Here is a 61936-nt window from a genome sequence, read left to right on the forward strand (position 1 = left end):
GAGAGAGGGGATGAAGAAGGTAGAAACCTCATAGCGTCTGTGTAGCCCAGGACCCTGCTCAACAAGCAGTAGCATTACTCCAGAGATCATGTTTGGCTGACCTGGCAGGAGCATCCTCATTCCATGTGCCTGGCTATAGCTTCATGGTTTGTCCTGTTACCTTTACTACAAGGTTGGAGACTCAGTGGATGTGCTCAGGGTTATGCAGTGAATCTGAGCTTTGGACAGAGCTTAGATATTCGGAATCCCCAGGAGTCATCACTGTGATGATGAGCCCATTCTGTCTATGATTGCATTTTCTAGACAGAGTGGTCTGGCCTCTGTATTACAGTAACTTAAGAACTGATAGAAATATCCAGCAGAGAAAATCTAGCACTGACAGGACTGAAATGCAGGGGATTACAGGAATGTATCAAATAATGGTTTGCTTTAAGATAGCTGAAAGAAAGAGGTGCTGTTTTCCAGTTTAAAAAACAAAGGGGAATGAAATATTATGTAGGCTTAATCAGAGACACTCAAAACCCTGGGAGCAAGATAAGTCTCCTGTAAGTATGCAGTCCTGGGCAAGGGCATTATTTGAACAGTTTATTATAGAAGGCATAAAATCCTAATATTGTAAAAACAGGAAGATAAACCAAGAAACTGTTTCTTGTGAAAATTACATTTTCTTGCCAGTGTGGCTTTTCTTCTTTCTTCTTTTCTTCCTGACTTGGAAGGTAAGAACCTTTCTCAGAGCTGTACCCACTAACAGCACATGTGAGTGAATAACAGTATAGCTTGGTCCTGATTTGCACAGCCCCTCTATGATCAATATTTATTTGTCATTGTCATTACAGTCTAACACTATCTATTCATGTGGAAGTCAGAGCTGAGGCTTTAAAGGTTTCTCCTGGCCAAGGAACAGTGCTGGGTGGGCTTGGTGGGTGATTACAGATTTCCTAAAGAAATAACTGAAAACAAACCTCAAGTGATGTATTACAATTGCTGGATGCAATCTGAAAGGGTACTGGACCAGCCTCATGGTCCTTCAAGTATCATTTTGGGCAAGTTTCTGAACCAAGTTCTCAGGGATATTTGAGTGTCCCTGAAGTTAAGTGTTCCTTAGTACCCTTCTGTTCTCAAAGCAAAGAAAGTCTGTGGCTCTGCTTCAAACATATAGATAGTAAGGTTTCCCTGCCTCATGGAAAAAAAACCAGCAAACCAAACCTGTTAAAAGATTGTGATGTAGTCATCTCATCTGAGAATGAAGGTGGTCATTTAAATATGACCTGAATAGATGGGTGAGTTGTTTCCACTTGTTTTTCTGCATTGTGGAGATTCCTGTAGACCACATGACACTCTCTCCTCCACAGGAGTTAATCCAGATCTTCTCCAGGCTGTCATTTCTGTTGCTGGTCTGGATTGTCCAGAACAGGCTATTAGTTATCTGCCCAGGAGTGATGGCAGATTCTGGAACAGTCACGACAGTATTTGATGGTGCAAAAAGATCTCTGATCTGCTGAGATGCCAAAGACCTGTCAAAATGACAGGAGTAAATGCACACAGACCACTAAATCACTTTTGCTCACTCCAGAGAAAAAAAAAAGTGGTTTTTCATCTGCAAGAACTGGCTTCAAATATGTGGCCTTTGATCAGCTTTGATCCTGGCTTGCAAGAAAATGATTGCTGCATACTACTGGGGATAGGTATCGGAGCTGAGCTCTCTAGGAGCTGCAGAAAGCAGCAACACTACGGGTATTATCGACATGGCTTCTATCACTAGGCTTTCAATTGGAAGTTCTTATGCCTTTCAACTTCAGGAGCCTTCCAGAAATCACAGCAGAAAGCCATTTCAAAAAGAACAAACAAATACACTAATGGTATCGGGCTGTTCGTCAAACCCAAAATATCAAGGCTCCTTTTAAATGAAGTGTTTCTCTCTTATTGATCAATCCTGGTGACATTTAATGAGTTGCTTTCACTGTGGGAAGAAACAGGATCTCTAGCTGTTGCAATTGGCATAACTGTATTGGATTCAGCAGACCTCCACTGATAGATGACCTAAAGATAATTTGGCTCTAAATTTTATGCTGAAAATATTGAATTGTATTATCTGTATGAGTCTTATGGCCTACAAGAAAACTGCAAGAGTTTTTAGGTAGGCAAGGGACAAACATCTGGAACCTAATGGTTCAATGTGCTGTAAAAGGACTAATAGTTGTAAAGCTAACACCAGATGCAGTTCTGCTACAGAAGTCCTAACAGAAGGTCAGCTGTTGGCACAGTGAGATGAGAATTTATGGTTTCAAGAGACCTTGTGGCAAATCTCTGCAAAGAGTAAGCTGAAAAACAGTAAGAAAAAGTTCAATCCATAATGAGCTCAAACAGAAAATTGGAGAGGGATTTAGCAAAAATAAAAAGCCAATATATTGCAGTTTTGGTCAGCCCCAAGTCTTTTATTCATGTTGGAATGGTTCAAGTTCTTCTTAGGGTTTATTTAACACATTTTTATAGGTCTTAGTCAAGTTTTGAAATGAAAAGTGATTTGGCCTTGAAAAGCAAAAAAATTCAACTCTCCGCAGTGTTCTTTGAGAACAGAACTTCAGCTCCTCACATGGCCCTTCAGAATGGCAACAAAACTTGACAGTCTCTTCATACCCAACAGGTCTGTGGGGCACTACACTGACTGAGAACACAGCTGAAAACAGAGAGCTTTATGTGAAGACCACACTGCGAGAGCTGCTAGTCTATGTTGTGTTCTTGGTGGACATCTGTCTGTGTAAGTAGCTATCATATCTCATAGGCATCATTTCCATGTGCAGTGTGAGGGCAATAATGTGAGATTTTATTATTAGTCTTCCTTGCTCTGCTGTAAATGCTAAATTTATTGTATGTGCATTCACTGCAGCAGGAGGTCGTGCTATTAATCTATAGAATAGCTGCTCCACACAGAAGGTAAAATTACTGGCCGTTGCTAATTGATAATGGTTAGATTTAAGTAGTATTTTCTGATTCACATTATCAATTCTAGCCATTGATTCCACAGTTCTGGGAGAACCTACTCAAGGTTTTTAATTAGTTTCACAGCAAATGTTCAAGACCTAGAGAGCAGCTCCAGAAGCTTCCTGGCACCAAAGATACAGAGGTCAGAGAGATTTTGCCCTCTGAGACTGCAGGGGTGCCTGTGGTGGTAAAGCAGATAGCAGCTCTCACTGTTGTTCTTAGGTGAATTTAATGTGTCCCTGTACTGAATGCTAATGTTAGTGGACTTTGTGTAGATAGAACAATGGCTGTTTGGTTTTGGGAAGGTTCATTCATTATCACAAATGAGCACCTGTGGCACGGGACAGTGAAGAGGATTATATTTCATGGACCCTATGGCAAGAGAGATAGACAGACAATAGCAACCTAAGTTACTATCACACTGGCCCAGGGAGACAGTGCTCCTGTCACTCTTCCTAAAGAAGCAAGAGGTGCACACAGACGTACGTGTTGTCACACAGTGACTCATCCAGAAGGTGTGGGGGGGATTGTGTCTTGCACGTCAGCTGCTTTATTTTCCTGCTGTGCTTTCAAGAGCAGGACATGTTCCTAGTGATCACCATGATGGATGTTTTTCTGAAGGAAGAGGAGCACTGGAGAGTTGAAACAACATGCTCATGGAAGTTAGAGCCTGCTGCTGTTGGGGTTTCTTTTTACATGAGAACTTACCTGGAGCTGTCCTCCTGGGAAAAGAGGGTGGTCTCTGTCCCTTCATGGTTTCACATCAGAAAGTCAAAATACAGAACATGGGCTTTGTTCTGAGAAAGAAAATTTCCCTCAGAAATTTTGTCCGAGAACAAAAATTGTTACCTAGAATGTTCAGCTGCATCATCCAGTGGTATTTTCTCTCTCTACTGAACTTTTACAGTCTGTCAGTCTGACAGCTTAAATTCTGCAACATGCAACAAGTAAGTTTGTAAATCCCTAAGAAAGCAAAAGGTCCTAAGATTTCTTCTCCCATGCCTTGCTCAGCTTACCTGTGAAAGTACAAGTTACATATAAAGTGAATTTAGAAATATATCACGCTCCAATATTTAGGTATAAGAAAGGATCCTCCTCTTGTCTCTTCTCTTAGTGACATATGGAATGACAAGTTCAAGTGCCTATTACTACACCAAAGTGATGTCTGAGCTCTTTCTGCAAACCTCTTCAGATGGCCGTGTCTCCTTCCAGTCCATCGGCAGCATGGCTGACTTCTGGATGGTGAGTACAAATCTGGTCCAGCATGGGGAACCCTGAAAATCTCAGCTAGACTGGGACATTCAGTTCCCTCTGAATTTGCTACCTAGTGATTACAGCAAGGCATTTTATTGCCACAAGCTTCTGCCAGCTACTAGCAATAGTTACAATAACATTTGCATGCAAAATACTCACTGACTTAAAATAGCATTTATCCCTCTGAGCCAGAATACTGGCTAGGCTAAGTGTTGTGTGTGCCCAGAAGAGTCCATTTCCCAGTAACTTATCAGCTGAACAGGCAGGACATGACAAAAAAATTAAAGTGATCTGAGCATCAGTTCATTGCACAGATGGGAAGTACTGATCCAGAGAGGCCAAAGGGATTTACTTCATGTTTCCATGTGGTACAAGTGACTTTGAATCCTACAGTTCAGTGTCTTCATGCTGGTGTCTTAGTAATAGGCTTTTGTCCATTTTCACGGCAATTTGAGAACAGCATATTTAACCTGCCTGTAATTCATGCCTGGGCTTGTCTAATCTATAGATTCTTTATGATGAAGCTGGATTAAAATTCGCACTGACTTTTATCCAAGAGAATAAAGGGAAAAGATGTCTGGGGTCTAACATATATCTGCCAAAGAACTGGTGAAGGAATAATGAGAGCACAGTGAAGACCACTGAGTTATTGCAACCACTTATCTCTGACAGACAGAAATTGTTCATCAATTACGTTTGTCTTTTTCTATCATATTAAAACACTACAGCAAACAATGGCACTGTTGTTTCTCCCCCAGTGTTTCCAGGGCACTGGCACATGCTCTTTTCATAATTCACAACTAGTGCCAAGGCAGTTCCTTGAGACTTGTGCTGACTGAAGTGGAAGAGACAAAGAGACTTCAGAGCTTGTTTCTTTATGGGCCCAGGAAGGTGCAGCAGCCATACAACAGGCCTGTGAGAAACCATTGACAACCCTGCTGCCCAGCATCCCTCCTCTACCACCAGCCCTGGTCTTTCCCCTCCTTAACATACATCCAACACAAGCTTCTACTACCTTTGTCTTGGGGAACAGAGAGGGGCAGGTCAGGTCTTACTATCTCAGTCCCAGGCTATGAAAATTCCTCTGTGTGAGCTACAAAGAAGTTGTTCTCCTCTCCCTCCCTTGCAGTATGCACAAGGTCCCCTTCTGGATAATCTTTACTGGACAAAGTGGTACAACAACAAGTCCCTGACAGCGCACAGCACTCAGTCGTACATATATTACGAGAACCTGCTGCTGGGTGTGCCACGCATGAGACAACTGAAGGTGAAGAACAATTCCTGTGTGGTCCATAATGACTTCAAGGAGGAAATCTCAGGCTGCTATGATGTGTACTCAGAAGACAAGGAGGAAAAGGTCTCCTTTGGGCTCATCAATGGAACGGCGTAAGTACATCTAAACCAAATTAGCCTCTTCTAGTTAAAACAAGATCTGCTGAGCTACAGGATGCTGAGGGTGAGTTTCTCCCATAATGCTGGAATTCCCCTTGCAGTCAGAGGCAGCAATTTTGTCTGTCAGTAAGGTCAAGGAAAAGCATAACTTTCCCTGTTGGGAAAGCCATGAAAAATCCAGCAGAAAATTAAGTAGAAATTGTTGCCTGTTTTAAAGAGTGTGAGGTTAAATAAAGACCTTTGAGACTAGATTCATCAAAAGGATGATCCTATTTGCTTTCTTCTGGGATTTCAGGAGCCAAAGAGAACAGCGTACATCCCTTTCATCTTGACAACCTATTTCTCTACAATAATATGAGGTAGCTTCAGTTTAAAAACTCTTTACTTGCTGCATGAGTCTTGATCTGTGAACAAGAAGTTATTGTTCATAAGGAAATATGAGTGCAAGAGTGTTCTAAGCAGACGATTGTGTGCAATGTGTGTAGAAGACAATAGAGCCGATCCTGGAAGCAACTCCCACGAAAATAAGACTGACCTGGCCAATGGATCTCCAAATTTTCCCTCTAAAGAATCGCATGTGTTACTGCTGGGAAGCACCAGACTAGAAAACTAACAATAATAAAGAAATGATGTAGGGTCAGATCTGGAATAGGAATTAAGTGCCAATTCTTTAATTAAAAACTGTTGAAGATATAGTCTAATTTTCCAGGCTACAAGGTGATATCCAAACCTGGGGTGGTGAAACCTTTGCTTATGGTTTGTCTGTTACAGGTGGAAGTACCATTCTGAGGAGGAGCTTGGTGGTTCATCTCACTGGGGAAGACTAACCAGTTACAGTGGGGGAGGATACTACATAGACCTCAAGTTGACCAGAGAAGAGAGTGCTGAAGCCCTGCAAGTCTTGAAGGAGAAGTTATGGCTGGATCGGGGAACACGAGTTGTCTTCATTGATTTCTCTGTGTATAATGCAAATATCAATCTGTTCTGTGTTCTGAGGTAAGCTGAGTCCAGCTGAACATTCTTCAGCTTCTTGCATCTTCCTCAATGCCATGGTTTCTTAAAATGCAAATACTTTATTAAGGTTTACCAGTGGGGTAGGTCTGAGTGGTGTCAGTAGAAATTGCATGGATTAGGAAGAAGTGTTGGTCTTCCTGACATAATCAGTCACACTTTTCTTTATCTTTTACCCTTTCCTGTCACAGGCAGTGAAGCAGCAGAGATATGGCTGTGTACACATGTGCACAACTCTTCCACTCATGGTCTGGTGGATAGCTTATGCTCAAGTTTGATGTCTCTCAAAATCCCAGAGCCTCCATCCTCTTGTTTATAATTATCAGAATTTTCTTGTCCCCTTCAAGGTTAGTTGTTGAGTTTCCAGCCACTGGTGGTGCCATTCCTTCCTGGCAAATCCGGACGGTCAAACTTATACGATATGTCAGTGCATGGGACTTCTTCATTGTTGCCTGTGAAATTGTATTCTGTGTCTTCATCTTCTACTATGTGGTGGAGGAGACTTTGGAGCTGCGTATCCACAAGCTTCAGTACTTCACCAGCATCTGGAACATCCTGGATGTGGTTGTCATTCTGGTGAGGACCCTTACACAAGTTTTGGGGGGAGCAATCGCAGAGAGGTACAAGAGCCGAAATAAATGAAAGAATGTGGGAACTAGTCCAGATAGGACAAGAGCTGGCACAAGTTTTGCTCTAAAATGAACTAGCAGAATAAATGGTGCTCTTCTGTCAAATGTTAGGGGAAAATTCTTTCTTTATAGATATCTGAGAGACTGTGAAATCATTCAGTGCATCAAGACCTTATTTCCATCCCCCATCAGCAGACTGCAGCTGTGGACTGCTATATTAAGGAGTTCTGTGACACTTTAATTTCTGAGGAAAGCATAGGTACAGTGGTCACTGCAGACTATTCCTCTTCCTCTTTGCAGCTCTCCATTGTTGCCATTGGGTTTCACATCTTTCGCACCATTGAGGTGAACAGGCTGCTGGGAGAGTTGCTGAAACACCCCAACACCTACGCAGATTTTGAGTTCTTGGCATTCTGGCAGACTCAATATAACAATATGAATGCAGTCAACTTATTCTTTGCCTGGATCAAGGTATTGTAGTGGGTCTGGGAGGTGCCAGGTCTCCAGTCAGACCTCTTCCCCTAGATAATTTGGCATTTGTCTCTTCCATCCCTCTGAGTAAATGAGTGTAACAGCTATACAACAGAGGATTTTCCTCAAAGTCATATGCTCTGTTTTGCAGTAAATCTGGACAACTTTTCACCCTGCATTCTGAGACCAGTTATTGGTATTGGAAGATAACACCCAGGGAGATGAGCTCAGAGATTGTGGTGGAAAAGTAGTTTTAGAAAATGCTGAGTACAATGTAATTTTGTCCATCCTGTACTATTTTAGTATTCCAGAGGATAATCTTACAAACCATGTTTTCCTTTCACGATGGCCCCTCAGAAGTGGAAGTTACTCATGTGTTGGCACGGACTTTGCATTTCAACCAAAGCATCTTGGCATGGTGGAAAGCCACTCTGTATTTGGGGCTCCTTGTTAGCTTTAAGAAATCTGTCCTTCTAGCTGTCCCTGTTTTATATTTTCCTTTGACAAAGGGAACAAAGCCATATGTTTATGACCTCCAGGAGGACTGCAGCACACCCAGGACAAATATCCTGAACACTAAGCTGGTATTCCTCTAGCCTGGCTTTCTTCTCAGTGCTTTGGTACTATAGTTAACCTCTTGTCTCAGTAAGCCTGCACGTACCTGAGAGAGACTGACCTAGCTGATGGTTTGGCCTAACTGTCCTCATTCTTTCATCCTGCAGATATTCAAGTACATTAGCTTTAACAAAACAATGACCCAGCTCTCCTCCACCCTGGCACGTTGCGCCAAGGACATCCTGGGCTTTGCCATTATGTTCTTCATTGTCTTCTTTGCCTATGCCCAGCTGGGTTACCTTCTTTTTGGGACACAAGTGGAAAACTTCAGTACCTTTGTTAAATGCATGTAAGTGTTATAAGATAGAATCACATAGCTATAATTTTATCAAAAGAATTTTAACTGCTTTCCATCCTTCCCTACAGATGCAAATATGAATGTCAATCAGACACCTGTTTTATCTTATTGTAATACAGCCACAGTGTTTAATAAGTCACTCATAGTCCTCTGGTTGTGACATCTTCACGGACAAAAGAACACAATGAGAAAATTGATTGTAACAGACAGAGTTCTGGTTGTCAGGGTTTATTGGTAAGGATGAGTAGCTGAACCTATATTCTGACTGACTTAAACCCTGCTCTGGTTTGTTCCTGTGCCCATCTGGGCTGCAGGCAGGTTCAGGTTTACCTCAGGACTGTTTGATACTGTAGGATAAATGCATGTGCCTCTGTGTAATCTTGGGTTCTTTCTTTCCTCCAGCTTCACCCAGTTTCGGATCATTCTCGGAGATTTTGACTACAATTCCATTGACAATGCCAACAGGGTCCTTGGGCCTATTTACTTTGTCACCTATGTGTTCTTTGTTTTCTTTGTGCTCCTGGTAAGCAAGAAAATACTCCTTGTCCCTGTACTGACAGCAGTGTTTGAGACACCCCTCCTGACAATCCCCGAGTTAGGTGCAGTGCAAATGCTTAGAGGGAAAGGGAGTTCATTTTGGAACCTTTGCAGTGCAAATAGACCACAGTAGGCAAAGTGTGTGTTATTACAGTTGGGGATTTGATTATGAGGGTGATTAAGGGCCTTATTCATATCTTTTAAGGTGAAGACTAAATCTGACTGGGAATACCACTAATGTGTTAGCTGAATTCAAGGGGATCAGATTAGCTGTTTTGTAAAAGGCAGTGAAAAAAGCATGGGGGACAGACTCTGGCTTTCTAGACAATGGATGCAGAGGGTTGCTCATAACATCCAGGTTAAACATCCATTGTCAGAAATCTCAATGTAACTGAAGATTTTGCAAGAAAAGCTATCAAAGGTAGTATTTGAAATGGTAACAAATACCTCCAATCACTGCTTTCACTGCAAAAATGTGAGAAAACACAGTGTGGCTGAAGCAGGCTTTCCCTTTACGCATTTTAGTCTGCCCAAGAGAGACTCTGTGCAGAAATAGCTCCTTGTTTAACTAAGTCCTGCCTCTTGCTGCTTCAGCTGCTGGAGCAGGCACGATGTCTTATGCATGTTCACCTCTCTTCTTCCCCTTTTTCTAGAACATGTTTCTGGCCATCATCAATGACACCTACTCAGAAGTCAAGGAGGAGCTTTCAAGCCAGAAGGATGAGCTGCAACTCTCTGACATCTTGAAGCAGGTGATGAATATAGCGAAAGCCATGCTACTTTCTAGCTAAATCATGAAGCATTTTTTTGGAGTCCCTAAGCTAAGTCGAATTCACTAGAGAGAAACAGTGATTGCCAGCTCCAGATACATCTTCTTTGAGTGCACAGGACTCACAGTTTCTTTCAGGGATAAATCAAGCTCCCAGATCCTTTAGCAATGAGAAGATGAAAAAGCAGGGGTTGAGGGAATCTGGTTACTTGATGTAGTGGTTCTGAGAGACTTTTCTTCACAGGATGGTCTCTAGGCAAAGTTCTTTCAAGTCCTTGATAGAATGTACTTTGATCAATAACATGGCAGGTCCTACTTTGCTCAGCTGAGCATGTTACAGTGGTGCAAACCTGGTGAGTTACGTCTGGATTTCCCATGGGCAAATTTCAGAAAAGTTCCTGGAGGGTCACAACTCTGCTGTGGGAGCAATATTCTGCAAAGAATAGTATTTGAGCCATTATCCTAAACAGCTGATGGACTGGGAAATCAGATAAAGGAAGAATTGTGAGAAGAAAAGTAGAGGACTGGCATGTTGGTGTCACTTTGAAGGTGTGGTCCCAGTTTAAAGATGAAGTTCATTCAGCAGTGTTGTATTTTTGGAAATAGGTTTTGGGGAATATTTTTGCTTGTGGAAAACTTATAAACTTCCTGTATTACTTAGCATAGGCTCACCTGTGCTCTGCTCTACTTTTGACTGTTCTGTCTGCATAATTCTGTGTCTGTTTGCACCTTTGGTAACAGAGCTACAACCGGACACTCATGAGGCTGAAGCTGAAGAAGGAGCGAATTTCCGATGTGCAGAAAGCACTGCAGAATGGAACGAAAGAATTAGACTTTGAAGACTTCAAGAACAGCTTGAAGGAGTAAGTGAGTCATCTTGGCGGATGCCCGCTTAGCTCTTTCTGTTGGTAACACAGGTAATCTAGATTCTCTGGTTTTCAAGACTGGGAGAGCAATTAGCTCAGATCTGGGCAATGTAAGACACACAAAAAAAGGAGTTTTCTTTCCTCACATGTTTATTCTCCTGGTCTAAATAGGTTTGTGCTACTATCTCTTGCCTATTCGGGGTGTTAAGGTTTGTCACTGGCAGGAGGAAACAATACACTGATTTCAAAAGTTGTGTTTTCAGTGTAATTCTGTGCTTTGAGTTTTCTCTGTCTATTCTTTTCCAGGCTGGGCCATACAGACCATGAGATCACAGCAGCTTTCTCCAGGTTTGACAAAGATGGCAACCACATCCTTGATGAAGAGGAGCAACAGCAGATGAAGCATGACCTCGAGGCAAAAAGGGTAAAAAAGGGCAAGGGAAAAAATCTTCTGTTTGGTAGAGTTTGCACCAAAATGGCCCCAGGAATCTTTTTGGGTTTGTGGTATAAACTAAGCAGGCAACTCAAATACAGTTCCAACTGTGCCTGGGTTACAGCTGAGTATATCGTTGCCTGTGAAGCTGTGTGTTATTCACAGTAAAGCTGGCACAGAGTTAGTATCCAGCTTTGCAGGAATTTCTTTATCTTCCAGGTTGCTCTGAACACAGAGATTGAAAATTTGGGGAAATCCTATGGTGAAAACAACCTGGATGAGAATCTGATCTACAGGGAAGCAAGAGATAACCACACCAATAAAGCCAGCTGGGTCTCCAAAGAAGAGTTCCAAGTGTATGTTTGTGCTGTCTGTAGTTTCACCCCTCTGCAAATGAGGGGTCTGATTCCCTACTGCTTCCTTCCCTAACGTAACTCTTTACAGTGGTGTTGAGCGGTTTCAGTCAGATCTTGTCTCTTTTATCTTGCACATGCATAAATAAGCAGGTCAGGAGACAACTGGGACAATTCTAGTAATGTAGTTTGCTTGTTCATATAAAAAACTGAGCTAAGAAAATTTGCTTTCTGCCTCTTGAATAACCTCTGCAGCTGTCAGTTGGCCACAGGCAATATGCTGTCATGTCTCAGATCAGAAGGTGGCCCAGATAACTGGGCCAAGGGAAGCTGATACCTTTACAGAAGATCCTGTGGGAATAAATATCCTTGATTTACAGCCTAGTTGGCCTTTATCATCCAGGTCCAAGAATAACTCTTGGCTGTTTCTTCCACAGCAGGAGCATGGGATAAATATAGCACAGAGAATCAGGAGATTCTGATTCTGCTACTCAGAAACACTGAGCAAACCACATAGGGCCATATCAAAGGAGAGGCAGGGGCAATATTTAATTATATGGAATTATACTGTGTCTGGACAGTGATCCAAAGTGGCTGGGATCCACCCTAAGCAGAGTCACTGATTACAGATGAAAACACAATACAGCAGGAAGTTATGCCTTCAGTGGGTGTGAATCAATTATCTGATGGGGAGCATTCATTCCTGTTTGAGGTCTGGCCCATTGTCTGTGAGATATTTGCTGCAAATCCAACTAAACATCACAAGAAAAAGCTTACAAATGCTCTCCATGTCTCCCCCAGCCTGCTGCAACGTGTACTGCAGCTGGAACTGTCCATAAACAGCACTGGCTCCAAGACTGATGCAGTGGTGAGCAAGCTCGATGTGCCAGAAAGGAACAAGCTGAAGAGGGAAGACCTGGAGGGCAAACCACTGAATGATGTTAGTAAGGTTGGTAGTCCTCCACCATGCATTTGAACCTGCTTCACATTAGGTGACCAGCCCTGCTCTGTGAAAGTACCTGGTGCCATCTTTGCTTTTCCAATCCCCACTGACGGAAGACAAAAAGGGTCGGGCAGGATCAGCATTCTGTATGATCAAGCCTTTTCTGTTCAAGAAAAGTGACACAAAGCCTCTTGCTTTTATGTCCCCTCAGTTAACTATGGCATCTGTAAACACACTTTCTGGCTCCTTTGAGGCCAAGTTCAATCCTGTGGCAGTGGATGCAATTCACTGACAATTCAGTTGCTTGGTAACTGCTTATCCTCAGACATTAAAAGAAAAATTGAGATAGTCCTCTCCAGGAAGAACAGCTCATGACAGTGTTGTGAACTGTGATCTTAACAACAACTTGCCTGTGGATATTTATCAAACATATGTGATGGAGGACTGTTAGCAGTGTGCTTACAGCATCTCATTGCAGAATTGTGACTTTTGCCAAAGACTGCCTATATCCAGTCATCCAGCGTATTTTGGGTCTTCAGCTTTAAAGTCAAAGGCAGCAAGGCATGTGGGAACCATGTCATTACTTCATGCTTTTATGGCCCTAATAATGAGAATAGCCAAATGGCACAAAGTGACCTGGCTGAGTAAGAAAGAAGCCTTCCTTTTACAGAGTAGTCTTGTGATCACTTCCCATATGAAAGAGTGTCTTGGGAGGTCCAATTTCTCATGTGAATGTACCTGAAAGCTTATTTGAGTAATTGTTTGCAGATTTGCTTTGCCACAGCATTTCTTGTAGAGGGTGAAAAGGGATGAATCTCTCCTCCTTTGTTTAATGCTTGAATGTGCATTCATCACTGTACTGCAGCAAACAGTATATTAGATCTTTAGTAGACAGGCAGGATTGTACTAATTTCTGAAAGAATATGGGAAGGTATTTAAGTATCATGCACACCTTGCCTCTCTCCTGGAGTGTTGCTGAAGTTCTTGGTACCTTTTTTCTGGTTCACAGGAAGAAGAAGCCAGTCAGGAAGAGCTGCACTCCCAGAGCCTAGACCAGCTGGGGAAGGAAGAAGCAGAAACTTCGGGAATGGAACACGTACAGAGAAACAACTTGAGTGACAACTCTTCCCAAAATGGTGTCTACCACATCTTGCCCAGGTCAAACATGCTGGGGTCTCAAGTGTCCAAGAACATTATCCAGCCACAGTCGGATGTGCACTTCTAGCAAACAGCCAAGTGCTCCCAATCTGGCTCCCACGGTACTAAGTCACTGTCAGTTGTTCCCCCACTGTTGAGATAATCCAGATAGCTGGACACAGACACCACTGTTGCCAGGAACAGTCTGTGTGAAAAATCAGGGCTGCTCTTCTTCAGTGTAATGATGTGTAATGTCACAGAGTAGAACTGCTACCCTTTCTCCCCCTGGTATTTCTGGAGTAGGTGAAATTTGGAACCAGGTAATGTATTAGGTTTCTGCCTCTGAACAAGCTGACACAAAGTCTCTTATCTATCCTTTCCCAAAAAGTAGGGACCCCAGAACTCTGAACACTTGTGTCCAGAGTGGCATATTGCAACTTGTTCCCAACACACACAATTGTCTGCAGAAAACAGATGTGATTATATTCAGTTTTCTTTACATTATAATCACTAGAGTGAGATGGAAAGAAGAAGTTTAGTTGTGTCTACCTGGTTACAGATGGTTTTGTTCTGCTGTAGTTTGTTTCCAGATTACCATGGTAACCTTCCCTGTATCTTAGATTCAGATGTTGAGAGAAGAGGATACTAACACCTAACTTTGGACAACTAAAATTAGAAATGACTGACAGTTTAATTGGGAGGAAATCTGAAATACTCTAAACTAAGAACCAGTTGTTATTGGTAAAGTCTTGGGTCTGAGTGTTAGGGAACAAACTTCTGGTTATGTGGTTTTCAACACAGCTGTTGATGCTCTATCATTTTTTTTCACATTCCTTAAATTGCATCTCAAGGTTCTTCAAAAAACTAGCACCACATTTATGAAGCTGTGATCTTGCTTTTGCCAAGGAAACAATTTGCAGTTGTGGGTCCTGACACCATTTCAGTTGAAGAATATTGTGAAAATGAGATGTGTCTGTTTTTCAACCACATGCATGCAAAATACTTCTTTTCCAGGCATTTCTCCCTTTGCTGAGACTTCTCTTTCCTTCTAACTGGTGCAGAGTATTGCTGCTATTACAGGGTCACTGTAAATGTATTCCCAATATATTAATCACTGGTATTCTACAATAGTTAAACTCAATTAGACTCTGTAGGCTTAAAGCCAATAGAAATGTGAGTTGTACCAGGCAATTGCTAACAGCTCTCATTAGTGCTACCCTGTTTAAGCATGCTATGCAGTGCAGTGATAAGTTTCAGCTGCAAGGACTGAGCAGGAGCTGGGAGGAGGAGCTTGTCACCCAGCCCACAGTGAGCTTAGATTTTGGACTGGAGCTGTGGGTGCAGTAACTGGAGGCTGTCGCAATTCACTTCCCATCAGCAGGTCCTGCTGTTGGGAACAAGACTCACCCATGAGACATTGTCATGGTTCTTGACTCCCAGTTCCACTGAATTCAGAATTAAGCAAGATCTTCCCACCTTCAGCTTTTCCAGCTGAACTTGTATCAGTGGTGTTGCTTACTTCCTCCTGCTCTCTGCACTGAAGCTATTATCTTATTCAGAACTTCCCAAAATGGGCCTTTTCTTTTTTTTTTTTTTTCCCAAATTTTAATTAAACAGGAAATCTGTCTGCTAAATTGTATTTGAACAGAGGAGCTATGTGCTCTGTAATGGGCTTGAAGAGCACACGCAGCCCCTTGCAATTAACTAATTAGGTCCTTTATGTGTTGAAAGACATAGAGGGAGGTTCTTCCTTAAATTCATTTGTAAGACCCTCTTTTAGATCCTGGATCAATATCAGTCTGTGGTTACGGAGGCATAATTGCAAAATCAAAAATGGAGGCTCTTCGAGGTCTCTGAAGGAGTGCCTTTTCTACAGGCTCAAAATATTGGGTGAGGTTCTGAGTCTGTGTTACTGCATAGATATGAAATACTCGGGATGCCAATCTTTGAAGAACTAAATCTAACACCATGGGAGAGATCCAAGAAGCAACTTGAGGTGGTTGATCCTGTGCTAATGGACTCAGTGGAAGATATGTTGCTGGTTGAGGCTTAGACTCTGAAAAGAGCAATGATTACTGTGAAGGCAATATGATCCTGAAATCATGTCTTGCCAAGAAAATGAAGGTAAAAATTATTATCTGTAAGGCCTGGGTTTATAAAGCCTCAGATTTCTCACAGAAAGAATGTTTGTTTGGTTCTGCTCAAGAGAATAACCTTCTGCAGAGAAGGTGGCACAGGACCTCCCTCTTTGCATTGCTCAGTGTTTCTGTTTCCCTTTTCAGCTGTGCCAAACACCCACAACACCAGCCCCACGGATAACTTGCCCACTGAGGCAGGGATACTGCAGCACAGTGAAAGAGCCTGTCAGTAGGCATGGGAAGGCAACCTCCACCACCCTGCTCCTTTCTGCATAGGGACCCCCAGAAGTGTCAGGGGAAGCAGGGGAAGCACAGAGGACAATGGAGTGATAGCTGGACTCAGATCCATGGGACAGTGACCTGCAGCCTTAGGCAACCAGCTCACAGGCACTGTGGTCTGCTCTTTAGGGCAGCAGGAGAAACAAAATGGTCATGTTTGCGCTGCAGGGTTTGTTCTTGCCCAAAACTTGGGAAGCCAGCTTTCCCCTGCAAAGGGAGGGCAGGAGAGTCTTCACAGGGCCACTGCAGCTGGCAGAGATGCCTGCCCCTCACTCTGCCTCACTGTAGCCAGAAACTAGACTCTAGACCAGCTTGCCAAGGCTCCCCCTTTCCCACTGGCAAAAACAGCCTGGCAGCCTCTCCTCCTTTGGGCTTGGGGAGCAGTAGTCAGCCTGCTACACTGAGGAGCCCTAAACCAGCTCTGGCTGGAATTAGACAAGAACTGCAGGCTGTTGTGGTCTCCTGGGTCAGCTCCTTTCGCCCTTTCTGGCAGAAAGACCACTCCCTTCACCCTGTGCTGTGATTTTGATGGTGCCAGTGTTGCTCAGTGTATGAAAATTCTGTGACTGGCATGTGGCTGTGACTGCATTAATGTCTTCTCTCTTATGTGTAGCTCTCCATGCAACTGTGACTTATCTGTTCTATGTCCACATTGTCACATATATGATGTGTCCTAGAGTAGGGCAAGGAAATTACTTGTTCTCAGCAAGCGCTTGTGTGTAATTGTTAATTGTGTCTTCAAGCTGGTTAAGAAATAACATAAATACACTGAATGGTAAGTTCATACAGCTTTGCTTTTCACATGTGTGTTGTCAGGCCTCCTATCAGAAGCTGTTATAATTTAGATGATGTATGTCTGATGGGGAAAGTAAACTATTTTTTCCTCAAAAACGTAAGTGCGTAGCTATGTTTTATTTCAATCTGCAGAGGGGAGCCTTCCAAACTGCACTGTCCCAGCTGTGCCTTGAGGTGGTTAAAGTCTTTGGGAGGAGATTTGGAAAAGTATAAGGTGCTCTGAAGAGATACCACCACCACGGTTATGTACGTGTGCAGTCGCAGTGGATATGATCTGTCACCCATTCTGGTAGGTGCTGTGAGTGCTCCAGAGGGGCTGTCTTAGAGCACTCTCAGATTCAGCCAAGGGAGAAGGAAACAGTGTCCTAACCGTGGTTCCCAAACACAAAGTGAAGCACAGAGAGATTCACTGACGTGTGCAGGGAGGGGCACGGCAGAGACATCTGAAAGCAGGCTCAGGCATCTGGCAAGGGGCAGCCCCAACCAGTCATGGCCATGAGCTCCTGGTAGCATCTCTTCCCTGTGTCTCTCCAAGAATATGATGCCATTATCATGGCAACGACCAAGCCTTACTTTTCATGTTTAAAAAGAACACATAAATCTCCAGACCCCCCACAAATACAGCCAAGCTCTATTTATGTTATGTATTTATGTTATTTTATGTTACCTATCAGCCAGTTCTAGTTTACCAGTAGATGTCAGCACTATTCACAATCCTTTGCACCTACAGCCCCTTCTCATTCTGTTTTCAGAGGAGACCAGAAGCAAGTCTCCCATTTGTTTTACTCAGAGAAACTGAGTCAGAGAAAAATTTCTTTCTCGGTGTCAGAGGAAAGACAAAAGCAGAATTCAGGGTTTCCAACACAATGATACTAGACCCTCACACTCGTGTATTTGTTTCAGGCTTTATCTGTCTGGCAGATCCTTCTCCCTACAACCTGTAAGCAGGGTTTGTAGAGGTTTTGCTTATTTTTTTCAGTCTTGTAGAAAGTCCTTAATAAGTGCTATTATCAGCCTAGAGCTGCTGCTAACTGCTCAGCTTTTAGCACAGGAGGTTGTTGGCTGGAGACTGCCCTGCCCCTGACTCTTTTACAAACACACCCTACCAGGAATCACTTAAAAAGAAAAAAGCAACATCAAGGAAACTACTATCAGTATTCACAGAGTTTATCAGTAACTAGTGAAAAGGGAGGGGAGAAGCCAGCAGCACCTGATGCTCCAGCTGATTACAAACCCAGATGAAGTGTCATGCCATCCTTCTACTGGTCACAGAAGCCCTAACTCAGGGTCTCCAAACCTGAAAGCAAGGAGCCTGGTAGTGTGAGAGCATTAGAAGAAAGAGGAATTTCAGCTGAGTGCCAGGTCCAGCCCCTGTGCTGGGCTCAGAGGCCAGGAGATATGTCAACCTGAACATGTTTTGGAGAAAGATGGAAGAACTCAACGTTTGAGGAACTGACTAATAGGCCCTGCTCATGGCCAGGTTTCGGAGGTGGAGAATGCCAGGCGTAGCTCATTGCCAGTCAGCCATGCTGCACACATGCCAGGCACCTACACGGGTGGCAGAAGGGTGCCAGCCCCCTGGGGTGCGGTGAGCTAAGGCCCAGCCCTGGCTGAGGAGTGCTGAAGGAGGAATGCAAACGCTCAGTTGACATAACAATGGCTGTTCGATGATGGGTCTCCAGCCTGAAGTCAGCCAGGCTTTGCTGGGGCATGCCACAGCAAGTTACTGAGAGCCCATGTGCCAGGCAGTGACAGAGTTCTACAGCACAGGGTGTCCCAAACAGCTCTGGATAGTCCTATTTCCTGGGCACTGCCATCCACAGAAGGTACCAATCATTTCTCTGCTGGTACAGTCACCTCCAGGTGCCAGAAGGCACAGCAGCTTAAGAAACAGCCCCTCAGAGCAACATGCAAAGCAGGAGCTTGAAGCTGACTTTGCTTTTGCTGCCTGAGAAGAGACGGGGAAGCCATCCCCAAGAGGTCATTTCTAGTGGCTGTGACTACCTTCAGGGTTCTCTTCTGCAAAAAGCATCAGAAATAATAAGCAGAACAGACAGAAAAACCCCCATATATACGTGCATGTACACATGGACGCACACACCAACATATTGCTGTAATGTGTCAAACCACCCAGGTTGTTCAGACATGTCTGGAGTTCACAAAGTGAGCAGGCTTTGAAAGCATGTACAAAGATATCTGGGACAGACAAAAGGCCAGAGCTGCTTCTCAGTTTCTCATATAATAGACAACTGTTACGGCAACAAGAGATGGTAGGCTTTCTGAATCCTTTCAGGAATGCAGCCTCTTCTGCCTCAAAGGGTTTTATCCTCTTCAGGCCCAGAAGAAGCCATGCCACTAGCATGCATTCTCTGCCATGTAGGTACAACAACAGTGGAAGTCCCATAGAGTCTGGTCCCTGAGCTGCTTACTGGATCACATTGGTCAGTAAGACTATGAGTTTGCCCTCAAAAGAAGCAAACCATGGTGGAAGGAGACTTGTGACATCCAACCTTTGTCTAGGTCTTATAAGAACATCAACAGTGGAGGGAAAGTGCACAGTGTGGCACTGAAAGTCACCTTAGTCACCTCCTCTGTGTGCTGAACACACTGTTAAAGGCCTTTGCAGCTCTGATTTCACCAACCTTGTTAGGTTTGGCAGGATTTGTGAGAGATGGCAGGGACATCTCTCAGGAAGGAAACCCGCAGGGACTATGTTCATGCTTGCCTGTTCCTTGCACTGGGGAGGAGAAGGAAAGCCTTCTATGTGAATCGCCCAGCCAGGGCCCTGGTGGTTCAATGGAAGGCAGTGGTCTGTGGGCCACGTTTCACCTACAGAGGTCTTCTGCTCTGGTGAGATATGTAACAGCTTGGTAACAACTGTGTTGCTGAGGAAGTGCTTAGAGTAGAGCAGGAGAGAAGGCTGAAATGGATGGAGATCAGTGCACAAGTGGGAAGTGGAGACACTGGAGCGCAGAAACAAAATGCAGCAAAGCTCATTAGTGATCTTATTTTTAAACAGAACAGATTGCACTCGCATTGGTTCTCTTACCAAATACTCATGAGCAGGGAGAGATGTGTCCAAATAGACTGTTCAGCATTTGGGCCCCAGGGCCTGTGTCCAGCTGCTTGTGGTCGGGGTCCTTGCCATGACACAGAACAAGAACACCAGCTACAGAGTTCTCATGTCTCTCTCCTGTTTTTAGCCTGGTGCGCATGGATTGTTTCTGGATGTGCCTTTTCATACTCTTTAGAAGATGAGAGTGTTCAGTTTCGTATCCTGTCCTTCCTCTGCGAGTCATGAAGACTTATTCATTGTCCTTTCTCTCCCAGTCTGAGTGCCTGGAGGAGCTACCCCTAGATGTGCTGCTGTCCTGGTGAGCAGCTAAACTCAGTGTCATTAACACCTGCCACTCCTGGTGTTCCACACCCAGCCTCTCATTTACTCTCCATTCTGACTTAGCTTTTCTCTTGTGATTTTCTTTTCTACCCACCCTGCCTCTCCTGATTACTGCCAATTGTCTCCAACTGTAGGACAGATAGCCCTTCAGTGGCTCCCGGGTATCTCTCCCCCTCTGCCCCTTTTGCATGTACTAGTCATCTCCACTTACAAGCAGTTTCCAAACCAGGAGAGAAAAATTAGGTCTGAAGAGGAGCAGAGCAACACTGTCAAAAAAATTGAGATGCCCTGGCCAAGACAAACACCAGGCAGTGGCTTTACTGAAAGAGATAGCTAAATATTGAGATGCACTTGGGACCTAGTAGAATATAACCAGTGAGGCCAGATGGAAGGTGAGTATAAGAGCTCTGGCTTAAATAGTTTAGGAATGTTGTGTTCCTTCCTGTGGCATTGTTTAGTGAGCTGTGCCACCAGGTGCTTTTTTATTTTTGTTCTCTTCTTCACCTGTTTTATTGCCTTCATCTTCAAAATAAAAATCCAAACATTTAGTCTGGTTTACTGTTTTGAGTTCTCTTTGATAACACTTGCCAGTTGGTGAATCCCCGCTTTTCTTCCTCATTTTCCCTACTAATGAAACCGAGGAAGTGTGCATCAGAGTAGGGGACAGCTGAGATTTCTGAGCCTTTGCACTTTTTCTTTCACCTAATGTGGTGCTCTGAGTTGGAAGGTTGTGGTTCAATAGGCCTCTGTTAAGGTCATATAGCATGATATCTTAGGCATCTAGGAAGGCACAAAAGAAAGCGGAAGTTATGGATGAGACAAAGCTAGTTTTTTATCTTTCCTTCTTCAGAATACAAGCTGTTTGCCCTAATGGTATGTCATGTTCTGCTGTTGTGCAGGGTACCTTTGGGGAAGGATACTCTGAGACTCTGGGTGTACAGCACCTACTGCAAAAAAGTCTGAATCTGTTCAGGGCTGCCACAACAAATCCTAATGGCAGAAGCTCAGGCTTTGGGAGTGAATAACAATTAAATCAGTTTTTGGGAATGGCTGGTGGGGCCACCTGGACTTTGCTCCTGAGGAAGGAGGTGAAATGCCTACGTAATGTTGTGTATGTCAACAGTCATGTCTAGGGAGGGAGCTGACCTCTGCAGAGCTGAGTTGGGACAGATAAAACACACTTTAATCCTGTTTACCTCCTGCAGGCACTGAGGCCCTCAAAAGGGAAGCAAAAGGATGGAGTGCCCATTCCTGACTTCCAAATAGCAATACAAACTGTATGTGAGGGAGTCCTGTCCAGGACCTTGGGCTGAATGCAGGAGAATCTTGTGCTGGGAATCTTGTGTTGCTGCCCCAGCTTAGCTTGGTGCATTTCTTGGTCTGAAGTCCCAGACTTTGTCCTCAAGGCGTGAGAATACGGGGCATTTGCAGCTGGTGTCTTTCTAGATCTGCTTTGTTAAGGGAGGACATGGGAGCTTCCATTCTCCTTAGCAAGCTCCCAAAGTATTTCTCCCTAGAAGCTGCTATACAGCGTAGTTATGATCTATCCCTGGTCTAGCTCTCTATTCCCAGCTTTCTGATCAGACCTCACCATTTCTGCTCCCTCTGCATGTGTTATTCTCCTCTCTTCATCTGCCTAGACTGTGATAGAAAGGAGCATCTCTGTATTTTTATTGTAAATCTTATGGTAGACATAGGTTCTCTTTAACATTACTAACAGCAGTGAATCAGACTGGTAAATATCTGAGCACATTTATGATGTTGGCTTTTTAACTCCTGAAGAACTGCCATGGTGGTTTAGATGCACTAGACACTTTACAGTATAGATATCTGTGCCTGATTACTTGCTTTACCAAGACAATACCCGTGTGTAGATCTGTTGATCCTGTAGTTCAACTACTCATAATTTCTGTCAGAATCAAGCCCATGATATCTCAGCGTATCGCACTAGTTAAATATTGATTTCCTTTTCTCTTAGATTTGCTTGAAGTCCCTCTTATCTTTAACCAGTTATGGATTTAGTGTTACTATTAATTCAGATAATGGACTAAATGATTAACAAAGCCTGACAGAGTCAGATTTCTTCTACATAATCTGCAAGTCTTGCAAAAGCCAACTTCCCCAAGGCAAGCAGCACTTTACCCAAGTAAGGGAGGCCAGTCAGCACTAGCTTTGACATGATGAGCAATCAGAGTGGAAAAAGCACAATGTTTTTTTGTGCCTAGGGTGGTGAATTTGTAGATGCAGCAGTTTCAGCACATGTATATACATATGTACAGGGTGTGTCTTTTGGAATGGTTTAATGGAGCTTTTGGAAAAGAAGAGCCAGGAGGCATCACTCAAGCATCAGGTCTGATAATTGCCATCTTCTCCATTGATCTCAGAGCTGCTTTTATACAGTGAGCATTGGAATCTCCTTATTGATGCATTCACTAGAGATGGCAATAGTATAAGCATCATGCAGTTCCTCCTGGACCTATTTCTCATGCACTCTTGCTGGTTCAATTCCTGAAATACTTTATGAGCTTTATGAAATTTAACATTAGGCAGGATAAAACACCCTGTGTTAAAAACCACTCTGGATCCTCAGGGCAAAGGAAGCAGAATCCTAAAGAAAGCAGTGGAGAAAGAGATTTGAAAATTTTGTGTCTAATGATTTTGCAGGCTGTGCCTGACTTGATTAAGTAAGTGGTGACAAGTTTGGCCCATGTGAAAAGCTGGACTAGAAGGAACCCCCAGCACCACATTCAAACAGATGTTTTTGTGATGCTGTGGCTCAGGCTGCAGGAAGAAAGGAAGAAGAGTCCAAGGCCTTCAGCAGAGAGCAGAACTCATAGCCCTCAGTAACTTCTTATCCACTCTGTGTGCTGGGACACATGCAGGAGATATCTAGTGTGACCTGAACCTGTAAGAAAGGAGCAAGGTTCAAATCACCTGCAAATAAGAATAATGCTTCTCGGCAGGACTCCTGAAAGCCTCACTTTCTGCTAGGTCTCTTCCCCCATGCCCAGAACAGTATCATGGTCCCTCGGGCTCTGCAACCCCATAGTGGCAGCCAGATCATAGACTCAAAGGAGTTAAGTTGCAACAGCAGGGGCTAAGGAGCAACAGCAAAGACCTCAAACCTGTGCTAAAACCTGCATGAGATCTGAAACATGACCCACGTTGTTCTTTCCTTGCTATCACAACATATCAAAGCCAAGCCTGTAGCATTATTTGTTTCATGTCACTCAGTAAAAGCAACAGGGCTTTGTAGCTTGCTGTTTGCTACAGCTTTACGTGGGGCTAATGCCTTTGCTGTCTTTCTGTGAAGACCACATTCTTTAATCTGCAATAAAGGCTGACAGTTTACAAGGCAAATGCTCCTGTTTGTGGATGAGCAGCACAAAGCAGTGCTACATCCACCAGCCTACAAAGCGCTGGGTGATAGAAAAGTACAGTACATAACATCAGGCTCTCATCAGGCTTATTGAGAGTATTCATCTTTTTAACCACAGCCCTGGCCACTGTTTTCTGTCCCTGTATTGGCAGAAATCTTCCTCAGCAACAGTATGAGTTAGATAACAGGATTAGTAAAATGATACAGTTGAAAAATACTCGCAATTGGGGTGGGACATGAAACAGGCTGACGATCATAAGGCTCTTGAAGAAGCCTAGAAGACTGCTGCTTGAAGAATGGGCTAGAGAAAAGCCAGAGCCTACAGCCAGATGCTGTGTTTAGCAGATTTGGTTCCTTCCCGTATCTGGGGTCTCTGCCTATTTCTTTGCCATCAGGATGAGCTTAGGCACAGGGGGCAGACAAGTGGATTTGCCATTACATGAAGTGTGGGAGGAGCAGTACTGTTTCCCAAAATTGGCATCCACCAACTCTGTCTGAGGAGCAGCTGTGCAGCTGAAGGTAACTCTTGAGAGTAACCTGAACTTTTAATTGTGCTCCTTCAGCAAGTTGTTCTCCTGCACCACTGTGCAGGCACTATGTTGAGCAGCAAGTTCATGACTCAGAAAATGCTCACCTTTGCTCTCAAGCACACAGGCTCTTTTTTTTTCTCACTGTCCCAGGCATATGACAAGAGAAGATTGTCTCTGCAGCTTGTTGAGGGGTAGTGAGTATTTAGGGTTGAAATATATCTCAAGACAGAGATGTGCATGCTTGGTGAAACACTAGGGCAAAAGTCTTCAATGTAGGCAGATTTTCCTCGAAAGAGGAAGTTAAATCATAAAGGAAACATGAACTTAAGTCTATTTCTGACCCACAGAGTGACTGAAGGTAACATTCAGCAAACTTGATCCTTGGGTGTACCTACGGCAAAACCTGCCCTTCTGACAGATCTCTAAGGCTATCTGAATACCCCTATAAACCCACCTGCTGACTCCTGGCAGCCCTGCAGAGCAGTGCAGCTTCATAGGATGTGGGTGTCTCCTGTCTAGTGCATCAACAGCGTTGAGTACATCAGCATGCCTGGAGGGAGGCAGGTGTCAGAATGGGAAGAGATGAGTCTTTGGAGTTTTTATTATTGTTACTGCCTGGATAGCTTGTGGTATGTTTCAGCTTAGCTGAGCTTTAAATTGATCTACCAAGAGGCGTCGTTAGAAGAAAGCAATGCTGCACAGAACTGCAGAGGGTAGTCAAAGTGGAGATAATTAATATGGTGACTTGACAGCTCTGCTATAAATCATAACCTGTAAAAGTGGGCTTTTCCTGAGTTCACAAATATCAAGGAGCTTGGGGAAACAGAGCTGATTTATAAAGACAATAGTGCTTGGGAATGGAAAGACAAGGAGAAGCCTTGACCACGAATCAAAGGAAATAGGATATTCCTGCTTTCACACATTCTCCTGGCCGAGAACACATGGCAGCAGGGAGATGCAGTCTGGAGGACAACGGGTCATCCCAGCGAGCTGCCCTGACTTCCCCGGTCCCAGCAAAGGAACACCCGGGGAGTACGCTGCCTCTGGAGGGGTAAGATCAGAGTGGCACTGCCACCCTGGGAAGGGCTCCCAGGGCTGCCTGTGGCCCCAGCTGACCCGGCTGGACTGGACACATGCCCTGGGTGTGATGACCTTCCCAGAAGGTGGGAGGGACAATGGGTGCTTCCTCCCACTCCCCGGCCGTGCCCCCCGTGCCGGGACGCGCAAGAGCCGCGGGCGTTTCACCGGGCACCTCGCGTCCGACGCCCACTCCCCGCGTCGGGGGTTCCCAAGGGGCGAGCACCACCGCTTTCGCCGTGCCGCTCTCCCCGCCCCGGGAAGGCGGGCTGACGGAGCGGGCAGCCCGCGGCACCCGGCGCAGGGGGGTTCTCCGCGCCGCCGCCCCGGGCCCCGCGCTCCGGGCCGGGGGCAGCGGCTGCCCCGGCGCGGCGCACACACAGGCGGCGGGGGCGGCCCCGCGCAGCGCCAGCGCCGGCACCGCCCCGGGGGTCGCGCCGCCCGCCGAGCGGGGCTCCATCAGCGCTGCTGCGGCTCCTGCTGCCCTCGCCCGCGACCCAGGGGGGTTTGCGTGACACCGCCGGCACTCCCCGCCGCTCCTTTATGTAATCCGCCGCTCGGACCCGCTTATAAAACGCCGCCGAGGCAGCGCCGCCGCCACCCCGAGCGCCGCGGCAGCCGCGAGGTAACGGCGCGGGCAGGGGCGGGCCGGGCCGGGCTGGGCCGGGCGCGGCGGAGCCCTCGGAGCTCTCGGGCGGGCAGCGCCCGGCGGGGCCGGGGCCCGGGGCAGCTCCGCAGGCGGGCGGGGGCTCGAGGAGGGAAGCAGAGCGTGGTCGGCCGGGTCGAGTCGCGGCTCCGGCTTAGCAGCGGAGCTGGCTCAGGGGGCCAGGTGGGCGGCAGAGGAGCACTGCTGCAGCCCGAGCCTACCTGTAGCCACTGGTAAGTTTCCCTCAACCATCCGTGCGCACACCCGCAGCAGTGGTTTGGCTTGCCGATGCTAATCGGTAGCTTTGCAAAAACTTGCATAAAAGAGTGTACGGTGAGCTAAACCAAAGAACCGATCTAGGACAGATACTAGACAAATGTTCAGAAGTCTGACAAGGTCTTTCTGCCTGGCGTTCCTCTCATCTGGACTTTTTTTTTTCTCCTGATCTGTTGTGCAACCTTTCAAGTATATAAGCCATCTTTTGCTGATGTAACCATCATATCCTATCTTGTTTCCCATAAGCAAGACTTTCCCAGGGGTGACCGGTCTTAGAATTCAGCATTGTGTCCAAGCTAAACAACCCTTAATTTTCCTCACTACTTTTATTTTACTTATACAGGAAACAACTACTGCAACTTGTTGAGCTTTCAGTAATAGCAGGAGGCAGAGACAAAAGGACAATTCCCATTTCTTTAAATATGTCTTTTGTAGATACAGTTTCTTAAAAGGATGACCACCTCTCTCCCTGCAAAGTCTTACTACTGCTGCAGTGGTGGTCCTACCAGTTATCGCCCTCTCAGTCCTGGGAGGAAAGAAGTGCAGATGATGGGAAATGGGTGACTGATGGGATACATCTGTCTTCCCACAAAATTCAGTCGTGGACAGATCTCTCTCCTGGCTCTTAGCCTTGTTGTGAGCACCTTGGCTTTCCCCAGCGTCACAGTAAATTTTTATCTCTCCAACAAACAGTGCCATGCCAGCAGCTAAAAGTGAAGTAAATGATTAGACTAACTTGTGTAGTCTAACTGTTGTGTTCAATTTCTGGAAGGGGTATGTAGTAATTCATCTCTTTCTTGCTGTAGTTTTCTTGAAAGGGGAAAGGAATGTTTATATCTGCAAGGGTCCCTGGCTGAAAGGCATACTGTTTTCCTAGCTGCGGAACTTAGTGAGTGTAGGGTTTCCAAACTCCTAACATGTAATGTCAAGGCAAGAATTTTAAACTTTTTCTTTTTTCAAAATGAGTGAAGGGATCCAGACTTGGTCTCCATCAGTTACAGCAAGGGAAGCAGCTCCTTCATAAAACAGCTCTGCTGCTGTGACTAGTAAGTGAATTAATATTAATAGTTATACTCACATTGGTATATTTCCTACTTTGCAGGACAGGGAGAACGGTTCCTTCCCTTTGCTGTTTTCGTGTTCTTGCTTTCAGGTGCTCCTGTCCTGAGCTACTGAGGCAGCTTATCTGCTTGAACCAGATTGCTTTATAACTTTGTGATAGTAAGCAGGTAGCGTATTTATTTTCCATAATGTAACAGTTTGTACCATATATTTTTCTTACTTTGGCATATCCCAGATCTTTCCTCATGAAAGAGGTAATTCCTTCTGCACTTCAGCGTAAAAAGTGCCAGCAGACAAATTCAAATTTCTCTTCCTATTTGTAGTTGTAAAGTATCTTGATACTGTGTGACTGAAACATGACAGGCAGCATGTATAATTGTTATTTTAATCACATTGGTATCTCTGAAACAAACTTGTGCCAGGAAACAGGATGCATGCAGCTGGCCCCAGTTTTATAAGCACAACCATTTTTCTTCCTGTGGTTCTTCATTGAGATTCATTAATAGGGTTCTCTGCTGGCTTTGTGGGGAGGTAAGCATGTTATGACTGAAGAAGAGGCCCTTGAGTCTCTTTAGCTGAAGTGGTAGCAGCTTCCGTTTGTAGTCCCTGCTGTGTCGCAAAAGAGAGTGACCATCACAGATGGGCTTTGGTTTTTCCTAACTAGATGCTTTTTCAGCAAGCATAATTTACTTCAAGAACATTCATGTCTCGTTCTTAAAGGTTAGTTCTAAATCTGTGCATTTCCGTGCCTTTGGAGACTACTGGATGTCCTCCAGTGCGGATGTCCATCCTTTTGGAAACTTGGCACACGTCAGGATTGGTGTGGTGTGCATGAACTTGGTTTTCCAAGGCACTTTCTGGAGAAATCTTTGCTCACGTCTCCTTCCTTGCTTGTTTCTGTGTTCTTTGTCTCAACAGATGGGAACTGCTCAAAACAACAGTGACCTCAAACATCTCCATGCAGTGGAGCTTGACCTGTGTAACAAAGACATGATGGCAGACACATTTGATCACAGCATTATTTCTGTTGGAGAAGAGGAAGGAGCAGGCAATTTCCAACGTTCGCTTCCAACACAAGAGTCCCTCCGATCTCCTCGGGGCTCTGTCGTGAGTTTCCATAACATCCAGTATTCCATTAAGCAGTCCAGTGGATTCCTTTGTAAACGGAAAACTGTGGAAAAGAAGATCCTTCATAATGTTTAGTAAGTTCTTGCTTAAATGAGGTGCTAGAGGGTAGGAATTAATCTACTGCTCTGTATCAGTGACCTCATGTCACCTTCCAGATCCAGCTGGTACAGGAATGACTACCTTCCTGCCAGTCAGCAGCTCAAGTGAGCACTTCATGGTTTGCTTTTAGGCAAAATAGCTGGCATATAGCTGGAGCAGTTTCAGTTATTGATTTGAGCAAATTGGGACCAAACTTGTGTGAACTCTTCTGCCAGAAGATCTGAGTGTTCCCCTAACTGTGGTTCAAGCCACAGTCAGAGGAAATGAACAGCAGAGAAGTCAAGAACTAGTTCAGCAGGGAAGACACTTGACATCTGTCTTTTGTAGATTGTTTTTTATGTCCAGCTTTGATTCTGTTCTGACTGCAGGTCAGGGACAGAAAGGAGAAATGCACATTGATTTCAGATTTAAGGAGAAGTTTTTTGTAATCTCTGAGTTTTCCTTTCAGCAGCATTTTGTACACACCTCTACTAAAAGCTGCATTTGAACAGTCCTTCGTTTGTAAATAACTCTTTCTTTCTTCCAGTGGCATTATGAAACCAGGATTGAATGCTATCCTGGGGCCAACAGGGAGTGGAAAATCTTCGTGAGTACCTTCTTCTGCTCCTTTAAGTGGACAGTCATCTGTTCGAAGGGTATTTGGGATTCTGAGGGTTAGGGAAGATGTGAGGCTCAGACCTTTGCATGCCTTTGAGAAATCTAGTGATGCAGTTTGACCTCCTGCCCCTCTGTTAGCTTTGTTCTTGCCCTGCAGCAGTACCATAGTCCTCATCTGCTCCAATTGGTCCATATTACTGCAGTCACCTTTGGTGGTGGCCTGAATTTAGATACCAGGTGGAACTGGGGTGACTGGAGCTCAGATGTAGGCACTGTCTTGACTGGTGATGGGGTGGGGATGGGGCACAAGCTCATGGGCATGATAGATGTCATCCCCTGTGAACTCACTGCAGCAAGACTTCCTTGAAGCTGCTACACCAGACTCCTCTCTGACAACTGACAGGAATATGCTGTCATACAATACCAGAGTCTACAGGATGTTCTGGATCCTTACCCCAACTTCACTGTGGCCTCCTGGTTGGGTTGCACATATGCTTGAGGTTTTTGGACTAAAGCACAGAGAAATATTGTGCAGACTATCTCCACCTAATGGTGTTAATGCTGTTTTCTCTCCTGTATAACCATGGTACGAGAGCTCTTTGTCACTCTCTGCCTTTGAAAATGTCAGACATTGGCAAATACGGCCAGGGTTCACACAGGGGGCTTTGTGGTGACCCTTGATCTTCCTTTCTAAGGTGCTGGTTACTCAGTATGCTTTCAAGAGCAGTGCTTCATCAGGGCAGTTTACTTAGCTAGCAGACAGGCTGGCCTCTGCATTGGCAGGAAGGAGAATCCAGTGATACGTTAAAGTTACTTTCTAGAATTAATCTTAACTCCTGTCTTGTTTATACCAATTTGGATTAATTTCCTTGAGATCAAAGAACTTAGTTCTGTGCTCCCCTGGCTGGAGAGCAGCCTGCAGAGACTTGGCATGGTGCTTTTGTCTCTGTGCATTTGAGGTTAGCTGTAAATACACTGACTGAGTTTATGTCCGTAGGGGGTTCACTGTTGTGAATTGTGAGTGTCTGTATACTGCCATACTGCTGTGGCACACCGTGTGCTGGAAAATCCTGGATGTATCCCAGGCTTTCTGTACAAAGAGCTAAAACCCCTAGAGTAGAGGAAGCCCCTTTCTGTGTCCTTTGGTTTGTGGCATGCTGTGAGCAGGCTGGAACCGCAGTCCTGCCTGGTGTGCTTATCCAGTCAAAGGTAAAAGCAGCTGTTATTGCAAAACCTCATGCCTGGTGTTTGTCTAAAGTCTCCTAGATGTGCTGGCTGCCAGAAAGGACCCAGCAGGCCTGTCTGGAGAAGTGCTTATAGATGGCATCCCACAACCTCCAAATTTCAAGTGCATCTCAGGATATGTTGTGCAGGTGAGTAACCACATTCAGTAAGGGCTGGGAGCCCTTGGGATGGAAGACCAGATAAAATGAGCAAAGCATGAACTAGTAGATTAGGTATTTTTCAGTGGTCCCCACAGAGTCTGATTTGATAACTCCGATGCTACATATTTATTATTTTTCTGGGATATGGAAGACAAGAAGATCAAACTGTTACTCCATCCTAGTCAAGCACAGAGATGTTTGTCTTCCCAAAGCCACATGGGCTACTGCCCAAATCACTGGGCTGCTGTGGCTTGTTTTTTGGGCTCTGCCCTGAAGTACTAGCAAAGATTTAAATGAAAAGGTGAGGAAAAAAACCATGACACCCAAAATGTCTTGTTGTTAAACTCAGAAGCAGTCCTAGCTGGCAGAAGTACCTTCAAACTATCAGACAATAATTCTAGGAAATAAGTAGATCCCTGCTGTTCTTCCTCTAATTCTGGCTGGCTGTGACAGAGCTTCATTCCACGCGGAGACAGGAAAAGCCATCTGAATCTGCGGAAGTGGGTGGAGACCTGAACCAATAATAGACCCTCAAAGCCCTGGGGGACCTGGGGAGAAGAGGAGTCTTGGCAGCCATATGAGCATCCAAATCTGGAAACCATCCAGGGTTCTGACTGCAGGCAGATGTGAAATAGGCAGCTGAAAGCTGCCAGCTGGGGGGTTCTGGGAGAATGCATGTGACAAGAATGGTGCTGAATCTTGATCCTGCAGGTCAAAGATCCCCAAATCCTAGTGAATGGCCAGGAAATTTCTTGCAAGCGATCCCAGTTTGAGACATTTGTCTCTCAAATGTCCAGAGCAACCAATCATAACCTTAAAATGATAGGTGACTTGATGAGACATTGAATGGTCTCTCCCCTCCCATCCTGTGCATCTACTTCTTAGATCAGTAAAGATGGCAAAAAAACTACAAACAACACTTAAATCCTAAATACATACATCATTTTAGGATCAGTTTTATGCAGATAAGCATGTAGACATGCTAAGTCATGTGTTATCTCTGTAAAACTGCTGGTGGTCTCTCCATTCGTGCCTCGAGACTGAAGGCGTCATGCCATGGTTTGTTATGTTTGGTATTTAGGTAGCTTAAATTTGCAGTTAGTTTCCAGTGTGATGACCCAACAGTTGTATTGGTGGATCTGAGGGTGGGGAATGGGAGGCTAAGGTCAAAGACTGGGGGGTTGTGGGATGATAGGAAATGTCTAAACCAGCTTTGGCAGCAAAACAGCATATTCTGTCTTCCTCTGTTGACTCCAGTGCGAAACATGGTTGGCTGACATACCATTTGTGCTACTGATCAACTATATCTGATGTGAGAAGAGTCCCAAAGCAGGCGAGCATCTGCTGCCCTGCAGCTTTGGGGATGTGTGTTCCAAAGGGCACTAGATTTGAAAGGTGCCTGATTTAACAGGCATGTTTCTCAGCAGCTGCCCAACCCTTCTCTCATGGTAGGATGCAGAATTGGCACAAATATCAAAGTAGGGATGAGGGAGAGACGTGGAGCTCTGGATGGACCTGATGACAACTTTGTTTGGCTCATGGTTGTTGCTGGTTGGTGTAAGCTGCCCAAATGTCTGTCAACTGGATAGATTTGATTCTCACTCAAAGTGCATATGACTGTTGAAGCTTTTGTAAAGGGGTAGCCCTTAGAATACAGTCTTGTGTCCAAGAGTTATAGATTATTTGAGACATGAAGAAAATTAGGAGTATCTTGGTGCAATATTCTTGTTTCTAAGAGAAGCTGTTGCCAGCAAGAACCTGAGGAAAGCTCCTTGTTGGCAGCTGAACTTGGCAGGTGCTTTGGACCACAAAATACAGCTTGTAATTGGCAACAGAGCTGACCTGGGTGGCTCCCTGAATGTCTCTACCTTGAGCACTGAGCACTAGCAATGTCTTTTGGCTTCAACTGGACTGACAGAAATGTAACTCGTTACAGAATCAGCTACCTACTCTGCCTCGCTTTGGCTAGTAAGAAAAATGCATATGCTGTACAAAGTGGTACTGTCTGCACTTGAATTCCTGAGCCTGAAAGCAGGCTTAGGTGATGCTGGGTGGAAGCTGTGAGGCCTGCAGAGCTGCATTCTCCCCTTAACTGCTACTGAGTGACCTTGAATTTCATGTCATGTAAATTTGGCAGCATTGTCTCTCAGTCCAGTTTCCACTGTGGTCCTCAAACAGCGACTGCCACTACAGGGACTCTGGTGCCCACTCAGGTAACTGAGGAGTCTTTCCAACTGTCTCTTTTTACTGCTTTCAGGATGATGTTGTCATGGGCACAATGACGGTGAGGGAGAACCTGCAGTTCTCTGCTGCCCTGCGACTCCCCAGCTCTATCAGCATTAAAGAGAAGGAAGAGCGAGTCACCCAGATAATCAGTGAGCTGGGATTAAACAAAGTGGCTGATGTTAAGGTGAGCAGTGAGAGTACCTTTCTCAGAAATCATACTACCTCTGGAAACTGAACTGCTTGTCTATGGGCAGTATGGTGTATGTAGTGCAGCCATGTGAAGCTAAACAAGAACCTGAGTAAACCATACTGCAGGAAAGAAATTAGTCTCCAGCTCAGGAGGGAACTTGGAAAGAAGTTTGTGTATTTGCTACTAAAATGAGAAGATTTTGGACCATGTCCAGCATGTTGTATAAAGTCAGAGGGGAAAAAGTCGCTTAGTCATTGTACCTTGGAAAGCTGCTCAGTCACTTCCTGGCTTTGTGGGACAAGATAGGGAAATTGTTTTTACAATGCTGAAAGCTGTGAGGGATGGAAAACTGATCTGTGATGAAGAGTATCTGTGCAGAGCTTGTTCCTCCCAGCAGCATTTTTACTCTTACTTTATTATTACTTTACTTACCCCAGTCATACTTTAGTAGCAGGCAAGCTACCAACAAACACCAATGCCTCCTCTGACTGCTGTGGTTTCATTCTGTCTCTTCCTTATCAGTGTCATCCTTGTCCCTTGAAGTCATAAGGCACCTGGTACCTTTGAATATCAGGCTCAGCTTACTGCTTCACAGTCCCTCAAACTGAGTCAAACCCATCATCTGCTCCTGGTCCTAGAATTCATTACTGGAACTCTGAAAATGAAAAGGGCTGCTGGATGCAGAGAACCGTCAACTCCAGGGCATGCACTGACTAGGTCTTGTTGAAAGTATCTGATTTCTTCTGCTCGTAGGTGGGAACTGAATTGATCCGGGGAGTGTCTGGAGGGGAACGGAAGAGAACCAACATTGGGATGGAGCTCATCACAGAGCCACCAGTCCTTTTTCTGGATGAACCAACAACTGGTCTTGATGCCAGCACAGCAAATGCAGTCCTCATCCTTTTGAAGAAGTAAGAGTCAGTTCTTCAGGGCTCTGTTGCAATTTTGTTGTCAAGTCATTAGTAAAAAAATGAATGTTCTTACGAGTATCTATAGCACTCTTTTTTAAAAAATGAAAAGCTAGACAAGTAGATGCAGAAGTGGTACTAAATTATTTGAATTGTGTCCAAAGCCTTTTTAAGTTTATGGGAATCTTTGCACAGCAAGCATTGGACTTGAGCCCAAAAAGCAGATGTAGCTTGGACAGCTTCCATTTGTCACAAAAAGGGGAGGACTGGGAGGTCAGGCCTTTTAATCATAATTTCTTGGCCTTCCATCTGAGTCTATTAAAAAAGGCTTTTCCCTCCTCTGGCAACAGCTTTGAACTCAGGTAAGACTTCACCTACAGATTTACCTTCAGTGTTTACCTTCATCTCCTATGTTTTGGAGATGAACTGTCATTTGACAATTAGAACAAAGTTATGTTCAAGGAGGACCAAAAAAGGCTTATTTAATGACAATGACTTCCTAGTCCTCCTCCTGGGTTTGTAGGATGTTGTCTGGTTTTGCTTGCTGGAGACATCTTGTTCTGCTGTTCGTCTTTGATTGTCAGGGGTACTTACCGGGCATCAGTGCTAAAGCACTTGAAAGAGTGTCTGACAAACCTCAAGGAAAACGTATTTTGAATTTTCTTGAGAGTTAATCTTCAACAGAAAAGCTAAGAGAAATCTCGGCTGGCCAGATTTCCACAGCCTGCTATGTAAAGCCTAGTACTGCCATTGAGTGCAGGACTGTTCCAGTTAGTCAAGTTGGTGTCTGGTACAGAAAACATGTAAGGAGGGTTTATACACAGCTATGGCCTCAGGCTTTGCTACTTACAGACAACATCATACTTTGTCTACCTGGACTGCAGCAATGGTCTCTTGTAACGATGCACGCTGTCTTGAAGGTCTCACGGGCAGCATGTGACACAGTGACAGATAAGGTGAACTACAGTTTTTCTGAGTCAAGACCCTAAGAAGTTGACAAGTATTTTTCGTCAGTTTGGATACTTGTTTTTTGCATGGATTAACATGGCCTTTCTGAAATTCAAAGTGTGGTGTATTTGAGAGATGTTTTATTTCTATTCCAGGCTCTCAAGAAGAGGTAGAACCATCATATTTTCTATCCATCAGCCCCGCTATTCCATATTCAAGCTGTTTGACAGTCTGACACTGCTGGCTTCAGGAAAGGTGCTGTACCATGGTCCTGCAAAGCAGGCCCTGGAGTACTTTAGCTCTATTGGTAAGTCTTCCATGCCAAGAGCAAAGGCAAGTGGCTAATGAGTTAAATCTGTGAGTAGATTTTCACCCTAGCATGGGACAACAGTCCTGTGCTGTTTTATCAGTAGGATGCCAGAGACTCTACATATACAATGTGAGTAGTGTTATGTTAGAACAGGAGAAAAATGGAATGACAAAACCGGAAGTGCCTTTGTTTTGTCTGGCATTAGGGCAAAAACCAAGAATCACTTGGGCATGTAGAAGCGTGATGTCCAACAGACGAGATGCTGCTGCCAGGCCCTGGTGGCAGATCTGGTGGGTGTTGAACCACAGCCTGCAGTTTGGCAGCAGTGTGTACAGATTGATCCAAAAATATGTTCTAGACTGAATGCAGGCGGGTGACCAAGAGGACAAAATTATGGTGTATCCCAAGATGGGTTAGTAGCTGCACTGTTGAGTGGCTGCTCTCTCCCCAAGTAAGCAGAGTGAGGTTTTCTGACTATAGTGAACAAAGAATGTGAACTTCCAATCCAGTCTAGATGTGTGGACACATTAAATTTTAATCTTTCCCTGGCTTTAAGGGAGATGCTTTAACCAATGTCACTGCTTCTACTCCTCCCCTTAGTAGCCCACTTCACTTCCTTTCTCTCAGGCAAGTTAGAGAAAAAGCATCTTTTTTGTTGTGTTTTTTTTTTTTTTTCTTTCCTCCTTGTCCCAAAGCTAGAACCATATTATAAGAAGCTGCTCTTGGACAGCCCTTCCTCTTCCTTGTAACCAAAGAAACACCAGCAAGAGCTGAGACTCCCAAAAGAAGTATCTCAGGCTGTAGAACAGACACTCAGGAAACCCTGTTGAGGAACTGTGTATCTTACAGACTGGGATGTCGTTGAAGAGCACTGGGAAGGAGGCAAGAGTTGTCCAAACTGAGCTGTGTAGGAGCAAGTTACAGGTTTCTCCTCACCTGAAAGTAGTGGAGAATAAGGAAATTTGAAGCTCTCTTTAGATAGCTCAGATTCACCATCTCCTAAATCCTGTCCATTCTACTGACATAAACTAGTGCTTATGAAAAGCAGTGAATTTTTCTTGTAATGGGGTTATGGAAAAGTGATACAGTATTAGACCTGACCTTCTAAACTGTGCTCTGTGCAATACAAAACATGTGTGGTTTTTGTTTGGTTTTTTGTTTTAAGGATATGAATGTGAACCCTTCAACAATCCAGCTGACTTCTTCCTTGATGTAATAAATGGCGATTCAACTGCTGTGGCAGCAAGCAAGGAAGATCGCAGACCTGCGGACACAGGAAAAGGTAAATTGTGAAGGAGAAACCCACTGTTGGCTGATGTAGAAGAGAAGTTGTATGTGGGGACGGCAAGCTTTTGTTCTGTAGGTTTCCTCCAGTCTAAAGGCACTTCATTATCTTTTTATTTTTCCTACTAATAGGTATACTTTGCTTTGGGCTTCTTTAAAGATCTCAGAAGCTTTTAAAAGGAATTTTTTTTTCCCTTCAGTAATATAGGACAGCAGTGATAAATATCAGAAATTTAAAAAACTTGTGTGGGAAAGACTGGAAAAACTAGAACTGCTTGGTCTCAGAAGATATGTGACAGATGACAGAAGTTTTCAGTCACATAAGAGGCTGCTGCAGAGAAGACAGGGTAGATATGCTAAAGAGTGATGTGTTTTCAGGAGAGTGAAAAAGACTGCAACTAGATTAGAGAACAAACTCTCTAATAATATAGTGAGCAGAATGTTTGGAAATATTTGTTTGGGGATGCTGTAGCATATCTATGACTGAAGGTTTATAACGGAACAGTTTTTTTAATGGTGCTTTTTGGCGCTTTTTGGGGATGGGAAATTAAGTTAGAGCAAACGTTGCTCTAATGTCCCACAAATTCAGTGAAACAAAGGTTTTCTGGTGTCTCATTCTAAAAATATGACTCTTTTTATGCCGCAAAGTATGGACAGATTAGCTAGGTTCAATTAAAACTAGGAAAACCCTCTCACTCAAGCTAGCCTCTTAAACTCAGAGCTAAGGCTTGAACAATTAAAATTCTCTGGGCATTTCTGCTCTTTTTATTCAGCCTCCAGAATTTCTGAGGATGTTAATGGGCCATGTGTGAAAGTCAGGTTCATGGGAAATCACAAGCCTCAGGAAAAAAAAAATCTTGTTTTTCTCACTCAGAGGTGAGCAGTGAAAACGGAGTGGCAGAAGATAATGTGGACAGCAGTGTGGTAGATGTGCTGCACCAGAAATATCTCAGCTCCAGCCTATATCAGAGCACAACGGAAGCACTGAGGAAAGTGGAGCTTGGACGGGGAAGCAAGCAGAGAGTATCCAAGCAGGAGCATGAGATTACCTATGCAAATGGATTCCTCACCCAGCTGTACTGGGTGTCCAAACGTTCCCTGAAAAATCTCATCAGGAACCCACAGGCATCTGTTGCACAAGTAGGTAACAACAGCTAAAAGCCTCAGATTCTTTCTACTGTCAGTCCCACAATCTGAAGTTTGTAGGACAGAATTTGTTTTCAAAGGCACATAGGAAAACAGGAGAGTCCTGTGCTACTGTCACATAAATGGAGTGAGATGCTCAGCTACCTTTGTGGCCTTTGGAAAAAATCTCTGTTTTCATTTAGCACAAGGACTACTTCACTGAAGATTGGAGAGAGGGAGGAAGTACTCCATTCTGTGGTTTATATGGGGAGCTTCTAGGGTGATGTTAATTTTGTGCCTCACTTTAAGTTTTAAACTGGATTATTCTATGAATGTGCTTCTACTAACCTCTCCCAGCCAAAGAAGATCAGAGGAAGTACAAAATTGAAGAGGATAAAATCTAAGAAATTGTCATAGAGATTTTGACTGTGTGTGTCATAGGTATACATTGCCTCAAAACAGCAAGGCTTTAGGCAGGTGTGAATCTTAAACCCTGCATATGACTTAGTAATGTTATTTCCTATTTACTTATCTGAAGGGCTCCCTTTTTCCTTTCTTCTCTCCACTTATAGATTGCAGTGACTGTAATCCTAGCCTTGGTTGTGGGTGCTATTTTTTTTGGTGTAAAATTGGACCGAAGTGGTATTCAGAATCGGTAAGTTGAAAAGCCACAGCTTTGCTCATTTTTCTATCTGTAGCAGACAGCTTTGACACACAGGGAAGACCTTGGGATCCACTTGGAACACAAAGGAGGGTTGGGTTCACAAACCTCTGTGCACTGCAGCATGGAATTGCCAGAGGTCCTAAAGGGACCACAGTTCTGTCAGGCTTGCACATATGTACAAAGGGGACATGAAGGACAAGATAAAGGATACATCTAAGATCTACAAGAGCACAATTAAAGATCTCCATTCTGTGGACAGAGACAGAAAAGCACTGACTTGGTGGTATGATGATGTCTAAGGCTGACAGTGTTTGATCTAGGCTGTTGTCTCACTTTTCAGCTGTTCTGTTTTGCCTTCTAGGGTTGGATCCTTGTTTTTCGTCACCACAAACCAGTGTTTTTCCAGTGTCTCTGCAATTGAGCTATTCATCAGAGACAAGAAACTATTTGTGTAAGTAGTAAGGCACTTGGACTGTCTCATACCCTTGAATGAGGTGGAGGGAGTATCTTACACCCTAAACAAAATTATTTCCACCAAAAACTTGACTGCTTGCTTGCAACATCAGATTGTAATAGTAATGCTAAATTAGTCCGTAGAGCAGGGAGCTGAAATGCTAAAAGCTGGGGGAAGGAGGAAATGCTTTTACTTGCGTGCTGTGTTAACAGTTTTCTGCGAAGTGCTTTTCCTACCCACTTTTTGGTAACAGTTGATTTTGAAATCTGCGTGTGAATTCTGCAGACTGTGAACCCTGCCTGCCCGCTTGCTCACAGGACTGAAATGCTGTCTTGCAATGGTCCTAAAGGGGCAACACTGTGCAAAGATGATGAGAGAGTTCTTGGAAAAGCTTTGCAACTCATGCTCAGATAAAGGGGGCTGCTGGCTGGCTTACAAGACTTCCCTAATAATCAAGTTCACGTCTCTATTTAGAGAGATGTGCTTGGTTATGACATTGTTATTGTATTTATTATACATAATCATGTTATTCATAACTATTTATATTTAATTATTACTTTAATTATTTATAATATTATGTATAATTATATATATGTTTATGTGTTTGTATGTGTGTATATGTATGTAGGTGCGTGTATATATAATGTACACACACACATATATATATATATATTTATATATATATATATATATACACACATATATATTGAAAATGTAGTTTGGAGAAGCCTGCAGCTCGTGCAATGGAAAGGCAAGAGACAGATCCTGTGCAGCAAAGAGGAACTGGAGATTTATGCCTGGAATACACGTGTCCACCTACAGGTTGCTCAGAGCAGCTTAATATTGCCCCTAACAGCTGCTCAGTAGTGAAACTGCCCCAGGCTGCCATTTCTTCCCAGTCTGCCCTGCTTGCCAGTGCAGCTTACCAGTTGTGTCAATGGGGATTTAGGCAACTTACCAGTTAAAGCATCCTTTCACAAGCTCAATTAAGCAGCAAAACAGTCATAATGACATATAATTGCCCTGTGAACAAGGGGCGAGCTGATGTCCTAAAGGTGTTTTCCCATTTTTGGGTACCATTCCTTCTTCTCTGGAAGCATCTGTTTGAGTTAGCAGTGGATGAAGTGTTCCTCCAGTTTAATAGCTGTCTAATACTTCTTCATGCTCTTGTATTAAGGATCATTCTCTTTGAAAACAGATTTAGGAGCTTTTTTCCAATATTACTTAGCAATCACATAGCCTTCCATTCCCATTCCTTGGAGGGTTGTCAGTGACTGCAGGGTCTGTGAGATAGATCAGACCTTGCTTTACAGAGTGGGAAGTGATAGCACAGAGGAACTTTTGCGTAGACAAGGAGACAGTGGTAGAAAGAGCAGAAACTGAATCAGGATGAACTAAACACACATGGTGAGCCTGCTTCCTAGATGACCTCTAAACCTGTACAACTCCCCTCCTTCCTGTCCTCGCAGCCATCAGTACACCAGTGGATATTACCGTGTGTCTGCCTACTTCCTGGCCTTGATGATAGGAGATCTGCTGCCCATGAGAACTGCTCCAGCCATCATATTCTCATGCATCAGTTACTGGATGATTGGTAAAAATTGATGGTTTCTTGAACCTGTCATCTTCCAACATATCTGATTTCTGACTTAGCCAGAGCTCAATTCCCATATCTATAACATGAAACTACTCGAACCTTCAGCTTATTTTAGTGCTTGGCATCATAACTTTGGAGAACTCTGGGGCAGGGGCAGAGACATCAGCAATCTGAGATGGGGACCTGCCTGACAGCATCTTTTGGTAATGCTCTTTGGGCCTTTAGAGCACGCACAGTTCCTGCCAACTTCAAACTTGGCCTTCCTGCTTTGCCTGTTTTGTATAGGAGTCCGAGGCACCTCTCTGGGAATCATAATGTGGTTGTTTACTGGACTTTGACCTTTCTGTTTTTTGACAGGATACCAAGCTGTTGCAGGACGGTTCTTCTTCTTCATGCTGACCCTGGTACTGGTGTCCTACACTGCCACAGCCATGTCTCTGGCCATCAGTGCTGGGATGGATGTGGTGGCTGTGGCCAATCTGCTCATCACGATTTGTTTTGTTCTGATGCTTGTGAGTATATAAGGGCATATGTGCTCCTTTGGTGGAGAGGAGGAAAGAGCTGAGGCCAACTGAGTGGACTGCATTGAGCCAGCTGTAGGCAGGGCTAAAAATCCCTAGTCCAGTGGCGTGTCAGCCCCATGCCTGTGATTTTATTGTCACTGTAGTCAGAGATATTCTCCTGCCAGCTTGTAATCTGAGGCTCAGATCATTGCTCAGGTGCAATTCAGTAGGTGTGATGCCACCAGGGCTTTCCAAACAATGTGCCCCCTAAAAAGTGTTTTCTTTTTCTTAAATTTTCCTTACAAAACCCAATTAAAAAAAAAATCCTGCATTTCCAGTATTGAAAATCTAAGTGATCAACTAGAACACTTAAAGGGAAAAAAATCTTGAAATAAATTGGATCTATTAAATGTTTTTTGCATTAATTTTAATTGCCCAGTGGGATTAGCAGGAGCAAACACTCTCCTTAATTCAGTATTGCCCTCAGGTTCAAGAAATTACTTCAATACTCTTCCTCAAGCACTTTTAAGGAAGAGAGCAGGAAAGAGAGAAAGGAGTTTTGCCTGCTCGCAGATAAGAGCTGTGAATTCTTTTTCAAAGAGGTAGTAGTAGTGGTGACGCTACCAAGTTAGATACTCCTTATCAGGTGGTTCCTGGTAACTGTCTGTGTACGTACTGTGAGCCACAGTGCATCTCTCCCTTATTCTTTGATTTGCAATTTAATCTGCTTTTGCAGTAAGCGAAGTAATAGTGTCCTGCTTCAAATGCTTGCTGTGGGTGAGAGATGTGCATGTGTAGTGAAGGGCAGCTGATGTACATTCAGTTAAGTCACAGTATACAAGGAGTTGCACATGCATGCCCTGAAAGACAGTGGGGTAAGCACAAGATCACTTGTGATGAAGTAGAGGCTAAAGTGTCATGCTTAGCTATGAAGTCTAGTTGTGCTAAGAAGTGAAAGCACATCTTGTTCCAGGCAGGAGAGAGCATGGATAAAAGATGTAGACCAGAGGAGAAAACTGAAACAGTAGCAGCCTTTAAGGCTCCCCTTTTTTTTTGCTTCTTGTTTCTCCGTTTTCTCATCTTCCAGTCATCCTTCTTTAGCCTCTGGCTAGCTCTACCATAGCACACAGTTCTCCTGAGTATGGAATTGTGAATATGTGTGCTTCTTAGCTCACATGTGGATGAAGAAAACCTTTCTGACCTCTTTGCAAGTAGTAGTTCAGCTGAAGTACTTGGCTGTTGCTGCAAGGCTCCAACCTCGTGCCTGTAGGCACAGGCATGACAGCAGTAGCAGGTCCATCAACCCCAGTGCACCTCTGCTGGGCAACTGCAGCATCTGCAGGAGTGGCATTATTTGCAGTAAATAGTTTGTGACTCATCAGTCTCTTCTGTTGTATTTCAGATCTTTTCAGGCCTCTTAGTGAACCTCCCTTCAGTAATGGCCTGGCTGAACTGGCTCAAGTACTTCAGTATCCCCCGATACGGCCTCACTGTGAGTAGAAAGTAGCATCAGTCTCCTGTGAGTAATGTAGACACACTGTTGCTTTCTGGAGAGGTTTTGAGTATAAATGAAGTTCTCTTTAAAGTCAGATTTGTTTTGTTTCTTTGCACCAACATGATAAAAAAAGAACAAACCAGCCAACCCCAAAAAAGGAAGCAAAAGTTAATCTCTGTGCAAGAAATGGAAGTCTCAGTGACTGAATAAACACTTTGTGTTACAGAGCTAATGCTGCTTGGACAGCAGCAGGGTGAGCTGTCCAGTGAGGCACTAATTCCTAGCCTGAACTGTTGATCCCTATGGTTTAGAATGAAGTCAAATATTGTACAACCTCTCCAGAGACTGCTGTTTGGGTGGCCAGTCGGAGTTCAATGACTGTTCAGCTGGTTAAAGGATTTACATAATGTCTGAGTGTCTCAGTCGTCAGTGTGGCTTCCTCTAAAGTAAAATTTGACTTGCTGCCATTTCTGAATAATAAGGAGCTGCGGTACCAGAAATCTAAGGGTGCAACTGCTTGAAACAGAGTAATTTGACATAGCAGGTCACCCACTGGTCACAGGTGGGACTGTTTGGGAGTAAGTGTCCTACCTTGGAGTAAAAATGAATGAAATGAATGCTTGAACTGGTACAGGGTGGGAGATGTGTGAGACCTCCCTGTTTGGGTATCACTGAGGTATTTTATTGGTGTTACTGAATGTGGAAGTGTCCCCTGAGATTGCAGTGAGTACAGGATGCCACTGCAAGGGAACCGTTCACGACTTGCCTTGGCTCATTGTGCCATGTCTTCAGTGTGCTGGTGCTGGGGTATCTTCATGCAGCTGCATGGTTCTCTGGATCAGTCAGTTGACCCAGGTGAAAGTGGATGAACAGGAACTTGTAGCTGGCAAGACAGAAGCCCATACCTAAGTAACTTTGAAGCTAAAAACTCAGATACCCAACCATCCTGCATGTGGAACTTGACAGTTCCTCAGAAAGGCAGTGATTAAGAGCTTGAAAATAAAAAGGAACATAAACATATGATTCCAAGAGTTACTTTGAGGTGTTTCAGTTTTAATACTCCAAATCACTAACGTTGCAAAAATCTGGTATCTGCCTCTTTTCCTAGGCTCTTCAGGTAAATGAGTATAGGGACCTCTACTTCTGTGGTGAGAAGAATCCAAATGTTACGGTGTTTGTAGGAGATGCAGGCAGTTGTCCCCCCAATATTTCGGAAGAAATGTAAGTAACTCGTGCTAGTTCTGGGCCTGGATTGTGATAACTTGCTTTAAGAGAAGCCTGACTATTTCAAAATGTTGTACTATGCACAGAATAACCACTTGCAAGCCAGTCTCAATAATATGTCCCAAAATAACATGTTTTAGGATTATACAGTAAAACTCCACAATTACCCAAGAGTGAAGTAGGGATGAAACTTTATTCATAAAAATAGGCAGATGAGCTAAATTAAGTTTTGTATTTGATAACCTAGCCCTGACTTACCAGTTTTCTTAAACAAACTGAGGGTCACTTAACAATGGAAACACAAGGTATGGACAGCTACAAAGTTGTTGGAAAGCACTAGACCTGTGATCAGAAACATCCCTCCCTCACAGACCTTGTTTGTAAATATTAACCTCCCTGCGGATACAGGACGAGGCTGAAGTATCTATCTCTCTGTGCTTCATTTTGCCCCATTTGAAATACTCTCGAGTATTGATACTTTAAGTTGTGGCAATGCAAGTATTTCATGATGTGCTGGAGGGCCGGCAAACTGAGGGTTCTGCAGGGAACAATGCTAAAGCACTGTTTCCACAGCTTTTGGACCCCAAACCCCTGCTATGGACTTCAGCCTGCTTCTGTACTTACCACAGTTCAAGATGGTTCTGAGGTTTCCTTATAAATTGCCAGCTATCTATAAACAACAATTAGGTTACTACTGAGAAATTATGAGAACCAGAGATCTAGATTTGTCCCTTAAGCTTTTTGTGGTGATAAGTTATGGGTTATTTCTGTCACTTGTTTTGCTGAGTTGAGGGTAGAAGGATCTTTGTGGAACAGGAATAAAAGTAATTACTTGAAGACTTGTACCACAGTAATACTAAGTTGTGCCCATTGCTTTTCTTCAGGTGTTCTGGTGAAGCATACCTGTGCAGCCAAGGAATCGCACCGACCAGCTGGGCAATGTGGGAAAACATAGTGGCTCTTTTCTGCATGACTGTTATCTTCCTTATCATTGCCTATGCAAAACTCCGGTTTATGAGAAAGTTCACATAGAATCCTGTGTCACTTTGGTCTGCAGCTTCTCAGGTCTTAAAACCGCAAAGCCTGTTAGGGCCCACTGGAGACTGCCAGAATATTTCAGTTGACTGTATTGGACTTCAGATGGGAACCCTGTCCTCCTGTTTTTGGAGTATGATCTCCTTAGGATTGTATGATTGTGGTTTTTAAGAAGACATGCATTAATGTACACTGCGTAAGTGGTTTTTTTCTAAGAGAATATAACTCTCCTAATTCCTTAGGTATATATCAAACTGTATATTGTAAAGCATTATTATTCTGTGGGCAGCTTATACAGGAAATATTCCTTTGAACATGTGAGCTTCTCCATCACAAAAGGTATAAAGTGATGGTGGCATTTATGCATTGCTACTGCCTGTCACATCTGAGGAGAGCTAGAGACCATTTCCAGTGTTGTGGAGACGCATTTGAATTTGAAGTGAGTATAGGGTATGAGCTGTCCTTGCCAAGCAAGAATATTTATACTTTTGGTAGCTTCTGTGGAAGCTACTTGCAGAAATATTTTTTGATTCATTAAAAACAGCAGTGGTGTAACACATCTAAGAAAAGTAAGAAATATATACTGTTGTAGTGTAAAAAAACCAGCAAACAACTTCCCCCCCTATGACCAACAGCAAAAAATATACTTACTACTTAAAAGGAGAGGAAATTACCTTTTTTTTTTTTTTTTTTTAATAAAAATTTGTATTCTTAGCACTGGCAGAGTTTTTAAACAACAGACTTAATGCTTAGCTGCTCAATCTATATCTATAGTGCCACTTACACTGTAGAACTGAGGAAAAACACAGACATTGCTGTGGCAGACTACAGCGACATATACCACAGTCCCCACACGATTGTAGTGTGCCAGCAGCTGTCTCCTCGCCACCATCAGCAACAGCAGGGATGCTATTAAGTTGCATTAAGACCCACAGATACAAGTGGACCAGCAAACGCCGAAGGAAGATATCCTCAAACACAGGACTAGAGAGTTCGCCTGTGAGGGCCGGGCTGGAAGCAGCCCCTGGAACCGGCCTGCGGTGTGAAAGTGCGGCTGTGCCCCCGCAGCGATCGGTGCGGCTCTGGTGTTCAATGATCTCTCTGGCGGCGCAGCCTCGTCGAGCACGAACCACGCCCTCTCTGGTGACAAGTAAACTCGTGCCACTTTTTACACGGTGATTGTCTCTCTCCTGCTGCCAGAGCGAGGGCTGCGTGTTCTTGCCCGTTCCCACCGCTGTCGCCCTCGCTCAGCCGCCGCCGCCGGCAGCTCAGGGGGAGGCGGAGCCGGGGCCCGTCCCCGCCCGGCGAGAGGCGGAGCCGGGCCTGGCGCGGCCGGAGGAGGCTGGCGCGGGGCGGCGGGAGGGGCTCGGAGCCCATGGCGGCCGCGGCGGAGGGGCCGCCCGAGGCCGGCGCGCATCCCGCCAAGCGTAAGGGCCGGGGGGCCGGGGCCGCGGTGCGGGTCAGGGGCCGGGCAGGTCGAGGTGCTGGAAGGGGCCCGGGGCCTTGAGTGTGCCGGCAGGGCCGGGTCGGGCCGGCTGAGGCTGCTGCTGCTGCTGCCGCTGCCGCCCCGGCGCGTCCTCCCCCGCCTGACTCCCATGCTCCGGCCGCGGGCCTCGGGCAGCCTTCGTGTGCGAGCCGGCAAACGCTGGCGAGGAGGGAAAGGTCGGCCTGTGGGGCTGGGGGAGAGGTGCCGGACCGCTCCGGGGAAGGGCAGAACGAGGTTGTGGTAGAAACGGGTTTGGAGAAGAGCGGGGATTCCGCTTTCCGCAGGCGGGGATCTTGTGTAGCCCCCATGAGGCGACTGTGCTTCTGTTCCGGGTCACTGACTGGAAATAAACATCAGCACCATGCGCAAAGTCACTCAGAAGTTCTTCCTAAATTCCTTACCTCTCGTCTAAGCAAAGGAGGGGGCTGATACTTGCCAGTGCGATCAGGCCGGGTGCCTATCTCTTGAATGCTCCCTAGAGTGTTGCTTTGAAATAATTTTGGTATGGTATAAGCTGCTTCAATGCATCTGCCAAGGTTTGTTACCCTTTAGCTTAAAGTAGGCAACTTATATGGGAGGTAGATGTAGGCAATTTAAAGGAAAAAAAGCATGGGGCCGTCTTTCCAGTGTGTTTCTCCACCTGCTATAGCTTTGCCTTAACCCTGTAATGTCTTTACCCCGAGTAGAGGATCCTGCTGTTGAAACCGCGGAGGAAGCAAAGGAACCAGCGGAGGCAGACATCAATGAACTCTGTAAAGACATGTTCAGCAAAATGGCCACTTACTTAACGGGAGAACTGACAGGTAAGGCACTGCAATACTGACCTACAAGTAAGTTCTTGTTTCTTTTCACTTTCTTTCAAAGAAATCTGTTGTGTAGTTTGTCTAAACTAATTTAGATCACATCTGGTAAGACTGGCAGTTCAAGTCTGGCATGTTGCTAGGCTACTAGCAACACTGAGATTAGTCTTATTAATTTAATAAAGTCCTAGAATAGCACAAATACTTTTCAAAATAATTCAGTGTGGTATCAGCAACTTAAAAATAATTCTTTTTCGTCTTGCATAAGTTTGTAAATGGAAAAGTGAACAAACAAAAGCAGTTTAGGTTAAGAAAGACTAGAAAGGAGCAAGGATCATGCACACGGTTTTCCATTATGTTGATGCTTTAGAATAAACTGCTGTGCAGAATTAACTGGAGCAAAGTAAACACAGTAAGCTCATCAACTTAGTGCATTCCATAGGCTCTAATTCTGAAAGCACTCCACAGCACCACTGATTTGCACAGACTTGACGGACATGTGGTATGGATGACCAGTCTGAATTTGCGCTATCATTTTTGTAAACATAACTGTCTAACTTAACAGAGTAAGAGTAGAAATGTAAGGAATTAGTAAATTTTTCTCTCAAAAAAGAAAAAAAATTACAGGTGAATTCATCAGCTTAGTTGATTTTTGCAATTCACAAAAGGTCATCTCTTGTTTTGTAACTTGTTATGCTAATACTTGGATTGCCATCCAGACTGTTCTCTACATTTTTCTCTTGGTTTGAAATCTCTTGTCCTCTTGAAGAGTCTGCACATGATTCAAACCACATCAGCCTTTAATAAAAGAAACTTTATTCTTTTTTAAGCCACCAGTGAAGACTACAAACTCTTGGAAAACATGAATAAGCTGACTAGCTTGAAGTACCTAGAAATGAAAGATATTGCTATAAACATCAGTAGAAATCTTAAGGATTTGAATCAAAAATGTAAGTACACCAAATATGGTAGGGGTATAATGAATGGTGCACTTGTTTGGGAAGTGAAGCATCTTAAGAGTCAGAAGGTTCACATTCCATTATGTGCTGAAGGAAAGAAAACTCACTGAAATGGATGTGCTGCTATAAAATGCTAATCTTGTATATTTCTTTACACCTATAGACCATGTAGACTAGCATAAGAGAAAATACATCTGAATTTATGTCCTGGTTTACCCCAGATTTTAGATCTGATAGGAATAGCACTTATTTTGATTCATGTTGTGTTGTTACTTGTGTTAGAGTCTAGTCAGTACTCTTAAACAATTTCTGCTTTCCTGGAATATGGATGCCAGTGTCACCACTTAATTTTGGGGCAGGGGAAGTAAGGAGCTTTTAAATTGTTCTATCTGAAGAATGTAATGAGAAATTCTTGTGTTTCAAGTGTGAACTGTTTTTTGGAAGTGCATTACTGAGAACTGACAGATACAATTTTCCTCTTTTTTTGAAGATGCTGATCTTCAGCCATATCTGGAACAAATAAACCTAATTGAGGAGCAGGTTGCAGCTCTGGAGCAGGCAGCGTATAAATTGGATGCATATTCCAAAAAGCTTGGTAACTACTGTTCTCTACCGTTACGACTTAGCAACATAGTACCTTGCAAGGGGGTTTAAAAGAAAGAAAGTAAGCTCTGTTTAACGAATCTGAGCTGTGGAGTTGCCTTTGGGAAAAGATTATAGTAACAAGTTATATTATGGTGGATTAGTACAGATGTGATTTAACTACAGCTTATTAGGGAGGCTTGATTTCTCTTTTACAATATGCACTGATGATCTGTGTTTGATCCTGAAAATAGCGGAATTCATAAAGGCACCCAGGTTCTCTTGGATTAGGTTATTGTTATTATTAGTTTTCTGATTTAAACACTGTGTGCTTGAGAAAAAAGTATTGTACATTTATATTTACCTAAATACGTTAGTAGTAAAGGATCCTGAATGATACAGTTAATTAACTTGAATTTTAAGATGTATAGCAGCTTACAAGGTACTTACTAAGCTCTTACCTACCCTGTACTAAAATATTGTTATTTTTCCTTCTGCAGAAGCCAAGTACAAAAAACTGGAGAAGCGATGAAGTTAAACAGTCTTTAAGTTGGAGTTGGGCAATGAATCAGACTGATTCCAGGTTTTACACAACAACAGTTCTGTATGTTGCCAAGGATTTCGTTGCAGCTAACATTGAGACTGGGAACTTCTAGCTGTTGAATACAGTAGGCTGTATTCAGGCTTAAGGCTGAATAATATTTTCCTCTTCTCAGGAGGTTCTGTTGCTCAGTTGTTTTGCAGTGAAAAGTAGAAACCTGTCCCTAACCCATGTTGATATTGGCTATATATGTGTTAGTCCTGTTTTTCACATGAAATATTCTGCCTAAGAAAGTCCTCTGTAAAGACATTTCCCCTCAATAGCAGTAGGACCAAAACTTCACTTTTTCCTTCATTGACCTCTGTGTTGAGAAGATACCTGGGCCTTTGGACTTATGAGAGGGGTATTGAAAACCCTAATTTTGGTTATCTGTTTGAAATAGGGAGACTAATTACTATAAATTTACAATAAAACAACTTGCTGCATTTGTTTCTCTGGAATCCTAAGTTCCTGTTGGAAAGATTATGTAAGCTGGTTTTTTATTTTTTTCAAAGGACAGACTTCTTCCAGCTACTGAAGATGGTAGAAAAGAACATGTTTCAAACTCTGCATCAAGTATTGTTGCAATTGCATTCTTTGACTGCCTGGACCACAGGTGAAATTGCAAGATTTATTGCTCTATCACGTGCTCAGTTAACCTAGGAGATCTTTTCTGTACTTTGCCAGTGAGTTGTGATCCTAGTAGTTTTTGAAGTGGTATGTCCAGCACAAAAAGCTGCTTCTCTACCAGATTAACTATTTCCAAATTGCTAATTTGGCTGAGCCCTGCTTATTGAACAGGCATGCCTCGTACTCCATACCTGTCGACCGTAAGTACTTCAAGCTGGCTTTTGAGTGAGTTGCAGTTGAGAATAGTACAAGTGCTGATATGTAGGAAAAAAACACAGTCTTTTTAGAAGAATGTCTAGTCACGTGCCAGTGTGGTAAACATCCTCATTGTGGTGGGCAGTGTACAGCACGGTAATTAGTCAGGACAGACACTTTTCCCTAGTGCTGTTTAAAAATGGTGAAGCGAATGATCTTCAAGTGCCTTCACCATCACTTTAAATATCCTGGGTTTAAAATAGGAGCAGCATTTCTGTGCACGCGGTGTTTTCCTGGCAGCACTGCGGAGGGACAGAAGAGGGCGCTGTGTCAGCAGGGAAAACTCAGGAGGCATCAGCTGAGGCATCAACTGCAAGGAAGTGGAAACCTTTGCTCCATGGGTGTGTGTCTCAGTTGAGGGGAGGTTCTATATCCCGCAGCACACAAGTAGGGGGAGTTACAGTTATGATTCATGTTAGAAAACATCTCTGGTGTATTTGCATGCCAAACAGAAGATCCGTTTAGAAAGGTGAGACCCAGAACCAAAGTTCCTCAGTGTTAATCAGTAATCCAATAGAGAGCTTCATCCTCAGGATAAAGCAGTGCTAGTGAACCTCGGAATGTTCTATGTCATACAAAGTCACTTTCAACTCTTAGGTTGAAAGTTTGAACCTCTTGACGGTCATGTATAGCTTTACATGCTACTGTATGGGGTTATCAAGGGAGCACTGATGTCCCAAGAGGTCAAAAATAATCTGAAATGGCAGTTGGGAGAATCACCCCATCTCCCTTGACCCACATCTGTCCTTTTTGTCCAGACATCCAGTTAATCTCTGTAAGTCACATTAATTTATAATAGTAGCAAATGCTATTGCTCTGTTTTGGGGCAAATGCAGAAGTACATTTATTTGCCTCATGGATTCCTTCACTGAGTTCTTCACTTGGGGACATTTAAGTATGTTGGAGAATTTGCCAGTTCTTTTCTTCATTAGTACTTGCCTGGCTGACTTGGTTCTGTAGCTGCTTCCCAGATTCTTGGAAGCATCTTAGAAACTTGAGCTCACAGAGGTGCTAATGTTCTGTGAGAGTTATTTGGGAACTAATAGCAACAGTGTGCAGAACGGATATTTAATCAAGTTCAAAAGTCTTCAGATGGCCAAGTGACAGGACATTGTGCGAGGTTTGCCATAGAAAATTCATACAGTCCTGCCTGGTTCTGCACCTGAGCAAGTAATGCACTGTCTGCACTGTCCCTGCAGAAGAAAAAGTCTAGGCTTCACTGTGCGCTGCCAGGCAGGGAGGGGAAACTCTATGGCTTCATGGGACATTTAGGGCTTTTCAACAGTGACTAATTTTTTTAGTTAACCCAGAGCTAATGTAAGCAGTTTTTGGTTACCATTGCACTGCTTTTTGTACCGTGAGTGACGCAAAGTGAGACTTCCAGAACACGGCTTTAGCCCTCCTCTGATTTCAACACCCATTTCATACCGTGGTGGAGTGTCTGGGTGCTAAAGTTGTTTTCTTGCTGATCTGCATTGGCTGCCTCCTTGTCATTTCAGCATGGAGGAAGATGTCTGAAACAAGGAAGCAGCTTCCTCATTTGCTTTGGCTATTTTAGTCATGGCATAGCTAAAGAATTACAGAGTGCTTTCTTCTTTTTATCTGATGAGCCAACTTATTTCTATGAATTTGTGACATTTGTGGCTTTTGCCTTTGGCATGCTATGCCACCAAGTCATAGTATATCTAGCTTATTAATACTTCCAAAGGAAACAAGTTTGGCCTGTTAATAAACAGTTAATACCATTGTGGTAATATTACAGTTACTGTCTTTTCCCACAGATTCAGCTCTGTAATCACTGTATATTATACATTGCATGGAAGGTGATCAAGACAAGAAATGCCAATCCTAGATCTGTACATGTATGATTGGCAATTCATGTAATCACTATTTATATTTTTTTCCTGATTGTAACATTGCTGTAGTAATCTTTACGTACTTCATAAAAAAATGGGAAGATGCAAGCTGGCGTTTATCTAGGAAATGGCACTGGGGATATCCTGGTATTATTTAATTTGTCCTTTTTGTCCCACAATGGACAGCTCTGTAATACAGCTGGGGTTCTCATAAGTTGTGTATTATCCCACATTGGGAATGGAAGTTTATAGGTCATTAGCCAGCTCATGACATTTTGTATACATGTGAAATGAAACAGATTTCAACGGTGTACAAGACTTGAAAAACATTTGGAAATACAAGCTTTGTGGATGCAGGTTTTTCATTGAAAGATGGTCTGGGATCTCAGGAAAAGAACAATTCAGTGTATCACTTTTTTATTTTGTAATATAAGTTGTAACTTCACAAACCTTCATTACAATCACACAGAAGATGACCCATCTGCCCAGTCACTGATTAACTCCATTCCCACCACAGTAGACAGTAAGTACTGGGACAAGAATATATTAGATGATCATCATCTAACAGAAAAAATCTCGCTGTTTTACGCTTATCTTTACAAATAGGTTACAAACAAATTGAAGGTACAGAGGAGTGAGGTACCTCAGGCACAGTCTGTGGAAACCCTGGAGTACAAGCATCTGTTCTGTTGTGCTGAGATGATCAAGTGATAGGGACAACAGCAGCAGGGCTCTCAGGCAGCTAGACCACACACCCTGGTATGTCAGGAGCCAGACAGGAAACAGCTGAGCGAAGTAGGTGCAGAGGAGAACCCGTATAATTTTGCCCGGGGAGCTGTATTCGTCTCCGTGCATTTGCCTACTCTGTTTAGAACTGGCTGTGGTGATGTGGCACCATACGATTTTCTTTTCTAAGCACTTTTGTCTCCATAAAGTATCAGCCAGAGCATTCATGAGTTTGGGAGCTGGCAACAGTTTTCTCTTGGCTAACGTGGAACAAAAGAGACCTGATAGGGTCGGGGCATGCTTGCCAGACTGGTGATTATTGGAGTAATGTCTATGTCCTTGGGATCCACAATAGGCTTCAAAGTAAAGTTCTGCAGGATGGATGTTAAGAATATGAATATCTCCATCCGGGCCAGACCTTCTCCTGCACAGACACGTTTTCCTGCAAGAAAAGAAAATAATAAAAATTGAGGTGACAGTGGAGTATTTTGCTTGCTAACTGGTTTTACCACTGTTCCTTGACAGTTCAGACGTCTCAGAAGGCACAGGCACCACTGCAGCATTTTGGGGAAGAAAGTGATTTAAACTAGGAACTAAGGGTCTAGAATAATAAGAGTGCTCAGTGGGCTAAGGTGGTTTGAATGCTCTGGTTTCTCATGTTCTGCTGCTGTTTGATGGTAAGTTTGGAGAGAGAGAAGTTGCATGGCTGAGTCCCACTTTATACACCACTTCTTGTAGAAGGCATTGAAGTAACTTTTGTGGTTGGTAAGAAAGGAAGTCAACTGAAACTCTAGTGCAGGGGTTACAGCTTCCCAAAAGTGACTTTAGCAGATGTCACCAGACATCACTGTACAGACCCTGGCAATGGAGTCACTGAAATTTTCAAAGAGGTTCTAGGAGAGGATAGTCTAGGATCTGAAATAGGAAGAGGTCTTACCTGCAGAAAATGGCAAAAAGTAGTCACTCTTTTTAAAGGTACCATTTGCATTCAGGAAATGTCCGGGGTCAAATTTTTCTGGATTTGGAAATTCCTTGCTATCTTTTAGGACGGAAGTCAGCATAGGCAATATCATAGTGTCCTGAATTGACAAAAAAGAAAGGTACAATGCAGATTTGCTAAAGCAAAGAGGGATAAAGAAGTTCCCAGAGCTAAATAGATAGTCAAAGTTTAACCAGCTTAAAATGAGTATTTAATGAGTGAAAATATATGACATTGGTATGGAAAAGATGGGTTTTTTAATGAATTTTAGTGGTGAGTCTGTTTAGAGTATTTAATATTTTTTCCAAATAGAATACACCTTACATTTATGTAAAAAAAATAGAAAGCTCTACCTCACTTTTCACGTAGAGGATGAAAAATATTTTCTTTTTTCCTTTTCTAATACAAGGGGTTGGACTCAATAACTACCAGAATCCCCTTCCAAACAAAACTATTCCAATTCAATATAACATTTCAGTGCTTTTGAAAATTAAATAAAATACAAAGATTAGAACATAAAATTGTTTTCAGAATATTATGACCTCTCTCAGACACAGTGGAACAGACCTTGGCGATAAAATAGTCTCTGAACTTGGTGTCTCTGATCACAGAATGTGGGACGTTAAGTGGAAGGAAATCAATGTATCTCTGGATTTCATGGATCACAGCCTCTGTGTAGGGCATTTGGTTCCGATCTGCCATGCGGGGGCTTCGGTCTCGGCCAATCACGGAATCAATCTCCTTTTGCATTTTCTCTGTTAGGAAATGAATAAATGCTCAGTGGACAAGTAGTCCATCTGTTAGCCTAAGTCTCTTCCTGTATTTACAACACAACTTGCTTTTAGTAAATCAGGAATATATGAACATACTTAGTATTAACATCTCCTTCTTGTGAATAGAACTAAGATTAATACACATTTCCACACTGCAAAGACATATTTCTTAGTCAGGGGACCATTGCCACATGCAGTAGTGACATGAATTGTCTAAACTGATCCTGTAACCTACTAAAAATTTTAACTATTTATTTCCTTTTCTATTACCTACTATCTCTGGGTATTTATGGAGAATCAGAATTCCATATCTCAGTGTGAGGCTGGTGGTCCCTGTTCCTGCAAGGAACAAGTCAAGCGTGGTTCTGGACAAGGTCTCAATGGTGAATTTTGAGTCGACATTCCCTTTCTCCTGCAAGAAGATTTGGCAGATTTTGAATAATAAAACCTAGAAGCTTGTTTAAAAAGTCCTGTACCCATAATGTATGTTTATAAACATATCTAATGTCCTTTCAAAAACATGACACTCCCCAGAACGCCAGCATTTATGGTACTTCTACTGAATAATATTATGAACCTTTTTTAGTATGGAAGTAGCATTGAATTACATTAACCAGATTGGTCCATGTGGCAAGAAGAGCAAGTTCCTCTCTGTATTTGCAAAAGCCCAGTGCCCCATCACAAGTGAAAAGATGTAATTCAAGCACTGATTTCCTTACAATCCAGTAAATCTCTACTCTTACAATACCTGTTCCATTTTGTTAAGAAAAGCATCGATAAAATCTCGAGGACAAGTGGGATCTATGGTTTTCTGGTGCTCCATTACGATTTCTGTTGTAAATTGATCGATTTCTTCAATATTCTTTATCAGTTGTTTATGAGGTCCAGGTATTAACTCCATGGCAGTTGGGAAGAAATTATATAGCTGTAAAAGTAAAATGATAAAAAAACACATTCTGATTAATGCAGATACAATAGTATGTTCCCCAATTGAAACTAAGAAAATGGGACAATTAAACTGTTTTGGAATGGTAGGTCTTTATTACTCAGAATTTTAATGCCATTTACTTTATGGTTTTACTACATTCAAGGATGGACTGCACTTCAGCAACTTTTGCAATTATATCCTTTGGTCATACAATCACAATTCCATAAGATAAGAAAAAAACAGCAGGAACTGTCTTTTTCACTTTCAATTTTTTTTTCCAAAATTTAGGAAAGTCCCCTCTAATTAAAAACAAATAACATGAATAAATATTCATTAATAAATATTATAATAATAAATATTAAATATAACCATACACACCTGTGTTTGTAGAGAGGCCTGGAGCTTGTTGTTTTCATCTATCAGATCGATTAAAGTTAGAAATTTCTTGTCCTCATAGTCAAACCGATCCCCAAAAATAATGGAGCAGATGATGTTGGAAACAGCGTGGACTAGGAAGTTGTCAGGGCTGAAAGGTCGCTCTGTTACAACAAACAAAAGAAATGTTATCTTACTTTCAGTATTTCAGGGATCATCTCCTCCTCTGACACTCGAGGATAGTTTCACATCCTCTTGAGGTCCACAGTTTCACAGTCCTTTGAAAGGATGGTGAAAGGCTTGTCCAATTTATTCTTCTTGAAGTGAACTAATTTCACTTCAACTAGAATGGTTTAAGTATCTCTTTTGCCTGGTTCTCAGCAGAACACTTGAACACTTGTCTGAGCACCTTAGTTCTCTTCAGCTGGCACACACCTGTCTGCCTTATATATTGTTTTTTAGAAATGGCCTAAGGATTCCCACGAAATCCCAATGAAAACATGAGGACTTTCCCTGAACCATGGTTTTAGGTTATTGCATTGTGTTAATGAACTCTATTAGCATAAATTCCATTGTATAACCCTCTCCTAGGGGTTCAAATGCCTGTGATCAAAATCTAGTTTTGATAGCACAGCTGCATTAATTTCTACGAAGAAAACAACAGCATAAGAAAAAAGCAAGATTAGACCCAAGAAAGAAAGGAAAAGTATAAATAGAGAGAGTGGTAAGTTGCATCTCAAGGTTTCAAGAGGAGAAACAACAACATGAAAAGGTATAAAATCCTGAAAGAAAACCAAGGAGTCAGAAAATGTCAACTCGACAGCACTGAGAATCAACCTGTTCCAAGCAGCAATGGCACCAATCCTTCTCTGCCTGACTGGTGACTCTCTGGCCATTGAAAATTCAGCAGATGTCTCATCAGAGGTAGTGAGTATATTAATGCTGAACTTGGAAGATACTAATCAGCTATTTGTTGTTTGCACTAGGGGTAGATAATGGCTTTATCCTTTTCAGTTGTATATATCTTGCTTCAAAGCCTTTCAGTACCCAATAAAAGATGCTGTAACAAGGTGAGCTAGAGTTGGAAGTTTGGTAAGGGCATAAGAAATACTTGTAAGTGTATAAGAGCATAAGAAATAAGTATTACTGTGTAAGTCAAAGGATAAAAGCAATGCAGGTGAGAGTGTTTTCTCTAATTTGTAACAGGAATGTTTATCTATGAAGCCAGACTGAATTCGTGGCTCATGGAAAACAGTGGTGCTTCATCATTCTGTTAGATCCATCTGCTTTTTCCACCTTGCAGAATTAGCACACACTGAGAGCTTGCTGGATGGAATGTGTAATGAAAGCCTGAGGTCCAGGCTGATACTGTGCCACTCTCAGGGGAAATATTTAAAAGTAACACTAACCTGTACACTACCAGAAGACACATTTATAGGTCTAAACCAAGGGGGTTACGTTATACTCTGCTTTCAAAAGCAGCCCCTGTTCCCATTGGACAGCCCCACCAATTGGGAGGTGTGTCTACCTAGTGTTCAGATGGACTGGACCCAAACCCAGATATCTGTAAATGAGTTCTCTAGTCACCCGCTTCTTCAAGATCTGTTTACATGGAGCTGCAGGAGACAAGGTGAGGTGCATGTTGCTTGCATGCTGGCAATGTCCAGCCCTGTCTCCATGGCTGAATTCCATCAAACTCTTGGCTTTGTGGCAAAGCTGTTCATTTTGCCACTTCCTGTCTTGTCGCTCAAGCAGAACAGGTAAAAGGATACTTTCTAACCCTGTCTCCTACATTTATCCTCCCCGCTGTCACGGTGCCTTTGACTGACCGACTGTCAGGAGTGATGACTTTGCCTGTTGAATCAGGGAGCAGAAACAGCAACCATATGCCCAATACTTGGGTCATAGATTTTGTGAAACAGCCCTGTACGCCTCATTGTCTCATTGCAAAGGTACATGGTGTCCTAGCAGGCATGAAGTCCTTATCCTACCGTGTGTGTTCTTGAGCCTCTCCACCAGAAAATGAGCTTCCTCCTGGATTCGCTCCTCGATACCCTTTTTCCCCATCCCAAAATCCCGCAAGGTGGTGAGTGCAAATCGTCGGAGCTGCTTCCAGGTCTCGCCATTGCTAGTCACAATGCCTGGCACAGGGAGGAAAAATAGACCTTCATGAGGAAACAGGTTTTTTTTCCCTAAGAGGGTGCTACACAGTAAGTACTGAACCCGAAAAGACACCTCTCTGCGGAGTTACACTGTTATTGCTATATGCCCAAAAATGTAACCTCTGTGCAATTCTGGAGGTGTCAAATTTGATCCATCTGTCACAACACTTTGAGTAAAACTGTGTATTCCCAGAACTATGTTAGGATGTAAGTAAGTAGGTAAGACTGGTACTGAATTGGTCTAGGCCACAAGCACATGGTCTTTGCACTGACATAACTATTAAATGTTCTGCTACGCCCCTTCACAGAGCATATACTTATTGACAGTATCACTGGAACTGCACTGTATATAATACCACGGAAGATGTACTATTTACCCAGATAAATGCCATACTGGGGACTGACCTGGTGAATAATCTCATGGCATAATCTTGAATGTGGCCCTTACAGGGTCAGCCTATATTATCTTATATTTGTTGTGCTGTGGAATTTCCTTTTGCTGGTTCCATAGCTGTGCGTATATTTAGAGTATTTTCAGAAATGGGAGAATGAATGTAAGACCTTAGAGGCACATTTAATGAACAACATTTTAGCCAGAATGTGAGGCATGCTTAAAATAGAAAGGCCCTCAGTGAAGCTGTCCTGGGACCCTACACAGTTTTCCAGGGCACCACAGTTTACTGAAGGATCTAAATCATGAGTTGGGCTTTTGATCTTTAATGTCTGATTTGTCTGCATGAAAGTAGTAAATGAAATCCACCACTCCCTCCTCCACTGCCCTCTCAGTTGTGTTCCTGAAGCACTGAAAGCATGCATCTTTTATGCTAACATTACAAACGACATACCTGTGCCTTGGAAGAGTTTTTCAATCAGTGGTAGAGTACCTCTTCCACTGAAGTCATCTCCTTGATCAATCAGAGCTTCTTTCACAACATCGTAACCATACAGCACCACAGCCTTTCGTGGGCCTAAATGTACCGTGAAGACAGGACCATACTTCTCGCTGAGCTGTAGGAGAGAGGAACACAAAGAACAACATGTCTGAATGTTATTCATGTGAAAAGGATTTTGTAGCAAAGGGGTCTGAGTGATGATCTGCCATTGTCCCAGCATTGCTGAAACATGACATTGATTAACAGCAGTGCAGAGCTCTGTCAGCTATGAATTACAGACAAGGAAAGGGAGAATTATACAAGAAGTAGTGATATGAATGGAAGTGACAAGGTATCAAATCCAAATTTGAGGGCTGGCAAAACATTCTGGAAGGCCTTTCTGCAGGGCATAGTGGATAACAGTTTACATGAGCTCAAAACCAAATTATCTACACATATGGAAGCAAATGCCTAAAGGGTTTTTGAGCACAAACAGCAAAGCTGTTTCTCAAATTTCCTGGGCCACAGACCCCTGAAAACTGAGTGAGTATGTCAGCAGAGAGTGCATTCTTGCACTAATCATGTACTCCTTCCCAGGCATCTGCTTTTGGCTACAACTGCAGATTCTTGGGCTATTTGTTCTAATCTGGACTGCTTCTTATGCTCACTTTATGAGACTAAACTAGAGGAAATCCTGTGGGTTTTTTCATGGTGGGAAACCAAATCACTTAGTGCTCTGAAACATACCAGAATGCCTGAGGGTGCTCATAATTCTCAGCATTCACAAGGGCAAAAATGAGCTCATCTGGGTATGTGTGTATCTGATAATACACCCAGTGACGTCAGCCATCACCACAGTTTTGCTCTGAAGAACTCAGGAACATCGACCCTTTCCATATATCTGCCACCATACCCCCACAATCCCCGAAGGAACAGGCACTTCAGCTGAACATTCCTTCCAGACCTTGCAACACACAGGGTTTTTTTTTTGCCAGATGGTTGACATCAGCCAGGGGACAGAATGGATGGCACAATTTACCTCCAAACCTTTCTGCTTAAATTTCTTTACTTGCCAGTTCCACTCCCAGGTGATCTTACATATCTGCTGGGGAGCAGAAGCAGCAAAATGGAGCAGGGTTCTCCCCCAAAAAAGGGCCAACCCATGTTTCCATCACAGTGAGGAGTTGGGCACAGGAGGATTATAGTGCATATTGTAGCAGCATCAGTGCCTTGATTGTAATCAAAGTAAATCCTGTGAGGTCAGCACGTGAGTCATCGTTAGTATGATCATTGCAAATACATAAACTGACTTGTAATATATAGAATTAGATATATAGATTTCAGAAGCATGTATATCTGGGAAACCTTTTGTTTCTATTTGAGTCTAACATTTGGTCAATGCAAATTAAGCCTGTGAATTAAGCTCAGACTGCAGGGACTGGGCTTTTTTTAGACAATGAAGACAACATAGAAAAGAAGGAAACAGTCCCCTACCTTCTTCAAGCTTTCAGGCACATTCCATGGGTTCAGCTGGAGCACGTTTCCAACAATGGGAAGTGAGAAGGGACCAGGAGGCTCCTTCCCTTTCTGTGATCCGCTTCTCCATCTCGCCAAGAGAAGAAGGCATGAGATGCAGACAAGCAAGATAATACTAGTTGTTCCCAGGAGCTCCATGGTGAGCTGAGGAAGAGAAGTCGTGTTAGAAGAGCCTGACGTTGGACCTGTAAATCCATGCTTATTTACGTGCTGTGACACCAAAGCACGTGGTTGAAATTATCCAATAGTGCTTTCCTATTCCTGAAGAGATATGAGATTACTTATTAATCTGCTCAAGATAAAAATTAATGTTACTAAAGTTGACTTTTGTAAGTTATGTAATAACCCTAAAGGAATGGTAATTCAGACCCAGTGAAGCCTCAGCAAGGAAACAAATAAAAAAAGGAAGAGGACACCTGTAGAGAGCAGACGATGCTAACAACTGCAGCTTAAGAAAGGGAATGGAAACATTAATGGAATGAAAAAAAACTTAGTTTCATCACTGGAGGAAGTTTCCATGCAATAAGAGACATGACATTACTCTTAAAGTCACCCTGAATTAGAATCAGTGCAAAAGGAGGTTTTTTATCTCTGTTTATCTCTGACCTATGAAACTGTTTCAGCATTATCCAGCAGTGGATAATGAAAAGAAAAATACATAATGGCAAGAAAAATGAAGTGGGTCAAAGAGAGTTGCTCTGTAGCAAAATCTCCCTGGAGAGTTCTGTTTGAAACAGCTTCCTTGGCTTTTATCCATCTCCCCTCCCCTGCCACCTCCCCTCTGTTGTTGAAAAGCTTCATGTTTTACAGCCCCAGATCCCTAGCAAAGGAGCAAAGTCTCCCTATCTATGCTCTCTGGGTAGGTCTTGTCCCACAGAAGAGCCCTCCCCCACCACCCCATAAACTCTGCTCACACTCAGACCGCTCTCCTGTTCTTTGCTTCAGATACCCAGGTCTCTGTAAAGCACCTGGTAATGGGTGAGCATTAAATGGGCATCAGTGTCCTCTGGCAGTGCCTGCTTGTCTTCACACACTAGAGATTTTCAGACAATGAATGTCACATTAGGGGGATCCCACCCAAACAACAACATCGAGGACCACTTCAGTCAATGAAACAGGGTCTGCCACCTGCCAACACTCAGCCCATCCCATTCTCTCTTTTGGGATACATAGCCAAAATGTCACAGATCCCTCAGATACTGTGATGCTGGAGGGATGTGTTAAAATGGATATAATCTTATATTATATATATATATATATATATATATATATATATATTCTTATATATGCACCTAGATCTTTTATTTATCTCCCAGGTAATGGTAATAGACTTGGAAAGTAATTTTCTTTCCTGCATGAACTCACTGACTTAAGACTTAAATCCACGTTGGTTCAATCAGTTTTTGAGTGTTCACGTGCACAAAAATAGCCAGACATACTGTAAACACCAGACTTTGTTTTCTATTGAGTTGTCAAAATGGGGTTTATAGGATGGGCAGATTATATCTTTAGCTTAATTGGCTGAGTAATAGCAGATTCTGCAGCAGTGAGGAAAGAAACATGTCCCACCTAAATTTAGACATGAAAAAGGTATACAAATCAGCTTGTCTGCCCTGTTAGCTAGGAAATACTGATAATTCCAGAGAATGGGTCATCTGACTTTTCTTATGAGCGTATTGTAGTATGAAATGAGTCAGTCACTGAAGAAGTTTGTTTCCTCTGACTGCAAAGGAAGGCTCACAAAACATATACAGATTTACGTCTGACTGCTAGGGATCTATTTGAGGCAAATTACTCTAATTCCTTGTGCATTTCTCCTGGTCCTAATGATGTTTTATATCATCAACAAATAATGCAAATTCTAGTACAACAGGCAGTGCTCTGAATGCTGCACACCAGGGTATTTAAAACCAGAAGTTGGCAGATGAATGAAATTGAAAGGAGCCTTCTAGGCTCTGGAGGGATGATTATATTGCTGAGAACAGTCAGTTTTACT

General features: G+C 43.4%; 4 protein-coding genes across 10 annotated transcripts in view; 3 read left to right on the top strand and 1 right to left on the bottom strand.

The window, feature by feature from the left end:
• The window catches only part of PKD2L1 (polycystin 2 like 1, transient receptor potential cation channel), a 15496-nt gene extending 555 nt beyond the window's left edge, over positions 1 to 14941 (top strand). The window contains exons 2-15 of the mRNA XM_027878145.1: positions 2645 to 2758; positions 4097 to 4224; positions 5366 to 5622; positions 6400 to 6624; positions 6987 to 7215; positions 7569 to 7739; positions 8462 to 8643; positions 9055 to 9175; positions 9843 to 9941; positions 10700 to 10821; positions 11131 to 11248; positions 11477 to 11613; positions 12412 to 12559; positions 13563 to 14941. Coding sequence (XP_027733946.1) covers positions 2645 to 2758; positions 4097 to 4224; positions 5366 to 5622; positions 6400 to 6624; positions 6987 to 7215; positions 7569 to 7739; positions 8462 to 8643; positions 9055 to 9175; positions 9843 to 9941; positions 10700 to 10821; positions 11131 to 11248; positions 11477 to 11613; positions 12412 to 12559; positions 13563 to 13778 — 2267 coding nt within the window. The 3' untranslated portion in view covers positions 13779 to 14941. The remainder of the gene's footprint in view (positions 1 to 2644; positions 2759 to 4096; positions 4225 to 5365; positions 5623 to 6399; positions 6625 to 6986; positions 7216 to 7568; positions 7740 to 8461; positions 8644 to 9054; positions 9176 to 9842; positions 9942 to 10699; positions 10822 to 11130; positions 11249 to 11476; positions 11614 to 12411; positions 12560 to 13562) is intronic.
• Positions 14942 to 20629: 5688 nt separating this feature from the next.
• On the top strand, positions 20630 to 44682 carry LOC114054703 (ATP-binding cassette sub-family G member 2-like). 5 transcript variants are annotated; one of them, XM_027878099.1, is made up of 16 exons: positions 20630 to 20691; positions 28188 to 28471; positions 29023 to 29082; positions 30352 to 30466; positions 32736 to 32888; positions 33648 to 33805; positions 34906 to 35057; positions 36226 to 36342; positions 37219 to 37484; positions 38042 to 38124; positions 38495 to 38584; positions 40057 to 40181; positions 40542 to 40696; positions 42090 to 42179; positions 43291 to 43403; positions 44291 to 44682. In XM_027878099.1, the coding sequence occupies exons 2-16, from the start codon at positions 28188 to 28190 to the stop codon at positions 44436 to 44438; spliced, it is 2109 nt and encodes a 702-aa protein (XP_027733900.1). In that variant the 5' UTR covers positions 20630 to 20691; the 3' UTR covers positions 44439 to 44682. The 5 variants fall into 5 exon arrangements, with proteins under 5 accessions (XP_027733900.1, XP_027733897.1, XP_027733899.1 ...); XM_027878096.1 differs by lacking the exon at positions 20630 to 20691 and adding an exon at positions 25144 to 25259; XM_027878098.1 differs by lacking the exon at positions 20630 to 20691 and adding an exon at positions 25327 to 25350.
• Positions 44683 to 45571: 889 nt separating this feature from the next.
• On the top strand, positions 45572 to 49334 carry BLOC1S2 (biogenesis of lysosomal organelles complex 1 subunit 2). Of its 3 annotated transcripts, none has more exons than XM_027878101.1 (5): positions 45572 to 45591; positions 46614 to 46730; positions 47558 to 47677; positions 48177 to 48281; positions 48769 to 49334. In XM_027878101.1, exons 2-5 carry the CDS (start codon positions 46688 to 46690, stop codon positions 48798 to 48800), a joined length of 300 nt encoding a protein of 99 aa, XP_027733902.1. In that variant the 5' UTR covers positions 45572 to 45591; positions 46614 to 46687; the 3' UTR covers positions 48801 to 49334. The 3 variants fall into 3 exon arrangements, with proteins under 3 accessions (XP_027733902.1, XP_027733903.1, XP_027733904.1); XM_027878102.1 differs by lacking the exon at positions 45572 to 45591 and adding an exon at positions 45751 to 45868; XM_027878103.1 differs by lacking the exon at positions 45572 to 45591 and adding an exon at positions 46069 to 46463.
• Positions 49335 to 52529: 3195 nt separating this feature from the next.
• Positions 52530 to 60134, bottom strand: LOC114054706 (cytochrome P450 2H1-like). Its single transcript, XM_027878105.1, has 9 exons — positions 59899 to 60134; positions 58378 to 58540; positions 57362 to 57511; positions 55374 to 55534; positions 54816 to 54992; positions 54338 to 54479; positions 53862 to 54049; positions 53253 to 53394; positions 52530 to 52757 (listed from the first exon to the last, which is right to left on the bottom strand). The coding sequence occupies exons 1-9, from the start codon at positions 60076 to 60078 to the stop codon at positions 52576 to 52578; spliced, it is 1485 nt and encodes a 494-aa protein (XP_027733906.1). The 5' UTR covers positions 60079 to 60134; the 3' UTR covers positions 52530 to 52575.
• Positions 60135 to 61936: the final 1802 nt, after the last annotated feature.

Source organism: Empidonax traillii, unplaced genomic scaffold, assembly GCF_003031625.1.
Source record: "Empidonax traillii isolate 1590-97213 ecotype Southwest subspecies unplaced genomic scaffold, ASM303162v1 scaffold38:size1800464, whole genome shotgun sequence".
Taxonomy (NCBI): Eukaryota; Metazoa; Chordata; class Aves; order Passeriformes; family Tyrannidae; genus Empidonax; species Empidonax traillii.

What these genes read in the sequence shown, in the direction of transcription:
- BLOC1S2 (XM_027878102.1), top strand. Translation starts at nt 45,817, where the DNA reads ATGGCGGCCGCGGCGGAGGGGCCGCCCGAGGCCGGCGCGCATCCCGCC. An exon ending in CGGCGCGCATCCCGCCAAGC is followed by an intron (nt 45,869 to 46,613) that starts GTAAGGGCCGGG and finishes TACCCCGAGTAG; the next exon opens with AGGATCCTGCTGTTGAAACC. An exon ending in TAAGGATTTGAATCAAAAAT is followed by an intron (nt 47,678 to 48,176) that starts GTAAGTACACCA and finishes CTTTTTTTGAAG; the next exon opens with ATGCTGATCTTCAGCCATAT.
- LOC114054703 (XM_027878096.1), top strand. Translation starts at nt 25,164, where the DNA reads ATGCAGTCTGGAGGACAACGGGTCATCCCAGCGAGCTGCCCTGACTTC. An exon ending in AAGATCCTTCATAATGTTTA is followed by an intron (nt 28,472 to 29,022) that starts GTAAGTTCTTGC and finishes TCTTTCTTCCAG; the next exon opens with TGGCATTATGAAACCAGGAT. An exon ending in CCCAATATTTCGGAAGAAAT is followed by an intron (nt 43,404 to 44,290) that starts GTAAGTAACTCG and finishes GCTTTTCTTCAG; the next exon opens with GTGTTCTGGTGAAGCATACC.
- LOC114054706 (XM_027878105.1), bottom strand. Translation starts at nt 60,078, where the DNA reads ATGGAGCTCCTGGGAACAACTAGTATTATCTTGCTTGTCTGCATCTCA. An exon ending in GAGGCTCAAGAACACACACG is followed by an intron (nt 55,535 to 57,361) that starts GTAGGATAAGGA and finishes TTGTTGTAACAG; the next exon opens with AGCGACCTTTCAGCCCTGAC. An exon ending in GAGACTATTTTATCGCCAAG is followed by an intron (nt 53,395 to 53,861) that starts GTCTGTTCCACT and finishes TTGTCAATTCAG; the next exon opens with GACACTATGATATTGCCTAT.